The following is a 70118-nucleotide window of genomic DNA, read 5'->3' as shown; positions in this document are numbered from 1 at the left end:
CTGCATCTAAAAGACACACACACACACACACACACACACACACACAGAGAGATAGAGAGAGAGAGAGATGCCCTTCAGGAGCCCGACATTTGAACACAACCACATTTCCCTCACTGGTCTTACATAAATACAGGTCTCACTCAGGACAGAGGTGGTCTATTTAAGAACCATGGTCTCCTAAGTGACGATCCAATCACACAGTGTCAACTTTTAATGATGCCTCATGGTGTGATCTTCTGCTGAACCCTGTCTAGCAGTTATGAGCTGGACTTCGCTAGACTGAAACTGCAACCTCCAGCATTCTGACTGGCCCCGCCCCCTTATCTTTAATTTGAGCGCCCGTTCAATACTAAGATCATAGGTTTCACTCATCAAAGTTAAAGCCTAAACACACACACACACACACACACACACACAGTTCTTTCAAAGTCTGCCATTAGTACAAAAAGAAAGCATAATAGCCACATAAACCAAAAACGGTGGACTTTGTAATGCTATAATATGAGTGAGCGTAGCAAGAATAATAAAACATAAAGGATATAAATAAAACGAGCCATGAAAAATAGCAACACAGTCAAGGCGGATACACACACCATTAACTGCAACGTCATGTGGACCCCACACAGGGCCCTGAGGAACCCACACGGGTTTAAAAGAAAATCCAAAACCAGACAAAATCCATTCCAAAAAGGAACAAAAATGTAATTTTAGCATTCTGCTATTCAAACGTTCAGAACAGTGTTCCCATATTACAATTTGATGCCGTGGAAATAATATTTTTCTATTCCAATTTAAATCCGATCTTTGTTTTCCGCACCCAGAGAAACCAAGACATCATTCTTAAACACCACACCAGTGTCCCGCCCAAAACCGAAGACGGACTTGAGGAGGGACAGTGAAACGGAGGAGGTGGTTTTCAGCGCTGAAAACTCAGAGGAGGTGGTTTTCAGCGCTGCATCCCTGTCGCTGCCTGATCAGAGCCAAATTGTTCCGAGGTGGTGCATCATTATTTAACAGGTAAGTCAGGAAGTGTGAGCACACAAATCGGGGACCCAATCACGGGCGCTACGTCCCTCTTAAATGAGCGTATATACGCCAGGAGAACGCGATGACAGGGCAACGTGCTCATAACAGGTGATCACCACATAACCATTAATGCATAGCCATAATTTGTGAGGAGATGACCCCCACAAACCAGATCAAGATAATAAATATATGAAGGAATATTTTTATACTAACATTGTGCATTAACAACTTGTTGATTCTCTTTATTCATTTCATTTGCCAAAAAATTACGGGCATGTTTAATCGTACGGTAATGTTACTCTCCCACGTTCCAAATGGGGCAGTGGTGGCCTAGCGGTTAAGGAAGCGGCCCCGTAACCAGAAGGTTACCGGTTCGAATCCCGATCCGCCAAGGTGCCACTGAGGTGCCACTGATGATGATGTCCCGTCCCCACACGCTGTCCCCACCGGGCGCCTGTCATGGTGCCCACTGCCCACCAAGGGTGATGGTTAAATACAGAGGACACGTTTCACCGTGTCACCATTTTGGCATAACTAAATCTCAGAAAGTTGGTGAAGTTCATTAGATTCACAAACAGAACGTTCATCCAGACAAACCATCACACTCTTGAGATTCGAATCTCAAGTTAGCTCCTCAGTTAATGTAATCAAGCTCTCCGCGAGACACTGGGCCGTTGTGGTTGGTTGAGAAGCTGGGTCAGGTGGCACATGCTCTTAGCCTCCATTTCACAGCTGGGCACCAGCCATGCATTACAGCCAAGCAGGTATAAGACGAACCTTCACTCACCGTTGTCCAGCCCATCTGTTGATGTACCTGCACTTCTCCGTGCAGGTACATCACGAACGATGAAGGACATTGGTAGGTTTGAGGCAAGTCAGCACAAACTCATCTTTATGACGAGATCATTGTCCAAAATACAGAGCCAGCTAACACCGATTGTGTCATTCCAGGTTAACTGAACACATTTTTTTTAGCATGTGATTAAGTTAAAAAACATTTTGACACATTTCATATCAGATCCAATAGTTACATATCAGTTCATTCTGTTCAGCTGAATGTAGTCGGGAACAACCATCTCGCCCAGAACGTGAGGTGATTACACCTGAACAGAGAAACGGACAAGTCAAGTTCAAATTTTACATTGGAAAGCCAACGTTCTCCATGACATTTTGTGCCAGTTATTACACAGCGGTTGGAAACTGGCACTTTCCGGCACTTACTGGTACTTCTGCACGCCGCCGTGCGAAGAGGCCGTCACTGCACCTCCGGGACAATTTACCCATAACAAACAATGCAAATTAATATAAAGGGGGATCTTCTCATAAAATAGTAGTGGTGGAAGAAGCCTAGTGGGTAACACACTCGCCTATGAACCAGAAGACCCAGGTTCAAACCCCACTTACTACCATCGTGTCCCTGAGCAAGACACTTAACCCTGAGTGTCTTCAGGGGGGGACTGTCCCTGTAACTACTGGTTGTAAGTCGCTCTGGATAAGGGCATCTGGTAAATGCGGTAAATGTAAAACAGGGTTCAGTGGTATACAGATGAGACAGGGGTGCAGTTTATGATTTCTTGCATTTTCTGTCCAACTTTTTTTTGCAATTGTTTAAAACATATATAACATTTAAGTGTTAATCAGCTAACTGACTTTTAACTGTTAATATTTAAATGAACCATCATTTACTATTGAAGGTAGCATGAGTTGATCATAGACTTCACCAAATTAAAATGAAGCTGAACTCATTCTCCCGGCTGTGGAAAACGCCCTGTGGTATTGGTCCAAATGCAGCAACGTGCTCATATTTCTGTTCATATTTTGTATTAGACTATAATATTTTCAGAATAAAACTAGCTCATGAGTATAATAAAAAGGAAAAGCCTGGTGCTCATTTCGTGAAATACTGATCATGTCAATTTTGAATAGATGAGAACGTGAGTCATAAATATTAGTAAAAAAAAAATCTTTTTTTGTTTCCTGCAGTTGCAAAGGAGCTTATTGTGGTGAATAAAATTCTGTTACCGTAACTGCAGTAACCTGGCTGTATTGCATTGCCCTGCGCGTGGAGGCTTCATCTCCAACTCTTCCCCCATGACACCCACATCATTTAACCGAAGCGCCCGGCGATCAGCAGAAGCTGAAAGGATCCGGGGAGCAGGGCCGGCGCTCGCTCACCCGCACGCAGGGAGAGAGAGAGCTGGCAGATCCTGACGTGCACAACGACGGTCCAGCAGAGCGCGAGACCGCGAGGGTGCTGGCCGAGACACCCTCGCCGCGCCAGAGCCAATCGGAACGTGAGCCTTCAGTGATGACAGAGCCAGCAGCAGGCCTGAGTACAGCTTACAAGACCCGGTGTCCATTTACAGACACACAGCTGAAATGGCCCACGTACGCCCAGACGTGTCTTCTGAGCGGTTTTGGAATGTGTGTTATGATGAGGTATCCCCGTTATTGCATTGCCAGCATTGTGTCATGTTGTCACACCTTCAGCCACATCGCCTCACCACGCGCTGATTGCTGACCGCACCCTCCAGAGGCCAATCCTGGCCAATCCTGCTTCACCGCCCATCATTTAACATACAGAAAATGTTAATCTGATTTTGAGATTTCTCTTCCAAAACCTGATTCAGATGTCTGTTAATGATCATGTCTAGTAATGTTATGTTTCTATGATGAACCACATGAATACAGTACAACATTTACATTTACAGCATTTACCAGACGCCCTTATCCAGAGCGACTTACAAGCAGTAGTTACAGGGACAGTCCCCATGGGGACACTTCCGGGTGAGTGTCTTACTCAGGGATGTAGCAAGTGGGCTTTGGGGTTCTTCTGGTTCATAGACCACTACCACCCCACACAGGGAACTGTTGCAGGAACTGTACAAAAAACATTGCCAAATGGACTCGGTTACAATTCCGCACCGCGAACATGAAAGCAACCGTGAAGAGATTAAAACGGTAGGAGAGTGGCCTGGATCGCTCCACATCATCATCACTGCCCAGATGTCAAGGTGTGCACTGACTAACTCACAGTCTGCATTTAACTCTCATTAGAACCTCTCCTTACGCCACTGTAGACGATGATTTGACAATTTAAACCTCAGATTATATTCCTCAGAGCGCCAAGTGGTAGCAATTAAGCAATTTAACACCAATGGGCGCTTTTAGGAAACATTAGTGAGCACCGTCTGTATACCTGAGTGGTCCAATCCTGAATTCAGGGTAGGAGGATAATGAGCGCACTCTATAATAATTACCATTAATTGCATAGAGAGTGCGTTGGGGCTGGTTTCCAGTGGCAACACAGCTGCTGTGCCTACAATGCAACGCTGAACGGCAGACAAAATCAAGCTCTAAATTTGTGTTGATGTCTTAAAGGATTTTCCGGTGTGCACTGATGCCGTGACAGTCCCAGTCTTGACCTGATTCACCAGTTCAACCCTGCTGCATTCCAAAAAGTGACGTGATTGTCATCGTGAGACACAGCACCACAGCACACGGTGAAACGTGTCCTCTGTATTTAACCATCACCCTGAGTGAGCAGTGGGCACCATGACAGGCGCCCGGGGAGCAGTGTGTGGGGACGCCGCTTTGCTCAGTGGCGCCTTGGCAGATCGGGATTCGAACCGGCAACCTTCCTTAACCGCTACGCCACAAATAAATAAAGTGGAGAACGATGTGTGGAAGGAGTGCGTGACAAATCAAATTCAAATTTTATTTGTCACATACACAGTCATACACGGTATGATATGCAGTGAAATGCTTTAGCGACTGCGTCAGACCACAATAATATGTAAAAAATATGTGTAACTGGTAGGGTGAAGGTGTGCAAATGAGTTAAAGACAATGTTTAAAGAAAAGAGAAAAGAGCCATAAAAAAAAGAGCAGTAAAGTAAAAAGCGCAGAGTGATTTTGTGCAAAAGAGTCCGGAGTGATTGGAGGTGAAAGTGAAAGCGCTGGAGTTCTATGTACTGTTGTTGTTGAGAGACAAAGACTCTAAGACGCTCAATGCGTGAGACTTTTTACACGAGACCTGACCGTCACATAAATATCGCTCTTAGATGAACATATTTCCTGTGACATTTTAATGGTCTGACGCGGTAATTGTAAGAATAAACTTCCTATGAGCAAAGGAAACAGCAGCCACAGGATCAGGCATCTGAATCGGAACGCCGGCATCATTAAGATCTCTGATTATGAACAGGAAATCAATTAAAAGCGTCCCCATTTAAAACGCCTCGTGGAAGCGCTCGCGTGACTTGGAGGCGAACGGAAGGCCGAATCAGCAGCAGATTAGACGCGAACGCGCACACAGATGCCATCGACTGAGGTGCCGCCATGGGGCAGAATACCATCCTGGTATTCAAATGTGGCCGATGTTTTATGATTTAAATCTACGCCTTTCGGTTTTATTCCGTTGTATTTTTTATTGGTCTTCTACAATGTTGATCACTTTACACTAGATGTTCCTTCATGTTCCTCGAACCTGATCCACACAGCCGAGTTCAGCGCGACGCGCTGCTTTATTCATCCCCGCCTGGGTCTGCCCGTTTCCACAGAGCCCAACAATTCATAATGCACAAAGCTAACAGCGTTTGTCCTGGTTTACTGTCACAGGCTTTCACTGCGGTGCACACACACACACACACACACTTCAGCTGACAGACCACGGCAGATAAAGGAACCGCAGGAGCAGGGAAAGAAAGGGCGAAATAAAGACTTGAGATTACACGATAAGACACTTATTGGAAATGATGGTCGGGGGAGAGTGTGTTCACAGGCGACGATTTATCAGATTCTGAGGCGCTCACAAACGTGCAGGAGATGCAGGCGCTCGAATGTCAGCTGTTCTTGTGCGGACGAGTTAAAGATAATCCATCACAGATATGGAAGAAGATGCAAAAACGCTTAACGCTGCGTTGCTGGACCGGACTGCAGGGGTCTGCAGATTTGAAGGGTCCATGGTGACAGTCACAGAGCTCCTTTGCTCATAATGCGTTGAATATCTGTGCCTTTTTGTCCAGAAGTGGAAGCGCCGCTGCACTTACTTTCTGAGCAGCAGGCGGTTCGTTGCTCTACATCAGTCAACTCACTGCAGACCATCGGCTGTGAATGTCTGCTGCATGTAAGCTGCCACAGACTGGGACCTCCTGCCCGAGATTTACATTTACATTTTACATTTACAGCATTTACCAGACGCCCTTATCCAGAGCGACTTACAGTCAGTAGTTACAGGGACAGTCCCCCCTGGAGACACTCAGGGTTAAGTGTCCTGCTCAGGGACACGATGGTAGTAAGTGGGGTTTGAACCCGGGTCTTCTGGTTCACAGGCGAGTGTGTTAACCAATAGGCTACTAGCACCACTAGTAGGTAGGGTAGACGTTCCGAGCCTGTCAGAGAGACCCCACCGCGCGGTCACTGGACCCTCGGTTTGTCCAGCAGCGTCTTGCTGCTCTGTAATTGCAGCCCATCTCCAGTCCTGCTCGTCTCTCTCCTGCTGATGCAACATGCCATGCTGTCGTCCTGTATTCACCGTGTTGGGAATTAGGCCCCGGCTGGCTGTGCGCGTGTGCAAAAGGCAAACAATACAATTAGTATAGTGAGCAATAGGGGGGCACTCACACACACACACACACACACACACAACCTTCGCCTTCAACTCTGCACGTCCAATTATTTTCCCTCCCAAAATGCACGGTGACAGACAGCTCTAACGAAGCAGCAGTAGACGGGCGTTGGTGTGTTTGAGGGTTAAGTGATGTGAAGCACGGAAAAATGCACAGAGACACAGGGACTTTATGGAAAACTGCCCAGCAGAACCTGGTTAATAAGCCATAAATGTGTCATTAATGCATTTTAAGTAAACAGTTCTTCGGCCCGTTTCTATATAGGGCCAGTGGTGGCCTAGCGGTTAGTGAGGAGGCCCCGTATTCAGAAGGTTGCCGGATCGAATCCCGAAACGCCAAGGCACCACTGAGCAAAGCACCGTCCCCACACCTTGCACACAAGACATGCATTCTGGAAAAACGGAGACAGGACTTCCTGTCTGTACCAAACATTGTGGTTGGTGAAGGGTGTTCACCGCCTCTCTCCTCCTCGTTAGCATTTAAAGCTACAGACACCGAAATTGTGGGACTGGGTCACCTTGGCTGTATGCGAGAGTGAAGTGATTGTCATTGTGAAACAACGTGTCCTTGGTGACCGTGGGCACCATGACAGGTGCTCGGGGGTGCAGTGTGTGGGAACGCTACCTTCATCAAAGGGACCTCAGTGGCACGGGGTTCGAACCGAAACCTTCTGATTACGGGGCCGCTTCTTTACCTGCTAGGCCACCGCTGGCCGAGACTTCAGATACGGTATAAAAACGACCGATATAAAAGCACAAAAATAAAAATTCATATCAGGGGACCTTTAATACCTTTTAAGTCTTGAAGTCTAGATACCATCAGCCGCTGGGTTACCTCCCCGGTGAAGCCCCACCAGGCCTCTACTGCAACTGTCTTCACTTCCTGCTTGGGACATTGTCCCCTCAGTTTTGTCTTAATGCCGCAACGGGCCTTGCAGCAGAAAATAAAAAAAGTCAGTAATTCCAGTGTTAATCGGACTCAGGTGAGACGATGATGGACTCGGTCACTGTATGACCGAGTGACAGTGACGGAGGGCAGAGGTGGCGGGGACACGGGGTATGGGGGAGGGCTTGGATTTACAGTAGCTAAATCAGGGTCTGGGACACACCATGGGAGACTTCAATAAGGGTCAATGTGAGGCAAGGTCAATTAAAAGAAAGCTGGCGTTAGTGAGGAGAAACCAACAGAGCAGACAGCGTCCATGTCCCTGTGTCCTTCCGCAGCCACCGGAACTTTGGGACACCGACCCTGGCCTTGTCTACACCCGGGTGGCCGTCCCCGGGGGCCTGTGGGCGTGGCGGAAGCGTTACAAGCGTCTTTGTCTTATCTGTTGTTCCACAACCGTAAAGGCTTTTTTAGACACCGGCAAGTGTGACCAGATGAACCAGGTGAACTTTTCCCGTCCATCTTCCATCAGTGTTCATTTTGCACTCCAGTACCAACCCGAGGAAAATGATGCCGCCCTGGGCAACCACCGGCCCATGTGGCCCGTACCAAAAACCGCCGCTGACCATCTAATATTGAACGTAAATGGACAATGAGGGAATAAAATACACCGGGCCATGGAACAGCTGAACAGACAATCGTCCCCTTACTTTTAGTCTCTTTATACAAACTCTTGTAATTCCTACATCGTTCGCCTGATCTGGATGTAAATTCCTGCGGTTAAAGCACGTCTTGTTCCGTTGTGGTGGTGTAACGATCCAAAAAGATCAGAATTGTAAATGTTCCGATATTGAATTTTCCGTAGTAGCCCGGTCACAGTATTCGCTGTGGCCATGTTGAGAACTGCAGCCCGTTCAGAAGGAGTTAATTATTGGCCGTCTGTGGGAACCGCCGGCGAGAGGAATAACATGAGTGATAAATGTTACTGAGGTCAGGATGTGGAGTGTTTTTGTGCCTCTTGCTTTCTCTCCTTGCCACACAGGGCGAGTTTGATGGTGTGTGTGGTGTGTGTGTGTGTGTGTGTGTGTGTGTGTGTGTGTGTGTGTGTTTTAGCCACTGGGACATTTAAGCCAGTGTGTGTTCTCTGCACTCTCTTTAATTGAAAGAGATGGAGAGTTTGAATGGAGCAGAGGACAAGAACCGAGCAAGAACAGCGGAGGAAGCAGCACATTGATCACAGCCGATGAAATTCACCAGATGCCAGCAACAAAAAACCACCCCGCCTTCAACTGGCATCCTCATCACTTTTCTCAATTTCACACACGCACGCAGAAAGTCGTAGAGAAGACGATCTGTGAGAAGAACACCGCAACTCACCTACCAGAGCGCCGTTCCTGGAGTACCTGCCGTAACTCCATCATCTCCACTTCGTAAAAACGGATCATGCGGCTCAGAGCTGCGCGGCGGCGCCGGCAAAGAGGAGCCGGTTCACCTGATCCGCCCTCACCTAGAAGCGGGCGGGAGGGACCCGGGGGGGTGTGGCTCCAGATAAAAAACCCGGACGAGGGGATCTTGCATTTAAAGCAAATATGAGCATTAAATGTGAATTTTGCTGATTGAAATGAAGTGTCTAGTACAGAATGCTCTGGGAGACCTGCAGAGAGAATGTGTGTGTGTGTGTGTGTGTGTGTGTGTGTGTGTGTGTGTGTGTGTGAGACTTTATATTGTTATATCTGTATATGGCAATAAGCTTGAAGTTAAAGTTGAGTAATAACTGAGGTATAACAACCTTCCAACTTACTGATGTCCCTTCGTCATTATAACGCCCAAAACATGTTGTTATTGACACAGACGACACCTGCTGTGTGTATAAATATTACAGTTCATAATACTGGGTTCTGCGTGTGTGACTTGGCATTGTTTCCTGTATATGGCAGGTTGAAGGATTTTCCAACATGTTGCATGAGCAATAACTGAGATATATAATCATGACACTCCAAACAGCGACACATCACACGACTCGTGTCGATTTAGATGAATGCACTCGTTTTAACTTTCTGATGTCATTGACAGAAGTTGTTATTATTACACACAAAACATATTATTACAGATAACACCTGCTGTGTGTACAAATATTACAATTCATAATACTGGATCCTGTGTCAAAGCGAAGGACGCGGTGAAACGTGTCCTCTGCATTTAACCATCACCCTTGGTGACAGTGGGCACCATGACAGGCGCCCGGGGAGCAGTGTGTGGGGACGGGACCTTCATCAAGGGGACCTCAGTGGCACCTCGGCGGGTCAGGAATCAAACCCGCAACCTTCCTATTTCGGGGCCACTTCCTTAACCGCCAGGCCACCACCGGCCCGAGTGCAGATTTCTCCTTACAGGTGATACCATTTTTATTATTAAAAGGTCCTTTCCTTCATTTAAAATGACCTACCAACGGGTGCACATTTCATCTTCCTGATGTCTGGTCATTACAAGTATTATTGAAAAGCTTCTGACCACTGAAACACCTCCATCTGATCACCATCACACCAAGCTGACTGCCCCCAGGCTACAGCTGAACAAACGAATGCTGAACGCAGCCACATTTTGGTCACCATCACATTGCCGCTATTAGGAGCTTTCATTCGATGTCACAGCTTCTGCCCAAAATGCCATTTACGCTCCTCTAGTTCCAAGCAGACAGCGGGGTCAGAGCAACATGATCCTCAGGGCATCCAACTGAGTAGCTGCAGGGTTAGAATTACTCCAAAAAAAACTACACGGTTCAGTTGGGGGTCACTTAACGTTCCATTCATCTCTTCTTCAGGTTTATGATTTATAGTGGGCTTCTGGTTTGGTTTTATTGGGTCTAGAAGCAGATGGTACCCCTGTCGGAACTGCGGTCGTGTTAACCAGAAGAGGCCTGGAAGTGATGTCAGCACAGTGCCATGCTGCAGCACCTGTCATGTCCCAGTATTAGAAATGGAATTTGACAAAATTCTTAAATGATTACATTGCTGTTTGCATATCTTAACTAACAATATTAACATTCAAGAAGATTACCCTGTAATATGCGGTATTAGTTTTGAAGTCTAAAATGACAAACGTCTATAAGTAACAGGGACTGATGGGGGATTACATCCACTGTTCTTTTTCCCCTCCCCTGTGCCAATTGACTTTTTATGTTGTGTAGAGTCTAGAGTCTATGTGCTTATATCTGTTTTTTTTTTTTATCCTCCTCCTCTATCGTCGTGTTAACCCTGCCCTTTTCCCCGATCTTTTCCCCGATCTTCCTGACCTGCCCACCCCCCAGTCTTCTATCTATCTATTTATCTATCTATCTATCTAACTTGCGGCAAATGTAGAGTTTCTGTGTCACATAAATCTTTCTTTTTAAAATAAATATATTACACACATTTGCAGACATACTGAGCTTTACGTTCCATTTACACCTTCTTTTTGCATATATGATTTTAGCGATTTTGTTGGGTCCTCCTAACCTCCTTTTTTTAAAAAGAAAATTCATTTCCAACGCAGAAACGAATGTGGAATTCACTCATTAAAATAAACGGATCGTAAGGTGTCCTCAGGGATGCCAATGTGCTAAGTTTGTTCCTGATTTATTGTGCTTGTATGCAACGTTTCCAGGCGTATTGAACACTTGTGACCTGGACGCCGAGCCGCTCTGCAGAACCACCCCAGGCTGCTTCTTCATGAATATATGTTCCAGTCTGGAGCTGGTCATCTCTCTCATCATCAGGGTGAGGGTCTTGTCTTTCTGAAGTCCTTCAGAGGACCAGATATCCAGTGATCCCAAGTACTTGAATATGCCCCTCTACCTGCTCCTCAATCCCTTCTTTACCTTCGTACCTACCCACTTCCTCAATGTCACAGTTATGCTTCTTCAAATGTTCATTTTACATTTACAGCATTTACAGTCATAGTGACAGGGACAGTCCCCCCCTGGAGACACTTAAGAGTCTTGCTCAGGGACACAATGGTAGTAAGTGGGATTTGAACCTGAGTCTTTGGTTTGGTCTAGTTTGTAGGTTAGTGTCTAACCCGCTGGGCCACTACCATCCCTATCCATGGAAAAATTCATGAGGAACGTTTGAATATATGCTTGAGGTGGACTGACGCCGTCCCAGAGTCACTACAGTAAGGACGAGGAAATAATAAATTCCAAGCCCATATGTGTTTTTCTATCTTCTGGTGTTGAGTGCACCGTATAAAAAGAAAAGTCCTTTCTCTGTCTCGTTCTGCCGCTGTGCTGCACCGTGGTGAGCTGTTTCCCCCTCGCCGCCTGAGCTCCAGCTCGGAGAAGATGCCTCGGTGATCCGCACGCTCTTGAGTGCAAGATCAATTATGAACAGGCCAGCGCTGGAGGAAGAAGAATCACAGAGATCGAGTTGCACTCAGAGCCATTATCCGGGACCATTACCTGATGGGCGAAACGTGTCGCCGCTCCCTCACAAGCACATCTCCTCCCTGGAATGGTCTCTCCAGACCCGCTGCGGGGCCGCAGGGGTGAAGTCGCGAATGGCAGTTCTCTGGCATGTACCGACTGGCATCTCGTTCACAACTCAGTATCACTACTGCACACTGAAAACCATTGTACTGAAACCATTCTTCTACAGGACCAGGGTGCATCACAAGAAGACGACTAGTGCAGAATTACACAACCATCCCGTCTGGTTCTTGTGTGTGTGGGAACAAGGTGTGCAGTCTGTTACGCGGTTTATTTCCTCCAAACTATATTCAATAGACGAAGAAATAATAAAAAATAACGTTAAAAAAAAAACTGTTATCAACATGTAACCCATGAAAATAAGGAATATACAGAAAATGAAAATAAACACAAAAGATGCTGAACCATCACGTCTTACCTGCTCGAGCACGGAAATAAAAGTGGAATAAAGGAAAACAGAACCACTATTCATGTGTGATTATATACAATAACCATACATACACATATACAGACAAAGAAGGTTCTCTCGGGGTGTTCCTGGAGAACGTTCATTTCTGTCTGAGGGCAGGATTTTCACGCATCCCGAGGATTTACGTGAATAAATAGGTAAAAGTAGAGAAACTCGCTAGAGTGGAGTGGAGTGGAGTGTCTCCCACACCACAACTTTTACATTTACATTTACATTTATGGCATTTACCAGACGCTCTTATCCAGAGTGACTTGCAATCAGTAGTTACAGGGACAGTCCCCCCCTGGAGACACTCAGGGTTAAGTGTCTTGCTCAGGGACACAATGGTAGTAAGTGGGGTTTGAACCTGTGACTCTGTAGTCTTCTGGTTCATAGGCAAGTGTGTTACCCACTAGGCTACTACCATCCCATTTAATGAACTTTTAATTATTCTGGATTATTTAGCCCCCGTGTGGAAACACCATGAAAGACCGTATTTCTGGTTTTAGAGATTTATTTATGGAGATCTTGAGGACGCCTGGAACATCTAACCAACATCTCGAAGGAACTCTGTAAACGTCTTAGTGACGCTCAGGCCACCATAGCCAGTTTCAGGCCCTCTGAGACGAGAGTGATAAGTGGCGTAATTTCAGACGGTGACCCGCCGTGTTTAACAGCAGCATCGTATTTCCCGCAGATGAAAGCGGCGGAACCCAGAGGACAATAAAAATCACACCGGATATTTTCCCAGCGTCCTCTGAGATTGGCGAGCATGTGAGACGTCCCCTGGGGGTCCCCTCAGGCCCCCCCCCCCGACATGGAAAGACCCTGCACCCGTGTGAGGAACAGTGATGATTTTTATAACGTAGCAGTATTTAAGAAGCTGCAGTTTTCCCATCAGGCCTCTGCCAGTCAGAGAGCTTAAAACCGTTTACCTTCCAGCGGAGCGTGGAGCCGCCGCTGTCACCGTCTCCCATCAGCCCCTGCAGCCGCCGCTATGCTTTCATGAGAGGAGGTGCAGTATGAGAAATGAGAGAGGAGAGGAAACTGGAGGACAGAGACGTCTTCACTCTCGAACGGTTCTCCATTCAGTCTCCTGCTAATCATTGTTTATCAAAATTGACCAAACCTGAGTGATATAGGTGTATTTTTACAATGGTGTCAATGGGGGACGAGAACATTGAATGCAGGCCACGCCCCCGTGGTTCCCTGCACCTGTAGCCCTACCCCCGTGTTCTGGGTTCTGGCATTGTGACCTGAAAATTGGTTACAGTTGTATAATAAGAGAAATGTGTGATGGTTGGAAGGCTGAAAGTTATTGAGCATTTTTGATTTGTAGAATGCATGGGGGCGAATGAAAGGATAGAGAGGGATGAAAAGAGGAGTGGAGGATGGGCGGTGAGGGGAAAGAGGTTAAGTGTGGTTGAATTCATTCAATTTGGTAAATGTGAAATGTTTGGAAGGCTGAAAGTGTGACCATGGATGATCTGTAAAAGGCATGGTGGTGAATGAGATGATGGAGGGAGGAAAAGGAGGAGAGGATAAATGAAAGTGATTTGAACTTTCATACATACATAGAAGACAATTTCATTAGAGTTCCTCGCGTCCAGGTCAAACACTGGGTCATGGCCAGCCTCATGTCTGCCGGAATAAAGCTTTAGCTACTGACGCGGGCGGAGCTCCATTAGCAGGTTTGTTGTGCCCATGAATATGGTAATGGGGCCGGGCACAGCTCCCCATTACTCGGCGCGACCCCCTGGCTGTAGCTCCTCTAGCCTTCAGCCCCCTAGGTAAGCCATTATGAAGCAGAAAGGAGGTTTCTCCTCTCCCCGTCTGTCCCTCCGCGGCGCGGCGTTATTGCGGCATCAGAAACCCGAATTGTCGCATTAAACATGAGACGTTTGAAGCCTTTTGCCTGTCTTGCCCCTCTAAGTGGTTATTTCCCAGCTTCAGCCTGGGGTCCGCTGGAGCTCGAGGTTTATATCACCACAACCATCAGCAGCCTGCGGTTACAGGAAACCATCCGATTGGCTGCTGCCGGCCAAATTGGCGCCTTATTTGCATGAGCGCTCAGAAACCCTGCTCTTCGCTGCCAATCCCATAATCCCTTGTGTTGGTCCGTCACGCGGCTCCGCCGGAAGTGAATGGGAAGGGTTCGTTCATTTGATTTGCTTTATAACCGGACGCGGCGCAGAGGAAGCTAGAAGAACGGCACGTTTTCCAGTACCTAGGCCGGAACGTGATTTATTTACCGCACGAGCCCGACCCGACTAACATGAACCCAGCTAATAACGTTCATTTGTAGAGTGAACATCTGTCAGGACAAAGCCCCGAACCTGGGAATTCTTTCTGGAATTCCCTACCACCACCCGTCAGACCATGTACAGACGTGGCAATTTTCTTTAAAGTGAAGTGATTGTCACATGTGACACACAGTGGTGGCCTAGTGGTTAAGGAAGCGGCCCCGTATCAGAAGGTTGCTGGTTCGAATCCCGATCTGCCAAGGTACCACTGAGGTGCCACTGAGCAAAGCACCGTCCCCACACACTGCTCCCTGGGCACTTGTCATGGCTGCCCACTGCTCACTCAGGGTGATGGGTTAAATGCAGAGGACAAATTTCACTGTGTGCACTGTGTGCTGTGCTGCTGTGTATCACGTGTGACAATCACTTCACACGGAGTACACAGTGAAATTTGTCCTCTGCATTTAACCCATCACCCTGATTATTCTAGTTTCTTCTTGTCAAATCTTCAATTCTCTGTTGTTCTGTCTTCTGTTCTGTCTCTTTTATTCCTGTCGTGTCCTTTGTGAAGGTGACTTTAAACACGTTGGTATGTTTTTATCGTATGAATCCAGTTGAAATGTAGGTGTTTTACACCCTTTTTGCTTTTTGTACACCCCAATGTAAAGCTACTTTGCGTAACGTTAAAAACGCTCAATAAATAAAATTTATTATTATTGTTGTAATAATTTTTTTTATGTGTATGTAAGATTTAAAGGAACTATTGTGCTGTTCAAGTGCAGTAACTAATACTATTACTTGCTTCCTTTCTTGTCCTCAATAGATTATAGGACTGCTGAGCCGTGGTCTGAAGACAAATTATGAGAATCATATTCAGACCCGACTGATAACAATTCGTTGCTTTCCTTTTTTCACACAATTTGCAAGTCGGTGATAAATGTCCTTGCTCTGGTTTGTAAAATGTCCTGCTTGGGGCACATTTTATTAGCCTTACCTACGTGGTAAATCCATGTAAGCGATAAACCTCTTTATTTCTCATAATGTTACACCAGTTACAAGAAGGCAGATCATTTAATGAAACATAAAGAAATGGCTGAACAAATGGAACACGCACATACTAGTTTAGATAGTAAATCCAGACCAGTTTTAAACCATTAGAGTTTTAAACCCTTATATGCCATACGAGCAATATGAAAGTGAAGTGATTGTCATCGTGAGACACTGCAGCACAGCACACGGTGACACGGTGAAACGTGTCCTCTGTATTTAACCGTCACCCTTGGTGACAGTGGGCACCATGACAGGCGCCCGGGGAGCAGCATGTGGGGACGGGACCTTCATCAAGGGAACCTCAGTGGCACCTTGGCGGCTCAGGATTTGAACGGGTCGGTTTTCTTACCCGCTAGGTCGCCACTGCCTAGTATCCTTGGTATCCTCTGGTATCCTTAACAAAAACATCAAGACATCAATAGCACTTCAGTAACGCTCTCAATTTATGTATTTATGGATTCCCGTGTCCGTCACCGTGAAAACTACTCATTCTTAAGACTTAATTTCTAGACCTGTTCTGTCTATTACAGAGATAATTGGCTTCACACATATGCGCTGAGGGCATCAACAGCACCGCTTCCCATTCACTTTGAGTTGAATTATGGGTCCGTCACTTCACGTTGCTTGTGGCAGAGCAGGAGCCAATCAAATTCATTTAGGCAACCAAACACATGCACATTTACGACATTTACCAGAGCGCCTTACAGTCAATAGTGACAGGGACAGTCCCCTTGGAGACGCTCAGGGTTCAGTGTCCTGCTCAGTGTCCTGATGGTAGGACGTGGGGTTCGAACCTGGGACTTTAGTTACATACACAGTATTCTGTGTATACTGTCGTACTGACAATAAACCGATCTCGAGTCTTGAATCTTAAACCTCATGGCCACACACCCATCTGTGAGACTGCCTGTCTCCACCGGAGGAATAAGCAGACGAGTCTAAACTCATCAGCCGTTTATCTGTTTAAACATTAACACACCGCCCGTCTGTATCTCCCTGGGAGGTTGGACATGGCTCCATGTCACACTGCGCGTGTTCCGGTGACTTCTCAACTGCCCGAATTTACTGTCGGGTCAAATTGCTTTACTACAACCACAGTCAGAAGAATATGGGATTTGGACAACAGGAAAATTGTGAAATTACAGTAATACAATTAGAATAATAGGGCTGAGCAATAAACCCTGAAATAATATTTTTTTATGAATTTGTACAGACATAACAGCTCACAAAGCTTGTTTCTGAATGTCACAAGCAACATTGCTATAATAATAAATGTGCCTGGTGTAAAATGGTGTAAACGATGGTTAATGTGCAATCATTCGTATTATTGTCATTACGTGGTTATGGTTGTGTCAGTGTGTCTTTATCCAGCACTGAGGAGGAGGCGATTCTGCCATATTGTTCTCATTAAACACTGATCCTGATGACACGAGACACATTTCTGCGTCCTGGTAAAAAATTAATGTGTGAGGTCTAGACCTTCAAATGCTTTCAGTGGATGAAACTGCATTCTGACTAGCTGAAGCAGCCGCTGCCTCGTAACGGACCTTCTGTCCAGCTTTTATACAGGAAAACAGTAGACGTTCAAAGCAAAAGCAGAACCGCTCGTGTTCCTTCAGCAATACAAATGAGAAGACGTGTCTGGCATTGAAATGAACACTTGCTTGCGTCCGTGGTTGCAGTTGATGTTCTTCCTCTAAGTCCTGAAGCGTTACAGCCACACAGTGCTGTGTCACATTCACTGTGGACAACGTACTGTTTCTGTAGATGTACAAAGTGAAGCAATGGTCATTGTCGTGGGTAGTAGCCTAGTGGGTAACACACTCGCCTATGAACCAGAAGACCCAGGTTCAAATCCCACTTACTACCATCGTGTCCCTGAGCAGGACACTTAACCCTAAGTTGCTCCAGGGGGGGGACTGTCCCTGTAACCACTGATTGTAAGTCGCTCTGGATGCTTTATAAATCTCATAAATGCTTTAAATGCACCCGTCACCCTTGGTGAGCAGTGGGCACCATGACAGGTGCCCGGGGAGCAGTGTGTGGGGATGGGACCTTCATCAAGGGGACCTCGGTGGCACCTTGGTGGATCGGGGTTCGAACTGGCCACCTTTTGATTACTGCTCCTCTTCCTGACCTGCTAGACCTCCACTCCTGGTCCAACACGTCATCTCAGATTAAAATATGCGGCCAGAAAACATTCTTGAATCACAAACATTTTGGGTCAGTTGATGGATTAAGCCTAGTCCTGAACTAAAAGAGAACTTTTTAACCATTTTAACACGTTTTGATCACCGCTGAGTCTGGATCAGAACCCCATTTAGTTGGAGTGTGTTTGTGTGGTCCCACTATTCCATCATCAACACAATAACTTGCTGCAAGCAACTTGGACTGAACAGTGTATTTATTAACATTTTTTTAAAATGTTTATGAACGTACTTGTATATGGAGCGGACGCCTAGCGGACTCGTAATCCTGAACCGCCAAGGTTCCGTCCCCACACGCTGCTCCCCGGGCGCCTGTCATGGTGCCCACTGCTCACCAAGGGTGACGGTTAAATACAGAGGACACGTTTCACCGTGTCACCGTGTGCTGTGCTTGCTGTTCATCATGATGTTGATAATAATAAAACGAGATTTCACTAAATACTTTTTATTAAGAATGCGTATGCAGAACGTCAGGAAGCCGATGAGAGTTATAACAGGCAGCAGGACTGAATTTAGCAACAGTAATAGATTTCCAAATTAATTACAGAAACCAAAAAGCCAGTGAGAGGATCCTAATAATGGCTAATGCTAATGGCTCTAGTCCATTTTGGAGCAAAAGGCAAACCGACGCCGATATCATTAACATCTCATGAATTCTTGTGTGTCCTCAGGTCATTAACATGTTCGTTATGACCCAGGCCTGCACCCTCATCCATCCCAACGTTCTACAAGTGAACGAGGTTCTGTACACGCACACCCCTTTAGGTTTAAATAGCGATGGCTGATGGCGTTTAGTATCTAAAGATGTTTCCGGCTCTCGCAGGATTGGCTGGGTGAGCTGATGTCATAGGCGGCGTGTAGACAATGGTGAACCATCATGAGCTTCTCATGATGAAGGTCTGTAGAGAAGCCACCTGCATTTTACATTTGGCCCTCGGGGTTCTGGAGGGATGGTATCAGAGCTGCCGCGCCTTCACAGGAGAGCCTCTTCAGGCTGTTATGTTGCCTCGCTGCTGTAAAGGTCAGCGCCGTCGCGCCGCTCCCCGCCTGATCACACAGTCACCAGCCGGCGCCACCTGTAGCCGGGCTGGAGCGCTTGTCAGCCCCGCCCGGCATGACACCGCAAGTGACATCTAACAAGCAGGACCAGAGTCGCTTTCGAAGCGCAGGCACGCTCCTAACGCCGTAATGAATAACCTGTCAAAGGCTAATACGCCGTCACATCGGACCGAGACGGGCCCGAGCGCGGCCATCCAGGCAATGTGACCTTCCACGGCATCCTGATTTAATTCCAGCATTCACACAGCGGCTACACAGGTGTAGAAACGCCATTATTCCCACCTTTTAACTATTTAGTTAACAGCTCCGGCTTCCCATCGATTCTGCTTTCTCATAGAGCCGTGCACTCGTACAGACATGGATCTGTAAAACTGAGGAGAATGGAGTAAAAACTTCTCAAAAGCACTGTATTCAAACCACTCCAACTTGATGTTACCTGGCAGAAAGAGGCGTGGCACAATAGAGGTTTCTACTTTATTAACACCAGTAAATTATTATTGCAGCTACACGTGAATATTGTTTGTAGAACGGTACCAATGTTACAGAGAAAACCAAAATGGAAGACAGGAGGAAAAGATAGAAAAGGACAGAAACGTCTGAGCCAAGCTTCAGAGACATCACCTGATCCAGGAGAAAAATGGGAGGAGAGAAAAGACTCGAGAACCAGATGGCCCGGTTCCGATGGAAAAGAAGCTGAGAAAAAGAGTCCCCCGCTGCCACACGTGAACAATCCTTTATACCCCTGACCTACAGGAAGCTGTCACAGACCAATCAGAGCCCGCTGTTTCTGACGTCACGCCCCAGGTGCCTCCTGTCTGGAGAAGACAAAGAGAGCGGGCGGTCCCGACGGCCGGCGCCTCGCACCTTTGGCTCGGGGGAGGGCCGCCAAATGCCGCAATGCCGTCCGACAAGGACATGTAAAACGGAGGTGTTGAACCTCCATGCAGAAACGCCATGGCCCTGTAAGATGGGACGTCCCATCTTACAGATCCCAATTACAAGATCATTTCATAAAACTGCACCGTTCACTCGATTCAAAATTGATCATTGTAACTAATTGCGAAGACTCAGTCCCGGTTACTCACTTGCTATTAAAAACAGCGCAGAGCTCGGGAAAAAGGCTCAGGCCGCGCCGGTCCCGCCCACTTCCATATATTTCAGATGAATTCCCACGATCAGCTCATTTTCGCTGTGTGTCTGAGCTGATGCAGACTGCCGGCGTGGTCCTGTGGGTCACTGGGTCACGCGTGCCCGGTTCCTGGCACCGTTCCTCCTCTTCGGAGGGACTTTATACGGGGGATTTATGGCCGGCGAGGTTTTACAGGGGGCTTCCTTTCCCTCGTCCTCTCCGTCACTGTGCCAGAGAGTGAGATTTCACCGAAACGGAAGGGACACCCAACACACCGCCTGAATTATTCACCAGCATTCCCCAACACCGAAGAAGAGGTAATTCTAACCCCCACCACCACCACCACCACCATCCTCAATTATTCATCTGAACGTGGTCAGGCAGGACGCCCGCTGCCGGGGAAATGATGATTGGCAATCAATGCTCCTCCGTAGCCGGGCAGGTGATGAGCTGTGTTATAAAGTCGGGCTGAAGGAAATAAATCACCGTGGGCCGCGGTAACGTTACACTCCGGGAGCGTGGCGGGGCTCACACAGGGTCACGGCGAGGCTAAAATCCAACTTCAGACACACCAGAAGCCACCTGCATTCATTCACCAAGCGAGATTTACAGACCCCGAACCCTCTCAGGAGGAAGCTCCAACCGTCCCAGCCCTGGCAGGAGCCACCGGGAAGTGTGTAGTGACAGGAACGCAACCTGTCGCAGGAAACGTGCCACAATGGCACACACGGCACAGCACATCCTCCGCGACGCCAGTGAGCGTCTGTCACTCACAGGAGTGGGAGGAGTCAAAGCCCTGTCAATCTGTCATTGTCACGCCTTTGTCCTGTTGGCAGGTGCGTTGCATCCTGATCCAGGTGCCGGTCAGGACCCTGTTGATGCGGTTATGAGGCTTTGGTGTTATTTAGAGTCCTTTTCTATATATCCGGCCATCGTGCCGTTTATTACACAGCCCCATTTATGCCGATGTCATGCTCATTCATTAACTTAAATGAATTACATGGATCACAGTTAGAAGAAAATTGTTTGATCATGTAGGAATATGTGTTTCCATTCAGATTCAACGGCAAATCAATAAAATCGTTTTTAAAAAATCAAGCCGAACTAATTTAATATGTACGGCTTTAAACAATTCAAAGGAATTCGGACGGCCTAAATCCAATCAATCATGTAGAATCAATGTCCAGTTCCACAATGTCCGTGTCCAGATGGTTCCAACGTGCCGATCGGATTGCAGGGCCACAAGTTGGGATCGTTCGCTGAGTTATTTGGACATTTAAGAACAAAACGCTGGCGGCCTGCCGAGCTATAAAAGCATTTTAATCGTTTCCCAGACTGGACCTGGCAGCGTGGGTGTAACTGCAGCTGTGTGTGAACATCCCACTCTGGCACCGAAGTCACTAAAGCCATTAGGAGACCTTACACACACACACACAGTCAGTCATACAGACCGGCCATCGAAAATGTCCAAAAAAGAAAAATGTAAACCAGAGAGCGACTTCACCGACCCGTACAGTCACAGGTATCGAGCCCACCGACGTGAGGAGAATTACAAACGGCGTAAATGTACGGAGCTCCAGACCCGACCGTCGTCTGTTTCCCAGCGGAAGGGCAGAATTTTCCAAAATCACCATTTTCCCACCGGGAAGGAGCGGCGCAGGGGTCTAAACAGGTTGTGTTTTCTTCCATCTAAGCCCCTGTGCCCAGTCTGCGACTTCATTACTGTTACCACACACACACACACACACACACACACAGTGAGCAGAATGTAGGTCAGCCCTGTAGAGGGACATGTAAGTGAATGTTAAATTCTCCACCTCCAACAAAACAGAATAACTGGGGGATGTTGAGATGATCACACGCGCAGCGCTGCAGTGGCGAGGCAAGCCACTGGTGCACAGTAAAGAAATCACACACACACACACACACACACACCAGCACCGGAGAGGCAGGGTGGAAAATCGACGCTGACACTCCCTGCCCCACGACCGCTCCGCCGATCCATTTCTCACCGGCCACTCCAGGCAAGGGCGGCGGCAAGGGCGCCGGGGCCGGGGCCGGGCCCAGAGGTGCGCCGGAGACGAGCCTCCTGGGCGTTAATGACATATTAATGAGGGACAGGGAGCGCCGGGACCAGCCGTGAGGAGACAGTGACCCGCAGTGGTGATGCCAGGTCTCACAGATTCCACATTCCATCAAATATCAGAGAACGTGATGCCCATCCGCACCCAGGCATCATGGTACCTTCATCATCACTCTCATTACACTGTAAAATTGTCTTTTACGATTCCTTTTTACCACTTGGACTTCGAAAATCCCACTTTTCATCTTCCTGTTCAGCCACCATAACTGCCTTCCAAAATCTCCTTACTTATTTCCTGGTGAGCGGGTTCTGCGGTCGTTATTCATCCCATTTCCTTCCCACACCGGGCAGGGAAGTGCTTCTATATTTATTTTACATTTTGATGTTCAGCTGTATATGTGTGACCAACTGGACTTTTAATTGTGAGTTGTGAGCCTGTTAGGCCGGAAATGGGAAAATAAAAGCTGATCCTCAGGCATGATTTCAGGCACGTGTCTAGGTACAAAATGTACTCTTGTACAACTATGTAATATATAAGTACTTAAGTAATTGCTTTTAAATATGCTTAAAGTTTTAAAAGTATTTGTAAAATGTCTTCCCAAATGCATAATTTTACAAGGGCCGGTTGTTTTTTTCACGTTCACATATGAAAGTTTCATACATGCATCTAAGTATAGATGTATGTGTGATTATTTCATAAATGTGTGTGTTGCACATGTGCTTGTGTAACAAAAGTCGGCCATACAGTATATCTTACTGTACATGGCTGCCTGTGTGCCAATATTCCTCTCGCTATTGATTCTATTATATAAATAACCAGCAGCGTAATCGTAATGAAATATAGTGCAGTAGAAAGTATAGATATTTGCCACAGGATAACGTACTTATTAATTCAGTTCGATACATGATGGAAATATACTATTTTAATAATTCCATAATTTCTGTTTTAGCCGCTCAGACGAGGGTGGTAGTAGCCTAGTGGGTAACACACTCGCCTATGAACCAGAAGAATCCCACTTACTACCATTGTGTCCCTGAGCAAGACAGTTAAGCCTAAGTTGCTCCAGGGAGACTGTCCCTGTAAATACAGATTGTAAGTCGCTCTGGATAAGGGCGTCTGATAAATGCTGTAAATGTAAAACTACATTTCCCACAATGCCACGGGGTCAAACTGCGCCTGCGCGGTAAAAGGCACAGTCACGTGATCGTCATCATATGACGAGCACCGTTTGTAACTGCTGCTCGCAACTTTTGATTGTGCATTAAAACTGTAAAACGTTCATTACAGCAGAACTTTGACTTTTTATGTTTTATGTTTTTATGATAAGATGGCCTACAGTAACCCAGCGATTCTGAATTCCTCTTCAGGCTGCGAGCAGTAATGGGTCCGCTCACGCTGCTCGTCCTGATCAGCCTTCTCTCCGCCGGCTCCCCGCAACCCAACTTCGTGCTCATCTTCGCCGACGATCTGGGATTCGGGGACCTGGGGGGCTACGGCCACCCGAGCTCCGTGACCCCCAACCTCGACAGGCTGGCGGCGGGGGGGCTGCGGTTCACCGACTTCTACGCCACCAGCCCGGTCTGCAGCCCGTCCAGGTAACGACCGCATGTTCCAGCGCTTTTGCTGGATCTTCCGCAATGTGGTCATTTCGTGATCGTCTTCGTAGAGCCTCACTGCTGACCGGCCGGTACCAGACCCGCTCCGGCATCTACCCTGGGGTGCTGTACCCGGGTTCTAAGGGGGGTCTCCCACTGAACGAGACCACCATCGCAGAGGTCCTGAAGCCCAGGGGCTACGCCACCGCCATGATGGGCAAATGGCACCTGGGGCTGGGACTCAACGGCACGTACCTGCCGTGGAAGCAGGGCTTCGACCGCTTCCTGGGGATCCCTTACTCCCACGACATGGTACCCCGATTTACACGCAAGTCGCAGAGCAGCCGCATCAATCATATCCATTTATTGGGAAAAAAGAGACGTGTGCTCGGCATTCCGTATTCCTGGTAATGGTTCTTCTTTCCCAAAGGGTCCCTGCCACAACCTGACCTGCTTTCCTCCCGACGTCAAGTGCTTCGGGACGTGCGACCTCGGCGTGGTGACGGTGCCCCTGATGAAGGACGACGTCATAGTGCAGCAGCCGGTGGACTTCCTGCAGCTGGAGGAGGCGTACAGCGACTTCGCCGCCGACTTCATCAGGAGCTCGGCGGCGAGGCGGCAGCCGTTCTTCCTGTACTACCCCTCTCACGTGAGTGGAGGTGCGGCCCCTCGCCCGCTCCGGTAAACGCCGGCGCCCTAACGGCCGCGCCTGTACCCCTGCAGCACACGCATTACCCTCAGTACGCCGGGAGAGGGGCGGCGGGGAAGTCCCTCCGAGGGCCGTTCGGCGACGCCCTGCTGGAGCTGGACTCCACCGTGGGGGCCGTCCTCCGCTCTCTGGAGGACAGCGGCGTCACCAACAACACCCTCGTCTTCTTCACCGCTGACAACGGGTGCGTGTGGAGTCCCCGCTCGTCTGAAGGCGCCCCGAGCGGCCGTTTCACCTCTGGGTTCGTCCCTCAGGCCGGAGCTGATGCGCATGTCCCGCGGGGGGAGTTCTGGCCTGATGAAATGCGGTAAAGGCACCACGTACGAGGGGGGCATGAGGGAACCGGCCATCGCCTACTGGCCTGGGACCATCGAGCCTGGTAACGGTCCGGCTTTCCTCGTTTGGCGCTGTGGCGGTGGTTGTGGGCCTTCATGATCTGTTTCCCAGGGGTCACTCACGAACTGGCCAGCACTCTGGACGTCCTGCCCACCTTCGCAGAGCTGGCTGGAGCTGAGCTGCCAAGCGTCCCTCTGGATGGGGTGGACATGAAAAGCATCCTGTTGCATCATGGACGTGTAGGTGGTTTTGTGACTTTATGGGATGATTTAACATGAATACGAGTCCCTCTAGTCTGTCCATGGTCCTGCAGTGGCTGGAAATGGTGATATGAATATATATATATTCCAGATCCAGTGTTCGGGGAGCACTAAGACCGATATAAAACATTTCTTACAGAGTGAGAGGGAATCCATGTTCTTCTACCCCACCGATCCCAGTGAGAAGTACGGCGTATTTGCGGTTCGGCTGGGGAAATACAAAGCTCACTATTACACACGAGGTGAGGGACAATTTCACGTTGGAAATACGTTGGACACGCCTTCATTTCCTCTCGTCCCCGCCCAGGCGCGGCACACAGCGACACGACCCCGGACCAGGACTGCCACGTGACCTCGTTCCTGAAGGCCCACGACCCGCCGCTGCTGTTCGACCTGGAGGCCGACCCGTCGGAGAACTACGACCTGGCCACGGAGGGTCACCCCGAATACGTGGACCTGCTGAAGCGCATGCAGCAGGTCCGGGACGACTTCCAGGCCTCCATGCAGTTCGGCGAGAGTGAGATCGGGAAGGGCGTTGACCCTCAGCTCGAACCCTGCTGCCGGCCCGACTGCAGCCCCAAACCAGACTGCTGCCGCTGCGGCTGAAGGACCAATCAGAACCCAGGATTTCAGCCACCCGGCCAATCAGACGCCCAGACGTTCTGTGGACACTCTGGAGTGGAGGGAGATGATCTCATGATGATCTTGTGACCGACACATGAAATCGGTAGAGAAGTGATCGTCACATGACCAAGATTTTTAAAAATAAATAAAAAGGGAAAGGTTCGGTTCAGAAGTTGATGTGTTGTGTGATGATCCACGTTTGATTATTTTAGTGTTTAGTGTACGGTACAGTGTTTACAGTGTCAGTGTGGAGCCTGATATATCACTGTAAGGACCTTGGAAATATTTTATTGCTTTTACTTCTTTCTTCCGCTGATGTAACCTGACTGACATTTTATGATTTGATCATTTCTTCATGTTCCACAGGAATCACACCAGATGTTATCTATGAAATAAATTTATTTACAAAAAATAACATTTTTGTACTGTTTGTTACTGATGGCTAGATATATTAGCAACAGGAATATAACCTGAAACTCTTATTTATTTACAATATGGTACTTGAAGAAGGTAATTGGGAAGCAAAACTAAATTAATATTTAATTGATCAGAAGCTTATCAATACCAGGTCACCACTTCACCACTGAATAATAATTATGGTGAACTAATGCTTTGTTTGAGAGGTCCCATTGCACTGTGACTATCCTGTGAGGCGCAACATGAGGACAGGCAGATACGGACAGAGAAGTTCTTTCTCTGCTCACCAGTAGGTGGCGTCACAGGACTCACTTTTCACATTACCATTCATATGGGAACTTTTTTGTGGTCAAAGTTGTTCAAATCCTTACTTTTACTTGTTTTTTTTTAATAAAGTTCATATTAGTTGCCCTGTTTGGAGTTCTTGTCCCCTGTTTTTTTCAGCAACTTACAATCAGTAGTTACAGGGATAGTCCCCCCCTGGAGACACTCAGGGTTAAGTGTCTTGCTCAGGGACACAATGGTAGTAAGTGGGGTTTGAACCCGGGTCTTCTGGTTCATAGGCGAGTGTGTTACCCACTAGGCCACTACCAGGCTACCCATACTTGCTCTTACACACAGTGGAAGTCGACTGAGTTGAGTCCTTCCGTGCTCATGTCCATGCCGGTCATCACCGGACCAGAGCCCCTCTGAATGCTGGGTATCTTCACACTGACCACATGACCTGAGCAAGACACTTAACCCTGAGTGTCTCCAGGGGGGACTGTCCCTGTAACTACTCACTGTAAGTCGCTCTGGATAAGTGCGTCTGGTAAATGCTGTAAATGTAAATATGATGTGAAAACCATTTTTTTACTTTATTTATATGGGCAATTAAACCTGCGTGTTCCTAATGTCTCCAGCAATGTGGCTGCCATGTCTAAAATGTGTCTTTCCTTCTTTTTCTCAGGACTGCAGAGACACAGCTGCTAAAGTCACCAGAGAGAGAAAGAGAGAGACGTCTCTCAATGATATCTCCACTCCTCTGTCCACCCGCGGCCGAGTCAGGGCCTGGACGCTGCTCCCCCCATCTCAGGCCCCACTTCACCTGGCTGAGCATTAAACCAGGCCTGAGAAGACATGTTCCTCAAACATCTATAGTTTTACAATATATTTACTTGACTATTATAATATTATATATTCTAATATTATATTAATATTATATTATATCACTAATTTTATATTTACTATATAATATTAGTATATGATTAGTATATGAGAGCTTGGAAGCCAGAATTGATACTGTACAGTTGCATCAGGCTCATGAATATTAAAACTGTTATATAATATTAAAACATGGAAGGTTTTCATTATGACATCGTTCACAGTACATAGAGTGCAGAGTGGCATCAGCGAAGGAGGAATATCAGAACTGGAAAGTGATGGGACCCAAAAATCAAAGAACAGTCACATTAACTCATCATTCTTCTTATTCTCGTTTGTTTTCTAGTTTTTCCTTTCTATTAAGCTGTAAATGTGGGTTAAAGTGAAAAGTGAAGTGATTGTCATTGTGAAATGCAGCACACGGTGACATGGTGACACGGTGACACGGTGAGCAGTGGGCACCCGGGTAGCAGTGTGTGGGACCTCAGTGGCACCTTGGCGGATCGGGAATGCAAGACAGTTAATTCACCTTCATATTTAATCGTTTTATTGCATATTAAGACTTATAACATGATTTATTCTCCACAGTCACCACAGCAGGTCAAAAGGTCTGGTTGTCCTACACAATTGACAAATGGCAAAAGTTTTACACCGGATGGCCTTCCTGACCGAACCATCCACATTTATCCAGGCTTGAACCAGCACCAAGAAATACGCTGTCACGTGGGTCACCAGTGGCTACGTTAACATGACAATTTATTCTAAATAGTGATTTAAAACAGTAATGTTTGACAATAATGGTCATTCAGCTTCAAATATTTTTACATGGAATATGGGTTGGGCTTCATTTCCCCATAATTTATCATTATGAATAACATTAAAATAAATATATAGACAACAGATGTTCAAAGGAACTCAAAATTTTCGAATAGAAACAAAATGCAGCAGCACATTTACATTTACGGCATTTGGCAGACGCCCTTATCCAGAGCGACTTACAACGTGCTTCCATGTCACCATGGATGAAGAGATCAGTTCTGGTTCACTAGGACCCCCAACTATGAATACAATCTTTTTATTCACTCTGTTGTAGATTCTGTACGACTGATCTTCAGCCTTCCCAAGTTCTCCACACCGCCCCTCTGCTACGTTCCTCCACTGGCTCCCAGTAGCTGCACACATCAGGTTCAAAATACTGATGCTGGCCTACAACATTTACATTTACATTTATGGCATTTATCAGACGCCATAAAAGGAAGGTAAAAGGAAGACGCTCATCTAGACTCTTCTCCGTCTTGGCCCCTCGGTGGTGGAATGAACTTCCAGCTCAGTCACTGAGCACCTTCACACGGCAGCTCAAGACCTTCCTCTTTAGAGAATGTTTAGATGAACTTGTAACCTTCTTCTTGTCTGACTTCTGTATAGAAACCAGAACTGACCACTTCATCCATGGTAACATGGAAGCACGTTGTAAGTCGCTCTGGATATGGCCGTCTGGTAAATGCCGTAAATGTAAATGTGAATGTGTTGCATCCTGGCCACAAGGGGTCGCTGTAGGACACATATGCAAATAACATAAAACAAATAGAAACAGAGACATACTTATGACATCAAGCATATATTTTATTTGTAAGACCAATCCATGACAAGGCAGTGACTTTTTTTTTCCTCTTTACATGTCCTCATTTTTAAAGATACAAGATTAATAGTTAGTCACATACTGATTTGTCCTAGATATACAGTGAAGGATCGCAATTATTTATTCCAAGTCCAAAAGTATTTAACTGTTACGCTTTAGCTACAGAAGCTAGGAGAATCCATTGGAGCTAGTTGTGCCTCGGTACTGATGTGGCGTAACAGCCATTCCACGCATGGGAAATGCCGGAGTAAACGCTCGGGAGTAAAGTAACGGAGCGGTTTATGCGCTGATAACGATGCCAACGGTCACGAGTTCTGCTGTTCAGAACCCGAGTGGGAGTCTAGCTGTGAAGCTCTGCTAAGAACCGGGTTCATTAGTCTGTAGTCATTGTACCTGCAGAAGAAAGACTGTGTCTGGAGAGCCGAGTATGACACACATAAGACAGCAGACGTGTGGTAAAATGCAGGAGTAAAATCACCCAGTTTTGGAGATTAAGGATTTGAAATGTACATATTTATTGTTAGTAACATACTCAACAGGAAGCACACAGCATGGTCATCTGGACTCTAGAGTATTTACAGCAATCTAACTGACAGCAAAAAATCACAATGGAATTCTGAAAACTCCTCCGCTAGTGTCGTCATCACAAAGGGACAGGTTGGACAGGCAGAGACGGGGATGGAGAAGGTGGGCCAGGTGTCGAGAGAAGCAACTTTAGCAGGCCTATACGGTTATCTGGAAGCCAGGCTACTGAGGCAGCAGGATCTCTTCCCAGCGCACACGTCACACGATCCACTTTCCAACGGCTGAGCAGGAACCATCCTGAGATAGTAACGTGTAGATGCTGATAGTGCTGTGGGCCACAGAACATCTCTGTTCACTTCATGTGTCAGAAATGTGAAGTAATGGAGCATATGGTTTATGAGGGATGAACAGGATGATCTTTCATCCACTCCCCCTTCACACCGCGGTAAAAAACGTATTATTTCGTGTTGTGTTTGGTAGAACATGCTCTGGTGTAACCCTTACTCGGATCTGTACACGACGCTTTATGATAAATAGGCATGTCTTCTGGGTCTGCGGTTTGCTCTGCTTCTGGTACTGTAATTAAAATGATTTGACTTGAGATGACCAGCGATTATTCCTTATATAAGGTAACTAAATTATTATCAAAACCACATCTAGCAACAACGTTCCTGAAATATCTACATAACGTTCCCGCAACATGTACATAATGTCCTCAGGATGTCAAGTAAACCCCACACTCTGATGGGACCTTTAGGGGACATTGAGGGGACGTTTTGGGGACATTGTTTTCCATAATGGATAAAAAGTGTGAAAATGTACTGGTTTTGCTCCAATCATCCATTCCTCCTCATGCAACCCAATCACGAAATTACGCTGCGGCATCTGAAACGCGGCATTCGAAATGGATTTCACAGTCAACAGAGTCGACTCAATCTGCTAAATCTCAGCAATCCGGTTGCCTCCATGCCTACAGTGGCTAGACGACCCTCTACCAGACAGTGTTCATCCTACTCACACCACAGTTTTCACTTCCTCAGGAGTTTATTTACATCGGACCAAACGCACAAATTAAAACCCTTCGCTTGATGTTCTGTAGCTCACTTCCAGTAGTGAGATGAACTTCTAACAACGCTTGAACCGGTGAATGGGCAGACCCTGTTCATCTTATGTGTTACCATGGTTACGGCTGCAGATGCTACTTACATAAAATGCCTCCTATTGGTTATACATACGTATGTACAGACAGACACTCACAGACCCACGTGAGCTTGACCAGCAGACCTCCTGTTTCTCATGTGTCGATGTCAGCACAGGTCGAAAAATTTGCATGTTTCAGCTTCAAAGAAACACACATATGTACAGAAAAGCTGAATCAGTACAAACCATCTTGGATGCTTTCCGGTATCGTTGAGTGTCTGTTAGCATACCCCTTTCATAGCCATGCATTTAATCGTTTTTCTTTTTGTCCAGTACTAGAACATAATCTAGATGTAGGTAAACTGGCAATCTGTTAAAAAGATGGCAGGGAACTCAATAAATGGATGAAGAAGATAAACACAGGACCACAAAGCGTAGAGGAAGGTCCCAGTCTGGTCTTGGACGAGAAGGAGGCCTATGTTACATCAGAGAAAAGCTACCATGTGCCCTCTGGTGGCCACTGTGGGAACAGTTTCCGGTGATGGGAGGGCTGTTGCCATGGTGACCTACTCCAGATAGATGTCCTCAGTTGGACAGGCGTAGTCCAGGTGCTCCTGGTAATACTCCTGAAAAGCCCGCCTGGGGAGACACACACACAATGGCCATTATGACCCAGTCTGGGAGACTGGACTGTTTAATAATGCACAGCTCATCTGCTGCTGCTGATGATGATGATGATGATGATGATGAAGACTAGACTCTGGAACCATTATCATTCCGGCCTCTGTTCTTTCTGATGGATTGTAGAGGAGGATAGTTTACAGACACTCACCCCACACATTCTGCAACGCGGCGCATGGACTCCTGGGATACAAAAACGTGACAGGCAAACCGGTGCAGCATCGGGTGCTTGGTAATGAATCCAAAGTAGCTTAAAAATGCAATAAATATAACATAAAGACATTTTAAATTCTACAAAATGTTCCGTGTCTGCGTCTGGTCTTGCCATGAGTGCTGCATGTAAACTTTACCAGTTGTTCTTTGGGTGGCACCCGCAGAAGGAGATGTTCTTCATCTGGAAGAAGTGACTACACCTGTCAAACTGCAACAGAAGAGAGCGTGTCAGCTTTAAAGATCAGCGTCTACAACACGTTCAGCGTAGCAGTCCGATCTCAGGGTTCGGTGGCGGGCGACAGCCATGCGGTCGCTCTTAAAGATGAGCATTGCTTGGCGGTCCTTTAATGAGAAAAATGAATCCAAATAAGAATTTAATTAACAGAACCAGAGTTCAAATGTGAAATATAACTTTTATGTGAATATATCTTTTAATTTCTCCAGTACCGATGACTTTATACTTTATTTATGAAGTAGTTTTAATGAGTCTAAGAGTGCTTTCACACCTTAGTTCGTTCGCTTTGGTCCGAATCAGTCGGTGAGTGTCTAACATTTTCCCAAATCCAGAAATTCCTCTCTGCTGATTGGTCAGATGTATCACCGCGAGAACAACAAAAGTAAATACAGGAAGCAGACGACACTGAAATGTTCTCATAAGTCACCGTTCTCAAACCATCTGTCTTGGTCCTGGCCGCACCGGAGTTGGCGGTTTGATTCGAATGGAGACCGCCTGTTTTTGTGGGTCTCGTTGCGGGACAGGAAGTTGATTCAAGCACTGTATGCACTATATAAGCACATTTATGACAACTGTTTCATAGCATTACATCATGTAATTATTCAAACTTAAATGAACTAATCTGCACTCAAAATGTGAGCTTTGAAGGGGGCTGAGGTAATTTAATAAAGAATGGATTTCATCTCCCTCACCTCTTCCGACAGGTCGAAGTCATCGTCGAGGCTCATGATGAGTTTCACGCCCTGCAGGCTGATCTCCAGCTCGCACAGGGACGGCGGGCGCACGTGCAGCGTACGTTTCCGCGACGTGGCGATCTGACCGGGACAGAGCGGCACCCGTCAACCTCAACCTACGACTGCCACCGTATTCACCATCGCGTCTGAGCAGGAAACTAAAATATGTCATTTACAGGCATGTGGAGCATACTACACCTTTTGCATGGCAGCACAAAGGATGCCGTTGCCCTGGTGATAGGGCACCTCCACCGAGCCCAAGAACTGCACGGTGAAGCTCTCCACCCAGCCCGGGCTCCTCTTCACACCTACACAACACCATCAAAGCTAAAGACTGAGCAGATCAGCACATCATTCTGACCTTCCAGAGCACACTTTATCTCCTCCTCACCCAGAGGCTCCTTGGCTTGACCTACGACCTCATGAGCGTAGTAGGCAGGGAAGATGCCCCTGGCACCCGTGCGCATGTTGTAGCCGTGGTACCAGAAGTCGTCCTCCTCTTGCTCCACGAACAGCGGGTCGTCCACATCCAGCTCCAGTTCATCTTTATGCCGAGGGATGAACCTGCAGTGGTCAGAGGTGAAAGTTCACAAATTGTGTCTCTGTCAGCTGACGTCAGTTGGGGAGACACATGCATGTTATATGCATTCATATATAGAGGTAAAGTTATCTTTGGCGTGGTTGGTAGCCATAAGGCCAGGAGCCAGACCATTATGCTGCAAATCAGTGGTAGTGAGAAGGTATCTCCCAACCTACGTATAAGAACTTTGAGTTTGAGATGGGGCAGCAAGTAAGGAAGCTGGTCTTCCAAAGGGAACCATCAAGGTGCCACTGAGGTCCCCTTGATGATGGTCCACACTGCTCATGCTGCCCACTGCTCACCAAGGGTGATGGTTAAATACAGAGGACACGTTTCACTGTGTGCCGTGCTGCAGTGTTTCACAATCACTTGACTTTCCTTTTTCACTTTGATTTCCATAGAAAACAGGCCACTTACGCCTACAGTTTGGTTCAAGACTCAGTATGAAGGGTTGGTTCCTCACCTGAACACAGCACGATGGGTCTGCTCTCTCTCCTCACCATTAACGGTGCAGGAGAACAGACCGAACGACTCGGTACCTGTGAAGACACACACACGGAGAACAGAGCCGAGTCACTGAAAGAGTCATGAGCCAGTCTCTCACAGACATGATTACTGATCTATTCATATAAAATTAACACCGCACGTCCTCCACATGCATCTCCAGAATAGATCTTCAAGATGTGAGAGTCATTATCCCTTCATTAACTATGTAGGAAGGACCCCTGAAGATCTTCCCATTCTGACCCTCATCTCACAACTTTGGAACACCAGCAACACGTCTCCTGATGGCATGTGTGTATTTACTCACTGGACGAGCGGGACGTGCCGTTGACGAACACGTTGAGGAACTTCTTGGAGAAGGGCAGGTCGGCCTCGGGCGAGGAGTCTTCCTCGGATGAAGAGTTGATCAGCAGGCCGGGCCGGCCGCGCGCCGCGCTTCGGAACTCCGCCTCGGGTCCCTCGTCCTCATCACACACGGTGGAGACGCCGTCGCTGTCCTCGCTGAGCAGCGAGGTGCAGCGCTTCAGGCTGACCAGCTCCAGCGTGGTGTTCTCGTCCACCACCAGCGTGTACTTGACGCTGTCGTAGGCCAGCGACTCGTCCAGCTCCCGCGCCCGCAGCGGCTGGAACGCCGGCGTCTGCAGCTCCCACACGCTCTCGTCGATGGGCGGGGAGCTGTCCAGGTAGGGCTCGGAGGCGAAGGGCGAGCGAGAGCGCTCCGGCGACTCGTCTTCCTCGTCGTTGTCGGTGGAGTAGCTGAGGTTGAAGCAGTGGTTGGTCATGGCCGTGGGGATGTCCAGCGTCAGGCTGTTCTTCACCTCGGTGATTCGCTGCAGGGACTCGGGGTCTGGCCTGGTCTCGCGACCCTCGTCCTTGTCGCTGACCGCGCTGTCGGTCGGGCTGGGCGAGCTGAGCTCCTTCACCCGGAGGTCGTTGTCCGGTTCCGCTTCTTCCGTGTTCTTCACCTGGTTCTTCTCTGCCGTTTTTGTCTTCTGGCTGGACGTGATGGTGTCATGGGTGAGCGTTCCCACGTCTTTACCTGCAGAACCATCGTTCCCATTGTCCCCTTCGTATCCGTTCGTCGACTGCACACTCTGCTTCTGCATGTCGGTATCGGCCTCAGCGAACGCATCCACGTCAATGTCAGAGGACGGAGAGATGGTGTCGGAGATGGAGGTGGAGCGTTTGAGGCACTCCTCGGGGCAGCTGATGGGGTAAGAACCCTCTGAGATCATCTTGTTGACGAGGTTGCTGAGCAGCCAGGGCGAGTCTGAGTTCTCGCTCAGCTCGTCCTCCGACTCGGACTCGGAATCGCCCTCACTGGTTCCGTCGTAGTCGTCTGCACACGGCATGAGCTTGGGCCCAACGGGGAGGTAGAAGGAGCGCTGGAATCCCTCCAGACTGTGGTCAGGTTCCACCTTCAGCACCAGCTGCTGGGACGCAGAGTCCTCGCAGGGGACAGCGGGAGGCAGAGTCTCGTCCGGGTCGGCCTGGTGCTCGTACCCAATCTCCTCATCGTCAACGTTCTGCAGCCCCATCAGTGCCTGGCCATCATCGAGGTCCTGTTTGATGGGCTCTGGCTGGCCGAGAAGAAGCGAGGTCTTCAGGCCAACAATGCCACTGTCCTGTTCGGGGTCAAGCTCAGGGTCAAGCTCGGGGTCAGAGGTCGGAGAGCTGGCTTCCTCTATGGAATTGGTGAGGTGGGAGGAGCGGCCGCTGCTGGAGTCGCTGCTCAGGTCCAGCTCTGTCTCCGAGATGGAGGAGATCATGTGACTGACCAGCGTGCCACCGCAGGCGAACGCCGCTTCGAGCTCCACCTCGATGTCCGAGTCCGAGCCCGGCGAGCTCAGGTCGTCGCTGTGGCGGTCCGACTCGGTGTAGCGCTGCGTGTTCATGTCGGCGATGCCGGGGTCGGACGAGGGGGAGGTGGAGTCGTTGGCGGACTGAGGTGGAGGACCAGACGAGACGTAGCTGGAGAAGGAAGGAGGTTCGCTGGGCTCAATGCACGGGAACTCCACGTAGCTGGAGCCCTCGGCGTCCTTCCTGCCCTCTCTCTGGACCAGGAAGTCCTCCACGTCAAAGATCTTGTCCAGCTCCGTATCGGACAGCGGGGTCTGCGCCTCGTCGTTGCCGAGCGGCGCCGTGGACGACAGGCACCTGCTGGTGCCGTCCAGCGTCAGGTCGTTCTCCAGCTCGTCCGCCGTCTCCGTGGTGAGCGTGTAGGTGTTGTTGGAGGGCCGTGAGCAGCAGGGCTGGAGTTTTCCCGGTCCGACGTGCAGGTCGTGGTCCACCTCGGTGTCGGAGCACTGGGACCCGCACTCGTCCACAGAGCGGACGTGTTCCGGCGCCGCGGGAGAAACGTCCGGGCGCTTCTTCAGCTCGGACGCGTTAGAGCCACCGCACGACTTGTGCTGACCGAACGAGCCTGGAGAAGAGGAGAGGTGGGAGGCGGGCAGAGAGAGGGACAATGATGAGGACTCACATGGACGCAGAGACAAACCCAAAAGTAATTTCAGGGACAGAGAGAAAAATAGGGCTGCACAATCTTTAATTTTTCAATGTGCATTGTGATATTACAGAAAAATGTGCCTAATTTGAATTTAATTTAATAATATAATAATGAATATAAATTATTGTCCAGTTGTCAGTACAATTACCTTATTGGCTGAAACACAAGACAACTCTTGTCACAACATGTTCTGTTTGTAAAAATTGGTTAAAAAAAAAAAACAACATTTTTAAAAGGAGTTCGCTTTGTGTTAAATAAGAAAATGAACAAAATCTGCTAATCGGTGGCCAGATTGGTCAGCTTCATGCCAGATGGTGGGTCCTGAATTTAAATTTGTGCTCCGCATTGCTCAGTTAAATCTGGCCAAATTATGACCGAAACACTGAAACGCCTTTACAGGTTTCACTATTCTCATGGTCATTTTCATGGTCATTTTCGTGCTTTTGGAACATCACAATGTACAGCGCACATCATGCAGCCCTGAAGAGAAATGTAGGTGGGGATGGCACTGAATGTCGTTTTATAAGGACGGGGGGACAGGTAGGGAGGATTTCGGGGTGAAGCTTCACAGTCAGAGTGGAAATTTATGGTCATGACGTGGATCAGCACAGCCCCGCCAGTCTGTTTTACCGTATTCTGGCCGTTCGCGTCTGTTGCCTTCAAAGTCGTACAGTAGGGGTCTGCCTGGGGACTGAGCTGCGTTTGGGGGAGTACCTTTGGGTGGGGCAGTTTTGCCGGGAGCACCCACACATGAACCGGTCACATGGTCACCATCTTCCAGACATGAGTGGGTTGGAGACAGACGACCTGCATACACACACACACACACACACACACAGAGAGAGAGAGAGACAGGGTCAAAATCAGGACCAAGTCTTACTTGTCTGAGATACATGAATTACATTTCCGTAGCCTAATCCGACATCATCAAATGCTCTTCCCATAATCTATGATTATATATTTCATACACATCTCTCTTTATTGGAAGCTGTTGTTAAACATAAATATATGTGTGTGTGTGTGTGTGTGTGTGTGTGTGTGTGTGTGTGTGTGTGTGTGTGTTAAGTTAGGGGCCATTACTGGAAATATAAATAAAATACATATTTTTCTACTCAGATCATTCTAATGTAGTTGCTGTGAGGAGGTGAGATGAAAATCGCCAGTGCAACGTGGAGCGCGTCATTCGCCATGGCAACAGAAGCTGCAAACCTGCGCTGCGATTGGCTGAGGGAGGAGGAGGAGGCGGCTCCAGCACACTCACCCTGAGAGGCGGGGTTTCGCAGAGAATCCTGCCAGCTTGATTTCCGGGGAGAAACGCCACTACTGTTGTTGTTCAGCGAGTCCTGAGAGACGAGCGAGGAGAGAAAGAAGAGAGGGAGAGAGGGAGAGAGAGAGAGAGAGAGAGCAGGAGGGAGAGGGAGGAACCAATGAACTCAACTATGAGAGGACGCTTCATGGTTGGTGTGCATCAGACGCGGCGAGTACCTGGGACACCGCAGTAGTGAGGTTGAGGGTGGTGGGTCGACTCTTGAGCGAAGGGGAAGGTGGAGGGGATGCTGAGGGAGAGGGTGGAGCCTCGGGGTCTTCATTGTCTTCGTCTTCGTCTTCATCGTCAATCATCTCAAATTCCTGGAAGTCGTCTTGGAATGAACACACCGGGTGGTGGAACTCGTTCTTCTCCAGAATCAAACAGTCCTGTGGGGAGAAGAGGAATGGACTCGTCCGTGAACATTTTACTCACTAGCTTTTTTAATGAAAGCTGAAAAGGGGGGAACTGAGGAAGATTCACTGGAAGATGCCGTGGAGCTGCGGCTGAGAAGGTGTGAAGGAGCAGGCCACCGGGGAGCAGTGTGTGGGGACGGTGCTTTGCTCAGCAGATTTCAATATATCTGCATTATGTCCTCCAAGGTGATGAACCCACTCGCTCCAGATCACGTGAACGCATCACTGCGTCAGTGTGACAGAAGTTACCACGATCGTGGGCTTTGCAGCTCTTCTGACGTTGGGCATTTGTGTAGTATGTGGTAGTAGCCTAGCGTGGTAACACACTCGCCTATGAACCAGAAGACCCAGGTTCAAATCCCACTTACTACCATTGTGTCCCTGAGCAAGACACTTAACCCTGAGTGTCTCCAGGGGGGGGCTGTCCCTGTAACTCTGGATAAGGGCGTCTGGTAAATGCTGTAAATGTAAATGAAGTCAGGCGCTGATGTTGGTTGAGAAGGTCTGGCTCACAGCATTGGCTCTCATTCATCCCATGCATGTGAAGCTCATCTCCACACCCAACTCTCTCTCTCATCCATGCCTGTGTGGACCTTCCATTGTACGCTGGCCCCATGTTGGAACAGGAAGATGTCTTGGTGTGCTAAAGCATGCATAGTTTTTCTCGCTGGAACTAAGGGGCCACGCCCGACCCCTGAAAACCAACCACCATAATCCAATGAACACATGAATTTGGTGAATTTTGATGGGTATTTCCTTCAAATCATATTCAAAACTACGAAACAAAAAGAGATCCTAGAAATGCTACATCTCACCAATCTCACCCTTTGTAGGAGGCACATGGCGAGTTTTGGAGATCGGGGGATCGCGGCAGAACACGCGTATCCGTTGGTGTCGATGCAGTCGGGTTTAAATTTTTATCCAGTTTAACTTTTAACATCAATAAACATTTAAAAAATAAAAAGAATACACTTAGTGCAGCTATTGATGGAGGGAGACTAAACTGATTCATATTCATATCTACGCAGCCTTAATAAATCAGAAAACAGAATCAGAAAATCTGAATCAGAAAACGTTATTAATCCCGAGGGCAATTGCTTAATTGATCATAATCATGCTCACGTGCATCAAACCTTCAACATGTCTGTATTGTAGATCCATGCATATTGTGGTGGTAGTAGCCTAGTGGGTAACACACTCGCCTATGACCCAGAAGACCCGGGCTCAAACCCCACTTACTACCATCGTGTCCCTGAGCAAGACACTGTGTCCCGGGGGACTGTCCCTGTCACTACAGGTGTCTGATGAATGGCGTAAATAAAAATGTATATGCAAAGGTAATATTTGCTCTGTTAATCTGGTCCTCTGAGACGTCCACCACACCGTGTCTCAGAGACACGTCATTCATCAAGGGCGGCCGTGCGCTCCCCACACTCACCCCGTCCTTCTCTCTGCTGATGCTGACCACAGCAGAACGAGCGTGGTGCAACGCCGGGGTGAAAACGGAGGCATGATGGGCAGGGAGGCTGAGATCATGTATCTACATGCATCTTCATCGTTCTTCCTGAACTCTGTCTGTCTGCTGCATGGAATGTCGGAATTTTACTTTTCTTCCAGCCGCTGCGTCGCCGCCCCTGCAAAGCTGAAGCTAAACGCGTTCTGACTTTAATTAAAAGACTCTGATTAAACAATCGCTTTTTAATTAATTTCCACATGCATTAACGGCGCTGACGGGAGGAGAAGAACGCTCTCCAGCCTGCCATCGTCCCGTTCTTCTGCTTGCTGTTAACACAGACAAACGTCACGTCGGCAGATTTTACTCCCAACATCAGCCTCTTATGTAACAATCCGTCACTTCTGAACCCGCTGCTGATACACACACACAAACACACACACACACACACACACACGAGCCTCTGCACACAATTAATAAAACATGAAACTGCACTTGCTAACTTCTTCTTCCTCTGCCGATTCAGAACATCTGACAGCTCAGTGAACGGGCCGCGTGTAGCCGGGAGGTTCCTGCTTCCAGAGTGGTGCACTGCAGGTCTTCTCACCGCAAGCAGACGGTTTCATTCATTCGCACACACACACACACACACACACAGCAGACAGACCAGTCGCAACAGAGAGAACTTATTCATGCAGTGAGCTTTTTCCTGCCCCTTTTTAGGTGGATTTTCTGTCCCGCGCCGGCAGCCCTGCGGTTTATCTTCATCACACTCGGTGCAGCTCAGATGCTGCTTGATACGCAGCGTGCTGATTCAGCAGATGAATCTCTGCAACGGCGCGAAGAACAAGTCTGTAGCGAGGGACACTCGTCCATCCCATCGCAAAATAAACATTACTTCTCCACGCGGTGTGTTTTTTTCATATTGTTCCTGTGGTTCCATCGTTCGTATTTTGCATGTATTGGTGTTGCCCAAACCCCCCTCAGCTGACTCGTCTTGACGTGGAGGACGTTCACCCTGCCAAGGAGAGGAACTCCAGCAGCCCTGAAAGACGTTCACGAGTTCAAGAACGTCGGGAAGGACAGGAACGTAGACACAATCCCATGTTGTGGCCATGAGGACGTCATCATGTGCGAATAAGAGACCAAAGCAGAGACCGTTCCTTTCTAAGCTGACCCTGTCCAGTGGTGTCCAAGCAGGTACGCAAGCGGAATATGAAGTGAAAGTGAAGTGATCATTGTGAAACACAGCAGCACAGCACACGGTGCATACAGTGAAATGTGTCCTCTGTATTTAACCATCACCCTTAGGGAGCAATGAGCAGCCATGACAGGCGCCCGGGGAGCAGTGTGTGGGGACGGTGCTTTGCTCAGTGGCACCTTGGTCGAACCTTCTGATAACGGGGCAGCTTCCTTAACCGCTAGGCCGCCACTGCAGGTGGCAGGTTTGCAGGTTCGAATCCTGACCCGCCAAGGTGCCACCGAGGTCCCCTTGATGAAGGTCTTGTCCCCACACACTGCTCCCCAGGCGCCTGCACTAACTGCACTCATCCACTGTCCAGCGTCTTCATCAGAGGGCATCTCCAGCAGGGCGAGGACTTCCATTCACCATTCACCATGTCCTCAGCGGCAGTGTTTCATAAAACATAACTGCCTTCAGCTTGTTATGATCGCTGTTTTTCAGAATCTTGTTTAATAATCGTTCATAACTACTCAGATAAGATACACAAAATTTGCTTTCCACTTGCGGCCATGATTAAATCCCAGTTATCCAGGACATGGCATGATAGTCTTGACCTTGCATTGGCAAACACCCTTGGCCACCAGTAGGGTACATGGAGAGATCTGGTTCCCAAAGTGGTTGGTGTGTCAGGGATCCATGGGGGTTACATCTTCCAGACACTCACAGTGATATTCATGTTCCCTGGAATCAGTGTCCATACTGTACAACACATCTTACATCTCCAGCATTTATCAGACGTCCTTATCCAGAGCGACTTACAATCAGTAGTTACAGGGACAGTCCTCCCCTGGAGACACTTAGGGTCTTGCTCAGGGACACAATGGTAGTAAGCGGGATTTGAACCTGGGTCTTCTGGTTCATAGGCGAGCATGTTGCCCACTAGGCTACTACCACCCTTCTTATCAAAAGATTCCTAATCGCCTGCACTGTACATGTGGCCCGCAAAGCAAAACAAAAAGAGCTGACTCAGAGGACAGGAGGTCAGAAGGACCTGCGTGATGACGGGCCCTGGGTCCACTATATAAGGGCCACAATCTCCCCGGAGTAGCCGTGTTCACGAGCAGAGACCGAGCCACCATGAAGAGTCTGATCTTTCTTCTCGCTTTGGCCGTCATGTCCGAGGCCCTCCACAAGTAAGACTTGCTCTCCTTTAGAACTGCAGCTCAGTTTGGTCAACTGCCTGATGGACGTATTTGTCCACATTTCTGGAATTGTGATTTTTGAGTAACCGTCTGGTGTGTTTTTTTGGTGCAGGGTGCCTCTGACGAGGGGGAAGTCCATCAGGCAGATGCTGAGGGAAAGGGGCGTGCGCCTGCCTTACACTGACCCCGCCCTCAAGTACCAACCCCGCGAGGTCCTGGCCACCTCCGGCATCGACCCCATGAGCAACTACAATGACGTGAGTGACACTCACCTACACTCCAACTTCCATCCCTTTCCACCATCTTACCACCCTGTGGAGACACCATGTACATGGAGAACTTTCATCAAACAACCACAGTCCTAAAAAACTTGAACTAGCTAGACTGGTCCATAGTGTTTCATGAATAGTTTCATCTTGTCTCCAAAGCATTCAAGTTGAAAAGATCCAGCCAGCCAAATCCTTGTCTTTGAGAAGAAATGTACAGGTTTTTCTCCGTCTTTCAGAACGAGTACTATGGAGCCATCACTGTTGGAACCCCACCCCAGTCCTTCCAGGTGCTGTTTGACACTGGTTCCTCCAACCTGTGGGTGGATTCGGTCTACTGTAGCACGCAGGCCTGCAGTACGTCTGTTCATTACGACCACGCCCCCATGTAGTGATGTTCAAGGCTCCTGAGTGCATTTATCAAAACATCACCGTCTGTCTTCCCAGCAACCCACACCCAGTTCAACCCTCAGCAGTCCTCCACCTGGTCCAGCACTGGCCAGACCTTCTATCTGCCGTATGGAGCTGGTAGCCTGAGTGGTCTCTTTGGCTACGATACTGTCACTGTGAGTGCGCTGGATGTACTCGTACTGTTCATTCCAACAAACAGGCACGTTCCTCCTCACATGTCCCTGTCCCTCCTCTCCTCAGGTGGCTGGCATCACCATCCAGAGCCAGGAGGTGGGTGTCAGCACCAATGAGCCCGGTCAGAACTTCGTGGTGGCCCAGTTTGATGGTATTCTGGGACTGGCCTACCCCAGCATCTCAGCAGGACAGCAAACCCCCGTTGTGGACACCATGATACAGCAGGGTCTCCTGCAGTCGGACATTTTCGCCTTCTACCTGTCCAGGTACAGCATACCGACACACATCGTTGTATGTTCTGAAATTCGAGGCACTGGTCAGTGATGGAATTGGTCAGAGACAGTCTGGAGAAATGCATAATGGTTCCTGCTGCTTTTCTGATTGGACAGCGGTGGCCAGGGAAGTGAGGTGGCCTTTGGTGGCGTGGACCAAAACATGTACACCGGGCAGATCTACTGGACTCCAGTCACTTCTGAATCCTACTGGCAGATCGGAATTCAGGCGTAGGTGTTTTATTATTTCAGTATTTGGACCCACAAAGCCGTATTCAGAGTCAAATGCGATGGAAATGTTTGTATCTTGGAATGAAGATTCCTGGTGGGCGGTCAGGCCACCGGCTGGTGCTCTCAGGGCTGCCAGGCCATCGTGGACACTGGCACCTCCATGCTGACTGCCCCTCAGCAGGTCCTGGGCTCACTGATGCAGTCGATCGGCGCTCAGCAGGATCAGTACGGACAGGTACGGTGACTCCAGAGAAGGTGGAGCTTTTGAGGAGAGCTGAAATGATGTCTCTCTCTCTCTCTCTCTTTCAGTATGTGGTGGACTGCAGTCAGGTGAGCAGCCTGCCCACCCTGACCTTCACCATCAGTGGGGTGGACTTCCCTCTGCCTCCCTCAGCCTACGTCTCCCAGGTGAATCAATGGGCCATGTCTTCCTGGACGAAATGGACGGCAGCCATGATGCTGATCCTCATTTCTCTCTCTCCTGGTCTCCACAGAGCTGCACCATCAACATCACCCCGACCTACCTGCCCTCACAGAACGGGCAGCCCCTGTGGATCCTGGGAGATGTCTTCCTCAGGCAGTACTATTCCGTGTACGACCGCGCCAACAACCAGCTGGGCTTCGCCACCGCAGCCTAAACGGCCCCCCCCGTCCCCCGCAGACCTAATCAGAAGACGTCAGTTCCCATCATCCCCGGAGCCTGGAAACACGGCATCCCCAGCTGTAACAGCCACCACCCTGGAAAGATCTGCACTCTGAGCAAGCTGCTGAATGGAACCTCTGCCTCCTATAACATCTGCGGAGCTGCACTGCAGCTGGAATACGTACAAATCTCATGCACGACCCAAGACAGTTTTCTTCTCTGTTGCTGTCCAATAAATTTCCTCAAAACAACAAATCTGGTGTTTTAAACATGACTGACCTGAACATTTATTTTTATTTTCCATACAGCCGCCGAATGTTCCATAATTCATCGATACAAGCGTGAGTGTGTTTGTGATGTTAATTAAGGTCTGATGAAATATACAGTAAAATCCTCCATTGGCAACATGGAAAATATAATAACCAGGGACCATGTCAGACAAACTCTCACACACACACACACACACACACACACACTCATACCCAAATACACACATTTTAACCAACAAAGCCGTTTTATTATACGTTGCGCCTTACTTGCTATATAGGCTCTGCTTTTTTATGACCCATATTCCAATTAAGAGAAGTTGCTTTTTCACTAGAACAAGCACTGTGAACATCTCATTCACACCTTCTTTACAAGAGAAGAGAATGGACGCAGGGAGGAAGAAGAACCTGAATTCTTCCTGGAACCTATTTGAGATGTTGGCATTAAATTCCACTGTCAATGGACACACACGCACACAGATCCGGTTGTACAGAACACTAGAATCTAGGAGAGTAGCGAGTTGTGTGAAGCTGAAGATGAAAATCACACTGCAGACAATGGTTCCACTTCAGCAGTAACATGGCGGTTAACATTACAGCATGGGGCCGGGTCCATACCTTGTCATATGGGTCAGAGTCATAGTTGAGGCCAATTCCACAGTCGTCTGTGATCTCGGACAGATCTTCATCATCAAACTCCTCCAGACTGATGTCATGAGCTGGTCTGAAAGGAAACAGGATGATGGTTAGATAACCACACTTAGTGAAAATGGTTAGAGAACAACATGAGTGGAACAAGAGATTCCTCAGACCATCCTGACCATCTCAGCATATCTAGTGAAGTGATTGTCACTTGTGATACACAGCAGCACAGCACATGGTGCACACAGTGAAATTTGTCCTCTGCATTTAACCATCACCCTGAGTGAGCAGTGGGCAGCCATGACCGGCGCCCGGGGAGCAGTGTGTGGGGACGGTGCTTTGCTCAGTGGCACCTCAGTGGCACCTTGGGATCGGATCAGGATTCGAACCGGCAACCTTCTGATTACGGGGCCGCTTCCTACCGCTAGGCCTCCACTGCCCCACATGTCCTGAACATGAAAAGTGTCCGACAGTGGCCTCTGAATTCATTTGGCATCGATGGCATGTGAAGTTTGTCATGATTAGTCGCCGGCGGGAAGTCCGATGCAGGATTACTATTGGAGGAGAGCTCAGTTTCCCGCTGGAATCAATACAGCAGCTTTCTGTCGGTCTGCAGCACCAACTGAAACAGCCCGATACCCACCATGATCCAAAACCACGACCTGTAAAGCTTTACTGAGGGTACAGTACGTATTTTCCACATCTACACACCACTGCCAGAGATAAGATATAACCGTTTTATAACCATTAACAGTTCATGACCTTGACTAAAGCCCTTTATTCAGACTGTTTGCATAGTGTGTCAAATCTGATAGGACATTAAGCTATTTACAATAATTAGAATATACATAAGAAATAACCATTTTGGCAATCTGTGGAATTTAAGGGTTTTCTTTTTTTTTTTTGTCCCCTGGATTCGCACTCAATTCCTACAGATATGAGCATTTATGTAGCGTAGCCTTAAAAAGCACTTTTAATACCTGTTCCAAATACAATAGCAAGTGGTAACACATTAGAAGCGTATCAGCCACTTATCGTGGTCTTTATCAGAGGTCGCCTGCGTGTTCAGAGGGCCGGAGAGGTCGCGCCAGGCTGGGCGTGGTGCGCGGCTCCTCCGCTGGAGATATAAGGGCCACCGGCTCCCAGGAGCTGCAGTGTTCGTAAGAGGAGACCGACACGGGAGCCACCATGAAGAGTCTGGTCCTGGTTCTGGCGGTGGCCATCATGGCGGAGGCCATCAAGTAAGATTCGAGTTTTGAAAGAAATTGAATTGAATTCTTTCATTTATTTCTTTCAATTGAGAATTGAAAGAAAGAAATGTTGTTTGGCGAAATCAGACATCAGACACACAAGCTGTGCGTTACATAAACTAAATGTGGGTTAAGTAGAGGGGATCATGGTGCATGATGCACGATGCATTTCTAATCGAGGTTCAGAGAGCAGGAGATTACAGCCAGAATGAACATATTTCATAACGCGACAATCTGCAAACAGAACATACAGAACCACCTCCGAACGGAGCAGAATCTAATGAGGATTAGAGATCTGAGCATGCAGGGACATCATGGGGTCGAACGTGTGTGTGTGTGTGTGTGTTGTGCAGGGTGCCCATCATGAGGGGTAAGTCCGTACGGGAGAAGATGAGAGAGCAGGGCATCGAGCTGCCGTACGTGGATCCTGGTCTCAAGTTCCAGCCTCCTGAAATCATCGCTGCTTCAGGAGCCGCAGCCATGAACATCTACTATGACGTGGGTCAAACAAAAATCCCGTCCCACAAAGACACACAAATGACTGGCCTAAAAACGATATTTTTCAATGACAGACCTACTACTACGGCTCCATCAGCATCGGAACTCCACCACAGACCTTCCCAGTGCTGTATGACACCGGCTCGGCCAACCTGTGGGTGGATTCGGTCTACTGCAACAGCCAGTCCTGCAGTACGCTGACGCATAAACTCCATCAAGCGGCCGTAATCTGAGCAGCGGCTGTCATGCTGACGCCCCTCACCGTGTGTGTGTGTGTGTGTGTGTGTGTGTGTGTGTGTCCAGACGTGCACTCGAAATTTAACCCGCAGCAGTCCTCCACCTTCCAGAACAGCGGCTCGACGACGCAGATCGTCTACGGAGCAGGAGGAGTGGACCTGATGCTGGGATATGACACGGTCAACGTGAGTCCCGGGCGCCCTCCACACGATCTGGACGTAAAACGGGTTCCAGAGTGAATTTCGGCGTGTCCGCATAGACGGCAAAGAGGCTTTTTTTGAGAAAACGCTGACATATTGGCCAAAATGCCAAACTGACCTTTAATCGCGTCATACATACAACAACATACATTTACAGCATTTACCAGACACCCTTATCCAGAGCGTAGTTACAGGGACAGTCCCCCCCTGGAGACACTCAGGGTTAAGTGTCCTGCTCAGGGACACGATGGTAGTAAGTGGGGTTTGAACCTGGGTCTTCTGGTTCACAGGCGAGTGTGTTACCCGCTAGGCTACTACCACCCTACACCCTACTAGGCTACTACCACTCCACGCACTCCAAAAGACACCATGTTACCTAAACACTAAGCGTAAGTCATACGATTTGGGCCTCTGACGAAATCCTCTCGACAATGCACATTTCTAATGAAAAGCAGCGTGGGCTGTTACAGCGCCACCTACAGGTGTGGAGGGGGGTTAAAACTGCGTTCGGGACGTTGGGGAACTTAAGAACCTGATTCCGACTGGGCTTCCCTCATCAGGTGGGTGGCATCAGCGTCCAGAACCAGGTAGTCGGTCTGAGCACCAGCGCGCAGCTGAGCCCCACCCCCTTCGCCGGCGTGGTGGGCCTGGCGTACCCGTCTGATGCTGCAGGCGGACAGCCCACGCTGATGGACACCATGATGCAGCAGGGCCTGCTGCAATACGACATCGTGGCGTTCTACCTGGCACCGTAACTCCACAGCGGCCGCCCGCCCACACACACCTGTAACCTGTAACCTGTAACCTTTAACCTCGTTCACTTCCTGTGATCCATACGAAATTCCCACCCTAAAACCACACGCCCCCACATTTCTATCAATATAAGCAGGTGTAATGTAATTTGTGAGGATATTACAATTCTAGACATTATCATACTAACGTGGCCCGTTTTTTAATGTTGAACAGAAACCTGATCTGCAGCGTCTGGTTAAACCACCACGGTTTAGTGATCTTAGCGTTTATTGGATATTTGCAGCCCCGGTCAGTCCGGCAGTGAGATGTGCTTCGGAGAGGTCGACAACAGCAGGTACCAGGGCCAGATCACCTGGACGCCGGTGACGACTGGCTACTGGTGGCAGATCAACATTCAGGGGTATTACATAATACATATTACATCACACACACACACACAGTACTCACCTCAAAGTACACTTTCACTTTCACTTTCAATCTCTTCTGGACTCCCCAGTAATCCTTGCACAAACTTTTAACTTTTAACTCTTTTTACCTTGCACAGATAATTTTTTTTTCCCTGTTATGTAAATGATTGTTTGTCACTTTATACTTTACTCTACTCATTTGCACACCTTCACCCTACCTCTTACACATATTTTATGTTAAAGACAAAAAATGTAATATTTGGTCATGTTTGCAATATTGGCATGTTGGTTCATTGTATACTTGCAATATTTGCAATACTGTGGCATTTCACTGCATCTCATATCGCGCATGACTGTGCATGTGACAAATAAAATTTGAATTAGAAAAATTTGAAAACTGTGAAGCTGATGTCCAAACGAGCGTTTAATGCAGAGTGATTGTAATATTTGAAATGATGCAGTCATTATTTATTCAGATTTAGGGGCGATTCTGCAAATTTCGGCCCTTCTGATGCTACGGCTCTCCGCGAAGCATCACGCTTTCGGCTTCTTGCTTTTCAGTTTTGCCGTCAACAACCAGGAATCTGGCTGGTGCAGCCAGGGCTGCCCCTCCATGGTGGACACGGGCACCCTGCAAGTCACGATGCCCCAGCAGTACTTCAGCTACCTGATGCAGAACATCGGCGCCCAGCAGAACTCCGGCTCCGTAAGAACCCGCCTCCGTCCCGAACGCCTCTAACCGCGAAGGCCAACGCGTAAACGTCTCTCTGTGTGCCGCAGTACTACGTCGACTGCAGCCAGGTGAACAACCTGCCCACCCTCACCTTCACCATCGGAGGAACGGCCTTCCCGCTCTCCCCTTCGGCCTACATCCAGAACGTGAGTGGAGACCTTCCTCCAAATTCGTTTTTTTTTACCACTGCAGCACTCTGCATGAACCCACTTCTTCTCTCCGGGTGAAGAACAACGGATACTGCATGGTGGGCATCACCCCGACCTACCTGAACGACCAGAACGGCAACCCGCTGTGGATTCTGGGAGACGTGTTCCTCACCCAGTACTACTCCGTGTTCGACCGCGCCAACAACCGCGTGGGCTTCGCTCCGGCGGCGTAGACGCACCGTTTCTGGCACGGCGCGGACCACTGCTACTGCTTTTATTTCGCTCAATAAATTCCTTCAAAATGAAAAGGTCTCCTCGTTTCTCAGAATTTACAGGGCCTTGTCTGTTTTAGGGGGGAGACCCCAGGTACCACGTTTTTATTTAAATTATGCAAAGGACGCAGAGGAATAAGTTTTCAGGACGCCGGGAATTTACACAAGTCCACACTCGTCCTCATCCTGTCACACACACCAAAACCCCTCAGACCATGACCACGACAAACAGTGTCTGCCGTTGGGGTTAATAACCCGGCTGCAAATAAGGAGTGACTTCGGGTGTGGGGAATCAAGGGGGGCGTGGCCTGAAATCAGTGTTCCGGCACGACCTCTCTGGAGATGTCCCCACCTCGCCACCATTTTACAGCCTAACATCCCACGTTGCTCTGAACCAACGTTTTAATAAAGTTCAAAATTGCGAAATGGGAGAAAAGCCTCGACTACCTGGTTGGTCAAACGCATCAGAACCACTGAAATCAGAAGGATGCTGGCTGAAAATGGAGAGAGACGTATCGAGACGAATGAATTGTGTGCCACTGGTGAGGTTGGCATTAAATTCAGTCTTAGTCATGTCCAGACTCGTTTTAGTCTAGTCGAGTTTCAGTCTGTGCATTTTAGTCTAATTTTAGTCAGAATTATCAATGAATATTAAGTCTGGGTTTAGACATAGACATTTTAGTCTATATTTAGTCTATAAAATTGTATAATTTTAATTGAAAGTAATGAAATTCTATTTAACCCAGTCAATATATTACAAGTATCTAGTAGAACAGACAAAAACAACAGTTTCTTTTAGTCAAACCCGTTTTAAAACAACGATATTTTATTGTTGTATTACTGTTACCTTATATACTCAAGAATACTCGACATCCATTCCAGACACGGAAGACGCTCTTATTTCTGACAACATATTCAGTTTTCTTTTCCACTTTACGGTAAAGAAAGTGCTCACTTCACCACAAGTAATTAACGTAATTAACTCCACGATTGCATATTGAGGAAGTGACCAGATGGGAGATACAGGAAATATAACGAGACGTTTCGTCTAATTTTCATCAACGAAAATAAGGAGACGTTGCAGTATCATTTTTATCTTGTAAACAGATAAATCTACGATATCACTTTTACTTCTCAACAATATTACATGATATAGTTTGTTAGTGTTATCGTCACATGACCAGCAGTCTTGAACCACGAGTCTCCAGGGGAACACGGAGAAAACGCTGACGTCTGCCGAATGACTCAACAACCAAACTGGAATTTATGGAGTGATTTTTGGTTCAGATCAGTATGACCAGAGGTCCCTGAGGTGACAGTAGGTCACAACACCCATCTATTACAGACATCAAAAGCCGCTTTCCATCATTCAGTGCCAAATAACAATATATAAGCTTCTTAGAATTCAGCAAACTCGTGCTGAACAGTTTGAACTTAAGTATCATAGCAACCAGGACCATGACGGGTGTGACTACGGAATCACAAAACCAGCAACAAATCAGTGGGCCGGTCCACCAATCTACCCCTGCAACAAAACAATATTTAATTGCAATTTATTACTTTAGTCAATGATTATTTGATGAGTTGCAGAGTGAGGAGAGATGATGTTGAGTCATGTGACCAGCACAACCCAATATACTATTAATTCATTTTAAACATATGTATTGATGTATTATAGTTCACCATGTGATTCAGAACAGAGAAAATCCGAACCGTTATGGAAATGTTCTGTCCAGAGATTTTTTTAATGTATTTTATATATAATCTATGTATTTGATCATGTAAATGTTCTTTTTGTTTTGTTTTTTTTTTGGTCAATTCCACCATTACAAATGTGGCACTTAGCTATTAATGCAGAAGACCTTCAGACAGTCCTTCAGTTGGACTTCAGGGAAATTTATCGGAGCTGATAGTGTGTTCATGCACACAGGAAACTAAGCCTGTCTGTCTGGAAAAATAGCCTGGTTCAGAGGACAACGGAGGTCAGAGAGGAGCAGCCAGAAGGAACTGGGTGTGGTTTTGCCCCGGTGTTCGGTATATAAAGGCTACTGGATCCCGGGGGCCAACGGGTCTGAAGGGAGCAACTCAGAGTGGCGCCACCATGAAGGGACTGGTCTTCGTTCTGGCTCTGGCAGTCACATCCGAGGCCTTCAAGTGAGAATTCTTATGATTTACCTCTACACGCTTCCATTCTTTCGCTCAGATATCAATATCGCTTTTAGGAAATCTGGTCAGTATGTTTCAGTATAATATATATTGTATGACAACAAACGCGATTGTATGATAACAAACTCAAAGCAACTCGATTTCAGTTTTCTCCTTCATTTACTGCATCCATTTAGGTCGGGGAGATGTTCATGAGGCTGAGAGCCTTCATCAAAAATTATTATACTGATAAGAGGTTATATAGCTCGTCACACTTCTTATCCTGTGACATTTTGCACTGATCCAATGACAGATTCATGCAGCTGTCGGGACACAGGCTTTCAAAGAGGTGCCAAGTGGGTAAATTCATTCTGACACAACTGTCAGATATCCAGTCCTACACTTGACAATACAAATTATGCAAAACAATCAGCAAAACTGCTGCAAAAACGTGTCCAACAGACCGTCCACTGAGGTCTTCAAACCACAGGGAGACATGGCCTTTTTTGTTTGGTTTGGTGAGTGTGTGCGTTTATGCTGTCAATTATGTTTTTAATCCATGAGGACGCATGAGAAAGGGTGTGGCATGATGGACACTTGTTAAATAAAAAAGTGGTTTTATTAAGTTGCTCCAACTATCACGTCTCGGGCCCGGTGAGGGAAGGAAGCGCAGAAGCGGGACGTCATTGTGACAAAAGGGATTTGTTTGAATACAAAACCAGCAAAATGGCCAAAAGGAAACAGGAAGGAGTAACAAACCCGCAGGCATGTGGCAGTAAGGTCAGGTGCTGAAAACAAACGTGAGGTAAGTCTCTCCACATCGATGTCACTGCTCTCCTCCTCCTTTTACTGGGCTCTAATCACGGACGGCCGATCAGCGGCAACTGTCCGTGATAGGAGCCCTGCTGTCAGCCCGGCCGCGCCCTTTTACGTCCTTTTGTTGGAAACATTAAGATATTAAGTCGAATCCAAGTTCATTTAAAAAGGGAACCTTCCCTTTTTCCAGTCCTGGTGTTATTACACACAGCTGCTTAAACATCCATCAATGTGCACTCACAATGATACGCGTGTGGTGGTGGCAGTGGTGGCCTAGCGGTTAAGGAAGCGGCCCCGTAATCAGAAGGTTGCTGGTTCGAATCCCGATCCGCCAAGGTGCCACTGAGGTGCCACTGAGCAAAGCACCGTCCCCACACACTGCTCCCCGGGCGCTGGTCATGGCTGCCCACTGCTCACTCAGGGTGATGGGTTAAATGCAGAGGACAAATTTCACTGTGTGCACCGTGTGCTGTGCTGCTGTGTATCACATGTGACAATCACTTCACTTTATTATTTATTATTATGTGTGTGTGTGTGTGTGTGTGTGTGTGTCTTTACACAGGGTGCCTCTGATTAAGGGTAAGTCTATTAGAGAGGCAATGAGAGAGAAGGGCGTGTTCCTCCCCTACGTCAACGCGGCTCTCAAGTACCAGCCTCCTGCGGTCCTGGCTGCTTCTGGTGCCACAGCTGAGTCTCTTTACTATGATGTGAGCAGGAATCAGGCAACATGTCTGTCGTCCACTCACTTCCCATCGTAAGAAGGTGCCCCTGAATGTTCTAGGCGTTCTACTACGGAGCGCTGAGCATTGGCAGCCCACCGCAGTCCTTCATGGTGCTGTTTGACACCGGCTCTGCCAACCTGTGGGTCGATTCTGTCTACTGCAACGACAAGGCCTGCAGTACGTCCAGCCAGATATGACGCACGCTTTATTAGACGGGGCTCCTTTCACCTTCGATCACCTCCCCTGCACATCTCCACAGACACGCACAAGAAGTTCGACCCGAAACGGTCTTCCACGTACACCTCCAGTTACGGCCGCTTCAGCATGTGGTACGGCGCTGGCGACATGGACGGCATTTACGGCTACGACACGGTCACCGTGAGTCCTGAGCACTTACTTCCCATTCCATGCTATAAAGAGAAGAAACGCTGACTCCTTTCCTCTCTCGTCACAGCTCGGCAGCATTGTTGTGCCCCAACAAGAGGTCGGCCTTAGCGTCACCGAGCCTGGGGACAACTTTGTCGTGGCCAAGTTCGACGGGATCCTGGGCCTGGCGTACCCCTCTGATGCTGGAGACCAGAGGCCTCTGATGGACACGATGATGCAGGAGGGCTTGATCCAGTACAACTGCGTGGCATTCTACCTGAGCCGGTAGTCGAGTCTGACCAATCAGATCATGTAGGCCATGCGGCGTTACCTGCCAATCAAACCAAGGGTCGGCTCCAGAGTAAACCATTTATTTATACCAGAACTGACCCTAAATAATGATTTAACTAAATATGATCAAGTCATTTCCGACGTTTTGTGACGTATTGACAGGCTGAGGTAGGGGGGTCATTAATAGTGAAAGCACCGAACAGAGTGCATCCTGGTGAGATGACGGGGCGTCTGGTGTGTGCAGTAGCGACCGGGCAGGAAGTGAGGTGTCCTTCGGGGAAGTGGACTACAGCAAGTTCAGGGGCCAGCTCACCTGGACACCGGTGACCCGTCAGAAGTGGTGGCAGATATCTGTCCAGAGGTAACAGCCAGTTCAGCCATGCCCAGGTGCCCTTGCGGCTTTCCGCTGAACGTGTGTGTGTGCGTCTGTGTGTGTGTGTGTGTCAGCTTCAAGATCAACAACCAGCCCAGCAGTTGGTGCAGCCAGGGCTGTGAGACCATGGTGGACACGGGCAACCCCGCCATCTTCATGCCGAATTCGGTGCACCAGTACACCATGAACCTCCTGAAGGTCCAGCCGACGCAAGACGGATACGTAAGACACACGATCTCCAGGCAACACCAACCCTGTTTCATTCAAATTCAATAAAATGCCATTACAAGGAAAGAGACAGAAAGCAGACGGCAGCAGGCCTGCATGTTCTCTACCACGCAAGCAGGGAGTCATTTTTCCACAGGATCTGGTCTCAGAACTGAACCATTTTGTCAACATAGGCCACTTTCACACCTACAGGCTTTAGTGCTTGAATCAAACTCAACTAGGTGGAGAACACAACTGCAATCCAGTGAATTCTGGGTAAATTTCAACGTCGTCTGCTTCCTGCATCTACTTTTGACGTTCCCGCGATGATCCATCTGACCAATCAGCAGACAGAAAGTTCATTTTGCTTCGCTTACATCTTCCCAGTGTGAAAGGGAACCGAACCAAGAGGAACATGATACAAACTCACCGACTGATTTGGACCAAAGCAAACGAACCAAAGTGCGAAAGCACCCATAGAAGAATCCTTGATATCTTTGTCCTAGTTCAGGAGTTGAAATGCAAAAACCGCTCAGTCAGCCATTATTCATGAAGTCAGAATGAGCCTATATTAATATTCTAGTGTCTTTGCTCAGAGATCCCATTTGATCCCAAATCCCTCCACCGGCTGTCTGCCTTTTTCTCCCTGTGCTTGGTGCTAGATGGTCGACTGCAGTCAGATCAATAGCCTTCCCACCCTCACATTCACCATCGGCGGGGTGGACTTCCCCGTGCCGCCCTCTGCCTACGTGGAGACGGTGAGTTCTTCTCAGCGGACCCGGCACCTGTCTTCACTGTCCACAAGTGTTGCTCAGTCCCTCATCTCCCCCATCTAGACGTATCGCGGCGGGTCCCCATCCTGCTCGGTCGCCCTCTACCCCACCCAGCCCTCCGCCGCGCACGACCTGCCCCTGTGGATCCTGGGAGACGTATTCCTGCAGGAGTACTACTCCGTGTTTGACCGCACCTACAACCGAGTGGGCTTCGCCCCCGCAGTGTAGGCGTCTCCAGTCGACACATCAGCTCCGCCTACAGCAACGCCCACTTTTATTATTGGCAATAAAACCTCAGCGGAAAATCAAATGTAGCCTCAATAAACCAAATCAACAAATTTTACCGTATAACTGGACGTCTGGTGTCACATTACATCTGTCTCAGTATAAAAAATATCCATTTACTACAAAAATGTAGACGCAGGCAAAATAGACAAAAAAAAATCCAATACGATAAATCACAATTCATGTACAATTATTATAATGAATGAAATCATTCTGACCCAAATATGAGAAAAAAATGCTTTCACTAGTCTGAATTGGTCTAGAAAAGGGGGAGACACGCACATCTGTGTTTGCTTATTAACACCGACTATCAAACGATGCAACGCAGCAACATGACAAGACGGGAAAAGGGAGATTCAGACACAGACTGTAGGAGAAAATACGGAATACAGAGCGGCGGGATACGTTCTGAACTTCCCCAGAATAATCAGGATAATCCTGCTGCACCATGAATGAGTGTGAGTGTGTGTCTGTGTGGTTGTGTGTGTGTGTGTGTGTGTGTGGTTTTACGTTGGTTTGTTGTGGTTACCCCTAGGTGTCAGGCTGCCCCTCTGACACGAATCAGGTCACTACCACTAGGGGTGTGAAGGGGGGACAGGCAGGCGGTAACCAGGTGACGGCGATTTCAGCAGGGCGTGGCTTTCACCGCCTTTCATGGATAAAAAAATTAATTCAATCCCCAGTAGCAGTGTCAAGTTCGATATGAAAAAATATGAATACTGAATAGAATCTCACTCATTCACACACACATACACTAAATGCATAAGAGGCTTTACGTGTTACATAACTGCGAAGCCTCTGCATAAACAAAACTCGCCGGACACGGCCACCTAGGAGATGACATTTGGACCCCAGTGGGATAAAATTATGAGAGCAAACACACACTCGGGTCAAAAAACTGGTCAGCATCAACATACTTCAAAAACCAACTGTGTGGAGTGGAGTCATGTGCTAGAGTAGCTTCTTGAGAATGGCATAGGTAATATAGGCAAAAGGGCGCAATCCATCCAGGCGGCTCCACAAACGAAGGAAGAAAAAACATTCCACTATTCCTAAACGTCCCCTGACATGAAAATGTGACTTTGTGAGATGATTTAACATTAATACGAGTATCTCCAGCCTGTCTATGGTCCTGCAGTGGCTAGAAATGGCGAAAGGTGTAAAGATTGTTTTGGTCGTTCTGCTTCACCGTTCAGAGAGCGGACGCTCAGAGGGTCGGATCTGGAATTTGTCCCCTTATATCCTAAGGGGACAGGTTACCTGCCTTTCTCGTGCTTTTTCCACCCAGAGAATTTCCCGCCCCGCCCCTAAAACATGATCTCCACCGACCGTCGTGGGACTGGATCACAGTGGCTGTAATTTTGCACCAAGAGACTTCAGATACAGAATTAGGGGACCAACAACACCGATATAAAAGGAAAAATTATTCAATGGAAGAGGAGCTTTAAAACTAGTTGATGTGAATGTGTCTTAAAATGAAAAGAACAAGCCAGCATGAATTGACCTGCTTGGCAAAGCCTATTAAGTGGTAATTGTAATAATAATGATGATATGTAACTTTCCTATGAAAAATATCTAGGCTATTATGCTGCAGCACCCAATATTTCTCAGTAGTGCCTCACTATGAAACTAGCACGTCTCCGCTGAGGTCCTACAGCCTGGAGACCTCAGATTCATGACTCGTGAGTTATTTCATGGATCCATAAATCACACAGCACTTCCAGACAAATGCTGCCAGTAGATCGAACACATGACTGACTGTTTTACCAATCAGACGTAGCCATGCAGTCACATGACCACACACACACCATGACATCACAGCGCCACACACTCACCACACAGCACAGAGACAGAATGAATAAAATGGCAGAGTTTACAGAAAGAATACAGAATTCCAGTCTTTCAACACATATGTTGTTAAATGGCGCTCTATACATTTTCTGTAGAGGAAGGAATTAGCGTTATCGTTCAGCTCTTTTATTTAATATAGCAATGCTAACACATATAATTAGCATATATAACATTTAGTCCATTAATTACTGCAAATTATATTTTAATAAGTTATTACTATTATTTTATTTGTACAAAACTACATAATAAGCACATTTATATTCTTTGACTTAGAAAACATATTTTTGAAAAACTAAATGATGTATTACTATGAGTAGTTTTATCCCCAGACACATTTTTACTCTTACTTGAGTCATTTTTTCATGACTACTTTTTATTTTTATTGTTATTTTGGAGTAACATTCTCATACTTCACACCGTCCCCGTGGAGACACTCAGGGTTAAGTGTCTTGCTCGGGGAAGCGGTGGGAGTAGGCGGGGCTTGTGCTCCGGCCCGCTGGGTGCTACCAGCCCACCCAACACTCAGTTAGAACCAGTCTACACCCTGCCAGTAGTGAACAGAGAGCCGTCCTGAGATTAATGTGAGTCACACGGAGTGTGTGTGTGTGTGTGTATGTGTGTGTATGTTTCTCTGTGTATTCATAAATCTTGCTTTAGTGACATGATTATGATCTAGGTTTGTTACTCTCTGTTATTCTGAGTGTCACTCAACCTTTGTGCCTTTAATTAACTGGAGCCTGTCACGGCCGCGGGGTCATTTCATGTAGTGATCCGTCAATCCTCCATCACTCTTCTCTCCTTCCTCATCCCCCCGCTTCCCTCGTCCACCGCATGATCTCAACATCTCACTCTCTCCTGCTCTCCTGTCATCATGCCATATACCTCATTGATTACGGGAAATAAAAACACAAGCTTTCATTTCCTGAAAGCGCTGAGCAATAACGAGGCCACGCCCCCTCACAATCACCGGCCAATCAATAAGAAGCATGTGTTACTGACACGGGCTGCGCTGGACTATCTGCTAACCTCCAGAGACCTTCACACTCCGGTCCATCGATGGCCCCACCAGTGGATGCAACAGTCGCCCGCAGCGGCAGGAAAAGCCGGCGAGGGACAGAGAGGCGGAGCTCAGCCGGGCACAATGAACTCCATCTCGCGTAAGCCTCTTACGCCGAGCATCAGAGAGAAAGAGGCAGACAGAAGCGGGTCAGAGATGCATTAATACCAAACAGGCCCTCCGTCTGATGGACGCACGTCAGTAAATAAGAGGAGGAGCAGACGAGGAGGGCGGAGTCGAGAGGCATCAGGAAGAGGCACGAAAACAAACCCAACGGTGGGGAAAATGCAATTTAAATCATTCATCAAAGGTCACTGAAAATTGTATATTATTATCATAATGCACCTTATCCCGCGTATTTCAATTTGGAGACATTTTTCACCTGGACTACATTTAAACTCCACTACATTCCGTAAAATTCCGTAAAAAGGATGTGCTTCCTGCCAGAAGGGGAATCTGATTTCACCAGAAATTAAACAGTCCTGTTTCGCCGCCAGAAACGGATTTATTAGTACAATAGGACACTAGAACACAATAAATTACTGGACTATTTTCATAATTAAATAGAAGTTAAAGTTTAATCCCGGATTCACAACGTGAAATTAGGTATTCATGGAAATACATGCAAACACAGGATAAAACCCGGATTCTGTGTATCTTTCAGTGGACGATTTCGCGGTTAAACGCTCTCAGCACATGGACACGCCGCAGTTCCCTGACGTCTGACGACCTTTCACCTGCTTTAGTTCCAAACCCCGGCCAGGGGGACACAACAGGGGACGAGGACATGAAAGCAGCACATGAACGTGGTTGGAAGATCCTCTTGCCGGACACAAGGTCACCGGGTAAAGGCTATTTTCTCCACTCCGTTCACATGCTGCCAGTTATTAAAGGAACATGTCAAGCTGGAGAGCAACAAAGGGACAAATTGTCCACACGGCTCCTCCAGAAGATGCCTGTATGTAGAAGGAACAACCTCTCGGATGCCACATGAGATATGAAGAGATGGAACAGGGCGTGGGCCTGGCGAGGTAACTCGACCCCGTCAGATGAGCTCACCTGCAGCCCGGCGGCGAGAGCGAGTGGAAGGTGGAGAGGGAGAACATCTCGGCCCGGTCCGCCATCTTCTTCTTCCAGGCGGGGTTGGCGGGGCGAAGACACGACTGTTACTGGGCGCAGACTGCGGATGCGCGGCCCATGCGCGGCGACGGCGACGACGAGGGCTCCACCGAACCAGACGCGCCGGTCCGCGCCACCCGCCGCGGAGCAGGGAGGCAGGGAGAGAGGATGCGGCTCGTTCACCTGCGCGGCGCAGCGCTGAATGTCAGCATCAGCACCAGGAGGGCGGGGCCACGTCACGTCACGTCACGTCGACGCGCCCTCTGCGTAGGATCTGCAGCAGCGAGAGGGAAAACACTGCGGAGCCTCACACACGCATACACACACACACACCCGCATCGATTCATCTCCATTCGAAATGCGGCTTTATTGCTTGGATGATTTCAACAAATGTGGAAGCAAACACCACAAACGCACCCTGTACATCCATTTAAAGACAAATTTGAGCGCATCGGTGCAGATTAGACGACCTGGCGTATCGGGAGCTGTCCACGTCCACTGGTGCTGAAGGGGAGGCGGACAGCGCCCTCTGTGGCGAGCAGGATCACTGACAGATGCAGCAACTGTTTTAAATATTTTATTTGCCATTTGTTTATTTAATCCGGCATTATGCACCCTAAAAGGTGTCATTTCGACTACCAGGGTGTGTTTACCGGTAAAAATTGAGAAAGCACAATTAATTTAAATTAAAATATCCCAGACCACAATGAACCATGGCTGAAAACGTGATTATAAATAGAAACAGAATGGAGACGACACCGTTGTTCAATTTTCCACTGGTATATTAAAACGGACAAAGGTTTGGTTCGCTGACTCGGCGTGACGCAATCGGAACTACATTACCCACAAGTCCGTGCGCTTCAGGGACCAATCAGCGCTCCCGACGTCGGGAGGCGGGCCCAGCCCTCACACCGAATAACAAAGGCCGTTACTCGGCGTGTCGGTGAGCGGCTGGGGGCAGACGGTGGCCGACAGGACATCGTGCGTGGCGGTTAAAGGACGAAGAAGTTTCGGCCGTAATTTACGGTTTAAAAGCACAGTTCGTGTGAAGACCACCGGGACGTTCGCGACATAAACGAGGCAGTACAAGTTCTCCGCGGCTCCCCGGGGTCCAGGACACGCCATGCAGGCGACGCTCAACGCGGAGAACGGCAGCCTCAGGGTCCCGAGTCCCCGCGGCGCCAACGGGGACGACGACTCCGAAGCGGAGTCCTTCCAGGACGGCCGGACGGACGAGGTCGACCGGGAGACGCGCGGACGGGCCTTCGCCTGGTGCCGAGACTTCCTCTCCGGGTCGTGGAAGAGCATCAGCGAGGCGGACTTCCAGATCCGCATCGTCAGGTGGGGGAGGCAGGTTTTGGTGAGACTGGATGGAGTTGTGGACCGGTCACGGTTTACTGTGATGGTGGTAGTCGTGTAGAGGACAACCCATCCGCCTCTGAACCAGAAGACCCAGGGTTTTTTTTTTTTTTTTGGTTTTTAAGTGAAGTGTTTGTCATTGGGAAACACTGCAGCGCAGCACAGGGTGAAACGTGTCCTCTGTATTTAACCGTCACCGTTGGTGAGCAGTGGGCAACATGACAGGTGCCCGGGGAGCAGCGTGTGGGGACGGGACCTTCATCAAGGGCACCTCGGTGGCACCTTGGCGGATCGGGATTCGAACCGGCAACCTTCTGGGGCCGCTTTCTTAACTGCTAGGCCATAAATGTACTGTCCTGTTGAGTGTCAGGGTTCCTATGGTCATTCAAACCCTGGAAAAGGCCTTGAAAAGTTTTGGGATACGAAATAAACATGTAAAGTTCTGGAAAATTCGTTGAAATCTGACACTTGAAAGTATAATGAAATATGTGGTTCCCATAAGGCTGCGCGAGAAACGTTTTTCTACGTTTACAACTACAACGTGTAAAATCAGAGCTGGTTTGTAGCATCTTTGCCGGCTTTACGTAGTGAACCGTGTCACGCTTCTGTCACACTTCAAGTGGGCAGTGGTGGCTGAGCGGTTAAGGAAGCGGCCCCGTAATCTGAAGGTTGCCGGTTCAAATCCCGATCCGCCAAGGTGCCACTCAGCAAAGCGCCGTCCCCACACACTGCTCCCCGGGCGCCTGTCATGGCCGCCCACTGCTCACTCAGGGTGATGGGTTAAATACAGAGGACACATTTCACTGTGTGCACCGTGTGCTGTGCTGCAGTGTTTCACAATGACGATCACTTTCTCTCGTATTCCAGAACGTCCTCGGCCGCGTGTCTCCATTTTAAAAGTAAATTACAGCTGATGCCTCCATTTTGCTCGGAGGAAGAAACTCTGCGTGTAAGTTCAGCAGTTGAGTTGAACCGTGTTCAGAGTCTCTGGCCTCGAGTCTCGGACGTTCTTTTGTGGAAACGTGCTTGTGTGTGTGTTTGCAGCGGGGGTCTCAGCAACCTGCTCTACATGTGCAGCCTGCCCGACCACGTCCACCCGGTCGCGGACGAGCCGGCTCGGGTCCTGCTACGGATTTACGGGGCCATCCTTCAGGTGAGCGAGGCGGCGCCCTGCCTGCTGCAGCCTGACGTTTTCTGCCTGTATGGTGTAATGCTGGGGTGGTAGTAGCCTAGTGGGTAACACACAAGTCCCAGGTTCAAACCCCACTTACTACCATTGTGTCCCTGAGCAAGACACTTAACCCTAAATTGCTCTGGGGGGGGACTGTCCCTGTCACTACTGATTGTAAGTCGCTCTGGATAAGGGCGTCTGGTAAATGCTGTAAATGTAAATAATGTGTGTGTGTGTGTGTGTACAGGGGGTGGAGTCTCTGGTGCTGGAGAGCGTGATGTTTGCCATACTGGCGGAGCGGGCCCTTGGCCCGCGGCTCTACGGCATATTCCCCGAAGGACGGCTGGAGCAGTACTTGCCTGTACGCATCTCTCTCCCCACAGAGCCCGCGCCTCCTTCGCCGAACGTTCAGAAAACGTGCTCGGTGTTGCTAGAACGGGAACGTAACGGGAACGTTCCTATTCATAATGCAGGCTGGTGGCCTAATCCAGGTAGATTAATGGTCTGTGGTAAATGGGCAAAGTGGTATTTACCGTTCAACAGGGGTACTGAAAGCGTAGATGCGCGTTAATGTTGGCGCGAGATCTGTTAGTTAGTTAGTTGTAGCAGGAATCTGCGTATACGACGAAATTGTGGGACAATATACAGAGTATACACAATAAAAAAAATAAAAAAAAAAACAGGATATCCGGTAGACATTAGGCAAAAATGTATGGACTAATATGACACACGGTTTACAGTAAGGATGTGCGATGCCGATTTGGCTTCTATATCCGATTTGAAATTCAGGTTGGTATCGGCGATACTGATCCAATAATGAAACACTGTACAAAACTAAATGTGATTGGAAAGTCGAACTTAAAAGTGTGAAAATATCGATAACGTTGTGCTATTATTGATATCCAATACTGATATCAACTTGGTGTAGATAGTATTGATATTTAGGGTTGATCCGCACATCCCGAGTTTACAGGTCTGTATTGAAGGATTTGTGTGTGTGTAGAACACAGTGGAATAAATAGATACAAATATTATAAATTGTAATATTGCACATTGCAATAATCTCAATTTCAATGATCTTCATGTCACACATTATTGTGATTATTGTGTATTCCATGCATGCATACACATACACTCAAGAAACGTCTGTTTGTCCTGCAGAGTAAACGCCTGCGCACAGATCAACTCGCCGTTCCGGAGCTTTCTGCCGAGATCGCCACCAAGATGGCGCGTTTTCCACCAAATGGTCATGCCGTTCAATAAGGAGCCCAAGTGGGTTGTTTGGCCACATCGACAAGTACAGTAAAATGCACCGTTCGGCCTGGAAAACCAGCTCTTCCGGCTCCCAGCAACGTACTGACCCTGGGGTGTGTGTGTGTGTGTGTGTGTGTGTTTACAGATACATGGATCAGATAAAACGCCTCAAGTTCGTCCGGGAGGCTCACGTGAAGAAGTTCAACAAGCTGATGAAGTACGACCTCCCCGCCGAGCTGGAGAGTCTCCGGTGAGAGCTTCCGGCCTCCTGGGCCCTGATTGGCTGGCAGGGTTTACGCCTCACCCTTCCCAACCTGATGGTGCTGGTTATTAACGTGATGTATGTTGCGTCCCGGTCTCTCTCAGGTCACTGCTGGCAGCGACTCGCTCTCCTGTGGTGTTTTGTCACAACGATGTTCAGGAAGGTGAGGTCACAATCTCCTAAATACCGGAGTAATCTGGAAAATCCTGTTGCGTAAAAACTCATCTGATATGACGGCGGTGACTTTGCCCGTAAGCACGTCAGCGGCCAAAGGCCACTCGCCAATGAAGCCAAGTTGGAAACGATGCCGGATGGAGTTTATGGTTGGCTAAAAAAGCTTTAAAAACTGTGCCCACTTGATGTGAGAAAAGCGCAGAATTGCAGCTAAAAATGTCTAAACAGGCAACAGAACATCTCGTTGATAAAACGGCTTAAAAAGCCTTGCTGATCTTGTGGAAACCCTGGCAGCATTCGGCCACGCCTTCCTAGCAGGTTGTACGTACACATAGAAACGCGGGACTTTACTGCTTCTGCCAGAGCCAGGACCCCAAACACGCCCGACACGGCGAGGTGATGCGACAACTGTGGCGCACTGACGTATCCCGAACACGCCAACGATGCGTGCGTGGCCAGATTTCTGCGGAGGTCGGCGCTGACTATCTGTCTTTTCGTCTTAGGGAACATTCTCAGGCTGGACGGCTGCGGTGAGAAGTCCACGGACAATTTAATGCTCATTGACTTTGAGTACAGCAGCTACAACTACAGGTAAGACGCTGGACACTTTATTAGGGACCTCGTTCACGGCGTCCACCCACAGTACACGTTAGTCCGGGTATCGTTGGTGTGGCTGGAAAATTGTCCAGTCTGAAGTGTGGACACGCCCACTCACTTATGGGTCTGGCATTTTTTTACATTATAGAACAAAACTGAAGACGGCGGTCTATGAAATAGAACACGTGAGTTTATGTAATAAACAAAAATCTGGGAGCGTTTGCTGCGATGGCAGCGTTTCACGCTCTCGTCTACTCTCCACCACTTTTTGACAACAGTCCTGAAGGTTCATGCTGAACACTTTCTTATCATTCACTCATGTTAATCTCATCAAGCGGAATTTGATAATGACGATAGTGAAGGAATCCGCCATGAAGGTAAAAAGAGGAAAAACCAGATCGAACATGCTTCACTTTCTCCTCATACAACAAATACTAAACATGCTTCAAATATGGGAACAGAGCAGAGCAGCGTCCTTCACCCCGGTTCCAGACTAAATGAGGTGAAGCAGCGCCCCCTGGTGTGTGGAGCATGACTGACTTTAACATCCTGCAACAGCTTTACAAGACAGAGTTTCTGTGGATCCTTAAAAAGTCTTCAATAAGATTTTCGAAAATTGAGCCCTTATCATATCATTAAAAAATGACGAGTAAGCCGTAAATCCATAGTTTCAGGTCTTAAAAATTCTGCAGACCCAATACATTTATTTACTTGTAAACTCAAATTTTTCAAATTTCTATTATGTATTATGAAGTCGGAATTAGCGGAACCACCTATGCAATTAGAAGGCTAAATTCTGCACTCGCCGGCGGGGTTGTCCTCATTACAAATGTCTCTGGAATTACTGAATCAGGAGTAGCCTACTGAGGGAAGAGCATGTTACTCCATCGGAAGTCTGTTTCCGAAAATTCAGCCTTGGTGCAGAATTACAGTCGTTTCGGTGTCTGTAGCTTTAAGTGCTAATGAGGAGGAGAGCGGCCTATAGAAGTTAGGAGCATTCGCAGAAAAGACGTCATCACCACAAGTCGCGTCGCCGTTTTTCCAGAAAAAAATAAAATGGACCCACTGGTTGTTCAGAGTCCTTGTGGCTTGCTGCAGTACAGGTACTTTGAGGCTGAATATGTAATGAGTCTTGGAAGTAATATTTGATGAGTGTATTTTAGAAGCGCATCTCTCGCCCTTGGAATGACCACCTTGATGAAGTCTTAAATTTGCCTTCCTTAAAACCTGCAGAAAACCCTGAAATATCATTGCTAATAGAACAATATTGTCCTGTGCGATGTCTAGTTTTCAGACACTTTTCTCTTTATTCTGTTTTTCTCTTTTAGAGGCTTTGATTTTGGGAACCACTTCTGCGAGTGGGTTTATGACTACACATACCACCAGTGGCCGTTCTTCAAAGCTGACCTGGAGCACTACCCCAACCGAGAGCAGCAGGTCCGATTACTGCCCCGTCCAACATGACTACTTTCCTCAAGATGCCCGAATGAACACTGAACTCGATACAGGAAGTGTTGCAGCGGTTATCAATTCAGCGTTGTTCATCTGGTGCAGTGAATGTAATCATTTAGCGTCACTCTAAATTAATGTCTCTGATTATTTCTGGAATAATGATTTTGTCCAGAGTTTCCTGTTTTATTGATATGAATTTGAAAGGGTTTGCAAAGAAGAAAGTTTATAACAGATTCAAAATCAGTCAGGGTTGTTCCACTCTGGACCACAAATACAAAATTATGAATTATTATTATTATGTACTTCATAATCCGTGAATTTTCACCAAGCATTACTTTTGTTTTTGTGCAGCTGCATTTCATCCGGAACTACCTATCTGAGAGTGGCAGGTATTCTAACAGGGATGACCACACCCAGGTGGAGGAGGAGCTTCTTCTTGAAGCAAATCGGTATAAAGTTATATAAGCTACCACTTTTAAAGCCTCCTGACACTTATATCCGATTCACAATCTAATCAGGAATGGTCTACAGGAAGGTTTAGTGTCATAAGGAGGTCGCATTTCTGTAGGCTTGTTGCAGCCTAGTGGGTTAAATGCTCATCTGTGACCTAGAAGAGAGGCTGAATCCACCTACTACCACTGTGTGGGTAAGGCCGTCTGGTGAATGCAAAAAAGGTTTGTGCTGGAGAAATCGCCATTATATTTAAAATTTATGGCATTTACCAGACGTCCTTATCCAGAGAGACTTACAACGTGCTTCCATGTCACCATGGATGAAATGATCAGTTCTGGTTCACTAGGACCCCCAACTATGAATACAATCTTTTTATCCCTCTGTTTTAGTTTTTTTTTTTGCATAAATCAGACTATAAGAAAAGTTACACGTTAGTGTGAGATCTCTAAAGAGGAAGGTGTGAGCTGCCGTGCTGTTCTGAGCCTTGAGGGGAACTTCATTCTACCAAGACAGAGAAGAGTCTAGACGAGGGTCTTCCCTTGTACCCCAGCGGTTGGAGGGACCAGGCGAGCAGGACTGGAGGGTCGGACTGAGGTTGGATGGTGAAACCCCATGTTTGGCTTTGTAGGCCAGCATCAGATTTTGCAGCTACTGGAGCCAGTGGAGGCAGCGTAGCAGTGGGGCGGTGTGGGAGAATTTGGGAAGGTGCTGCGCATTCTGTATTAGGTTGTAGATGCCGGATAGCAGTCAGAGGTAGACCTGCAGAAGGGAGTACACTAATCCAGTAGTCAGATTTTCCAGGGACTGAACAAGTATCTGGATCCGACTGATGGGGCAGTGGTGGCCTAGCGGTTAAGGAAGCGGCCCCGTAATCAGAAGGTTGCCGGTTCAAATCCCAATCCGTCAAGATACCACTGAGGTGCCACTGAGCAAAGCACCGTCCCCACACACTGCTGCCCGGGCGCCTGTCATGGCCTCCCACTGCTCACTCAGGGTGATGGGTTAAATGCAGAGGACAAATTTTCACTGTGTGCATCGTGTGCTGTGCTGCTGATGTGTATCACATGTGACAATCACTTCACTTTATTTATAAAAGATATTGTAAAGAAGGAATCTACATGAGCGGGAAAGATGCGAGTTGAGAAGAAGACTTATAGAGTGTACTTCTGCCACAGGTTTGCTCTGGCCTCACATTTCTTCTGGGGACTGTGGTCCATCATCCAGGCCAAGATTTCCAAAATTGAGTTTGGATACATGGTGAGTGCATTATGTTCCCATATCATACAGTGGGGAAAATAAGTATTTGATACACTGCTGATTTTCCAAGTTTTTCCATTTACAAAGATGAAAGAGGTCTGTAAATTTAAAATGACTTTTTTTTATTTTTTTAATTGCATGAAATTAGTATTACAGAGGTCATACATTTCGCATACATACATAGGGTGGTAGTAGCCTAGTGGGTAACACACTCGCCTATGAACCAGAAGACCCGGGTTCAAATCCCACTTACTACCATTGTGTCCCTGAGCAAGACACTTAACCCTAAGTTGCTCCAGGGAGACTGTCCCTGTAACTACTGATTGTAAGTCGCTCTGGATAAGGGTGTCTGATGCCATAAATGTAAATGTACATTTCCTGTAGTTCTTGACCAGTTTTGCACACACTGACTGCAGCAGGGATTATGGCCCATACAGTCCTCTTCTCCAGATCTTTCAAGTTTAGAGGCTGAAACACAGTCATTGTCATGCTGGAAGACCCAGCCACGGTTGTCCCATGATGTTTCCACCACATGCTTCACTGTTGGGACTGTGCTCTTGGGATTGTTCTCTTCTTTTGTCTTCCTTCAAACACAGCAAGCGTCATTTTAGCTTCATCTGACTTAATGATCTTTTCCCATGTTCCCACTGAATCATCAAGATGGTCTTTGGCGAGCTTCAGACGGGCCTGGGCGTGCTGGCTTGGGGGCACTGTGGGTTCTGCAGGATTTTAGTCCATGACTGTGTAGTGTGTTACTAAAGGTGACCTTTGAGGTCCCAGTTCTCTTCAGGTTATTGACCAGGTCCTCCTGTGTAGTTCTGGTCTGATCCCTCACCGTTCTTATGATCCTTGATTCTTGACTGATTCTTAAAGACAAACTAACAGGTCTGTGAGAGTCAGAATTCTTGCTGGTTGGTTGTTGGGCAGAATGGTTTTAACAAAAAAATCTAATTGCGATGTATTTGACATATTGCGATTGCAATTTAATTCGTGATTATTCATTACACTGTGTATAAAAACTGTAGCATAATTGTACATCAAAATATGAATAAAATATGCACTGTAACTAGCATACCACGAGTTTGGAGCGAGCATGCTTGTTTGCATTTAAGTGGGCGGGGCTTTAACATGGGGAAAAGGGCGTGGTCTGAACCACTGGCAAGACGATAATGTCGTGTTGTAGATCTCTGATTCTACTGGCACACAGTGGTCAGTTAAAAAAAATTTGACCATGGTTTACATACAAGGCCACGAGTGGCAGCCCGAAACGGGTCTGGTGCCACGTGAGCCATAGTCAATACAGGACGCCCCCCTCTGTTGGACAAAGCGTTGTCTGCCCACGTTCTGCCTATTCCAGCCTCTCACTCGCCGACTGTCTCCATCCAACCCAGCATGTCTGCGCATGCGTCTTCCCACATCAACCCTGACGTTAACCGATGAAGAGGAGTTTTCTTTACTTTCTTTTACTGTTGCAATGTACTAACTCGGTAGGCCTGTGGTCTGTATGCTTTCAGGACTATGCCCAGAGTCGCTTTGATGCCTACTTCAAGCAAAAGAAGCTCATTGGTTGAAGTTCTTCCAACAGTGACACTGACTGGTACACACCAAAGCTTTTACTGAATTCTGGATTTTCTCTTATGTTGAGAGAAGACTAAGAAAAACAAAGAAGGTGAACAGAATAGATGAAACAAAAGAAGGGACGCAATGCATCTCTTTCCTGTCGTTCCCGCAGTTATATCACGAATCTCAGAATTTTACATAATTGTACAATGGTAGAATCAGGCTTTTCATCAATTAGATAGAAAATCTACAGTGTGCACAACACTATTTTGCTACATTTCTTTGCTTTTAATTTAATTTCTACATGTTTTACTGTTGTTATTATTCTCCTCATTGTGTTCTGGGTCCATCATTTCAGACCTGTGTCCATCTGTACACAAAGTTTACTTTTATTAGTGTGTTTTATTTCTGAACATCAGACTGTATGTTTCCAGATGATTGACGTGAGGACTACTGTAGACTGCCAGTATAGACACGTGACTGATTGCTGACCGTGGCAATATACTTCGTCCGATGCTCGGCCTGTTCTAAACCGTCTCTTCTAGGTGATTAAAATGTGACCGTGTGGGCCGTCATATGGGAACAGTTTGACCTTTTTGAAAAAAATATTGCACTATTTACTTTTTAAAATTATTTCATGTGAATGTGATTTCGCGGATGGAGCAGTGTCATGGCTGGTTAAAAATTAGTTTATCTGAGTTAAGTTTGATCACTATGTAATTATTTCCATGTAAGCTGCAGACTGAAGCCATTTCAAAATCGGCGTGTCCATTAATGTTTGAGTCCTGTGTTGAACACAACTTTCCTGTCAATATCAAGCATAATTTAAACTCTATTTACTTCACGACAGACTGTGAAGAACCGGTTGTGGAAATGTCAGTCAGTTGAGGGACCAGTGCATGACATGATAAAGGTTTTACTCCAGTAAGAATGAACCAGTCTGATCCCTTCTTACAGGCAACTGAATTTATTTATTTTTATCTACTTGCACTGTATCTGTAATGTCCTGCTTGTGTGTTACTGCTAATAAATGCAATTTCAGCGTTATCTGTAATGACTGTGTGTTACCAGTCCCTAATTCTTTTATAGACTGATAAGTTTTCTCAGTACAGGTCCAACTAATGCTACCTGTACCCCTGCACCACCGCCTAGGACCAACTGCAACATGATATGACAATGAAACAGGAGTACACAACTATGGGCTTTACATTTAAGGGTCTTCTTGTAATGAGGGAGAATATCTGAGTCAGAATAACTCACCCCCCCATCCATAATGTATAAAGAAACTGAATCAGAATAACTCACCCACCATCCATAATGTATAAAGAAACTGAATCAGAATAACTCACCCCCCATCCATAAAGAAGCTGAATCAGAATAACTCACCCACCATCCATAATGTATAAAGAAACTGAATCAGAATAACTCACCCCCCATCCATAAAGAAGCTGAATCAGAATAACTCACCCACCATCCATAATGTTTAAAGAAACTGAATCAGAATAACTCACCCACCATCCATAATGTATAAGAACTAATCAGA

The 70118-nt window shown here is 47.7% G+C and overlaps 5 protein-coding genes and 1 pseudogene across 6 annotated transcripts; 5 read left to right on the top strand and 1 right to left on the bottom strand.

Moving 5' to 3' along the window:
- Positions 1–23433: 23433 nt before the first annotated feature.
- On the top strand, positions 23434–26162 carry LOC114771769 (arylsulfatase A-like). Its single transcript, XM_028965117.1, has 8 exons — positions 23434–23818; positions 23890–24130; positions 24249–24467; positions 24542–24711; positions 24782–24906; positions 24975–25102; positions 25263–25365; positions 25431–26162. The coding sequence occupies exons 1-8, from the start codon at positions 23604–23606 to the stop codon at positions 25727–25729; spliced, it is 1500 nt and encodes a 499-aa protein (XP_028820950.1). The 5' UTR covers positions 23434–23603; the 3' UTR covers positions 25730–26162.
- Positions 26163–28909: 2747 nt separating this feature from the next.
- On the bottom strand, positions 28910–59336 carry LOC114771764 (C-Jun-amino-terminal kinase-interacting protein 2-like). Of its 2 annotated transcripts, none has more exons than XM_028965112.1 (13): positions 58977–59336; positions 44509–44614; positions 37553–37762; positions 37329–37410; positions 36782–36874; positions 33866–35983; positions 33518–33593; positions 32866–33038; positions 32673–32782; positions 32433–32555; positions 31643–31713; positions 31444–31542; positions 28910–31250 (listed from the first exon to the last, which is right to left on the bottom strand). In XM_028965112.1, the coding sequence occupies exons 1-13, from the start codon at positions 59039–59041 to the stop codon at positions 31178–31180; spliced, it is 3399 nt and encodes a 1132-aa protein (XP_028820945.1). In that variant the 5' UTR covers positions 59042–59336; the 3' UTR covers positions 28910–31177. The 2 variants fall into 2 exon arrangements, with proteins under 2 accessions (XP_028820945.1, XP_028820944.1); XM_028965111.1 differs by having other exon boundaries at positions 36698–36874; positions 58977–59334.
- On the top strand, positions 41563–43619 carry LOC114771766 (gastricsin-like). Its single transcript, XM_028965115.1, has 9 exons — positions 41563–41618; positions 41740–41884; positions 42133–42250; positions 42341–42459; positions 42545–42744; positions 42868–42981; positions 43069–43216; positions 43291–43406; positions 43478–43619. Exons 1-9 carry the CDS (start codon positions 41563–41565, stop codon positions 43617–43619), a joined length of 1158 nt encoding a protein of 385 aa, XP_028820948.1.
- Positions 45721–48992, top strand: LOC114771765 (gastricsin-like). Its single transcript, XM_028965114.1, has 9 exons — positions 45721–45773; positions 46136–46280; positions 46355–46472; positions 46584–46702; positions 47278–47468; positions 47754–47870; positions 48439–48583; positions 48658–48756; positions 48840–48992. Exons 1-9 carry the CDS (start codon positions 45721–45723, stop codon positions 48990–48992), a joined length of 1140 nt encoding a protein of 379 aa, XP_028820947.1.
- On the top strand, positions 51133–54952 carry LOC114771767 (gastricsin-like). Its single transcript, XM_028965116.1, has 9 exons — positions 51133–51185; positions 52549–52699; positions 52774–52891; positions 52974–53092; positions 53169–53365; positions 53616–53732; positions 53819–53966; positions 54614–54709; positions 54788–54952. The coding sequence occupies exons 1-9, from the start codon at positions 51133–51135 to the stop codon at positions 54950–54952; spliced, it is 1164 nt and encodes a 387-aa protein (XP_028820949.1).
- Positions 59337–59965: 629 nt separating the features above from the next.
- LOC114771768 (choline kinase alpha-like) lies at positions 59966–69629 on the top strand (annotated as a pseudogene).
- Positions 69630–70118: the final 489 nt, after the last annotated feature.

Source organism: Denticeps clupeoides, unplaced genomic scaffold (genome assembly GCF_900700375.1).
Source record: "Denticeps clupeoides unplaced genomic scaffold, fDenClu1.1, whole genome shotgun sequence".
In the NCBI taxonomy this organism is placed as follows: Eukaryota; Metazoa; Chordata; class Actinopteri; order Clupeiformes; family Denticipitidae; genus Denticeps; species Denticeps clupeoides.
Note: the sequence above shows the minus strand (reverse complement) of the source record. Positions and strands in the feature narration are given on the sequence as shown.

What these genes read in the sequence shown, in the direction of transcription:
- LOC114771769 (XM_028965117.1), top strand. Translation starts at nt 23,604, where the DNA reads ATGGGTCCGCTCACGCTGCTCGTCCTGATCAGCCTTCTCTCCGCCGGC. An exon ending in TCCCTTACTCCCACGACATG is followed by an intron (nt 24,131 to 24,248) that starts GTACCCCGATTT and finishes TCTTTCCCAAAG; the next exon opens with GGTCCCTGCCACAACCTGAC. An exon ending in TTCTTCACCGCTGACAACGG is followed by an intron (nt 24,712 to 24,781) that starts GTGCGTGTGGAG and finishes TTCGTCCCTCAG; the next exon opens with GCCGGAGCTGATGCGCATGT.
- LOC114771766 (XM_028965115.1), top strand. Translation starts at nt 41,563, where the DNA reads ATGAAGAGTCTGATCTTTCTTCTCGCTTTGGCCGTCATGTCCGAGGCC. An exon ending in TTCGCCTTCTACCTGTCCAG is followed by an intron (nt 42,745 to 42,867) that starts GTACAGCATACC and finishes CTGATTGGACAG; the next exon opens with CGGTGGCCAGGGAAGTGAGG. An exon ending in CAGGTGAATCAATGGGCCAT is followed by an intron (nt 43,407 to 43,477) that starts GTCTTCCTGGAC and finishes GTCTCCACAGAG; the next exon opens with CTGCACCATCAACATCACCC.
- LOC114771765 (XM_028965114.1), top strand. Translation starts at nt 45,721, where the DNA reads ATGAAGAGTCTGGTCCTGGTTCTGGCGGTGGCCATCATGGCGGAGGCC. An exon ending in CCATGAACATCTACTATGAC is followed by an intron (nt 46,281 to 46,354) that starts GTGGGTCAAACA and finishes TTTCAATGACAG; the next exon opens with ACCTACTACTACGGCTCCAT. An exon ending in GTGGCGTTCTACCTGGCACC is followed by an intron (nt 47,469 to 47,753) that starts GTAACTCCACAG and finishes GGATATTTGCAG; the next exon opens with CCCCGGTCAGTCCGGCAGTG.
- LOC114771767 (XM_028965116.1), top strand. Translation starts at nt 51,133, where the DNA reads ATGAAGGGACTGGTCTTCGTTCTGGCTCTGGCAGTCACATCCGAGGCC. An exon ending in AGCCGACGCAAGACGGATAC is followed by an intron (nt 53,967 to 54,613) that starts GTAAGACACACG and finishes GCTTGGTGCTAG; the next exon opens with ATGGTCGACTGCAGTCAGAT. An exon ending in CCTCTGCCTACGTGGAGACG is followed by an intron (nt 54,710 to 54,787) that starts GTGAGTTCTTCT and finishes TCCCCCATCTAG; the next exon opens with ACGTATCGCGGCGGGTCCCC.
- LOC114771764 (XM_028965111.1), bottom strand. Translation starts at nt 59,041, where the DNA reads ATGGCGGACCGGGCCGAGATGTTCTCCCTCTCCACCTTCCACTCGCTC. An exon ending in TCAAGCCAAGGAGCCTCTGG is followed by an intron (nt 32,783 to 32,865) that starts GTGAGGAGGAGA and finishes GGTGTTGTGTAG; the next exon opens with GTGTGAAGAGGAGCCCGGGC. An exon ending in ACTTCGACCTGTCGGAAGAG is followed by an intron (nt 31,714 to 32,432) that starts GTGAGGGAGATG and finishes CTTCTGTTGCAG; the next exon opens with TTTGACAGGTGTAGTCACTT.